Source organism: Diospyros lotus, chromosome 7, assembly GCF_014633365.1.
Source record: "Diospyros lotus cultivar Yz01 chromosome 7, ASM1463336v1, whole genome shotgun sequence".
NCBI lineage: Eukaryota > Viridiplantae > Streptophyta > Magnoliopsida > Ericales > Ebenaceae > Diospyros > Diospyros lotus.
Window position 1 is genome coordinate 36,691,653 of NC_068344.1, and position 60,948 is coordinate 36,752,600.

Sequence of the window (60,948 nt, forward strand, 5' to 3'; positions counted from 1 at the left end):
TTTTTCAAATCATTCTGCGGGAGAGATGGATAGTACTTGTGAATTTTTGAGAGATAAAGATCCATTTTTTTTTAAAAAAAAAAAAAAAATTATACTAAGAAGAAAGTAAAGAACTATAAACTTTACAAAAGGGATGAGAGTACCTGATCTGAGAATAACACAAAGGAGAGAAGATTGAGCTCAAGAGGGGTGACTTGCCTCATACAGATATGGAGTCTCTTATAGAGCAATGGGCATCACTATTCTACACTCGACTCGAGGCATGCCATAATTGCACCGTCAGACTTGACGTCGTTTAGCGTCTCATTTTTCAACATTTGGCAGTGTGCCTTTTTTTTTTTTCAACGCTCGGCGCCTCTGTTTTCAACATTTGGCAGTGTGCCTTCTTTCTTTATAGGGCAGTGTGATTGCACTGCCCAAGAAAAGATGGCTACCACCAGCGTCAATTCTGTCTCTCTCAATTCAATTTTTTTTTTTTTAATTAATTTTGTTTTAATTTTTTTTTTTTAGGTAAAATTTTGTAGACACCTTACCCCCCAACTTAAATTGCGTATTGTCCTCAATTGGCAATAAAAGGATAGAAGATAGGCATACCTGGCGGTCTTCAATACATAAACTCGTATGGAGAAATTTTATTTAGACTGCACATAGAGAAACACTAGTTAAGTAATGCAGAAAAGGAACAACTTATATGTATATATATATATAATTATTTTATTATATATTTTTATTTTATTATTTTTTTAGAGTTTTTTTTTTTTTTTTTTTTCTTCCAGTTAAGGATCAAATGAGTGGTTGCCCACCTAATCGTATAATATCTCTCATTCACTACACCACTTTTAAAGTTATTTTCAAAATTATGTAAATTGATTTTTCTCATGAATGCACATACATATTTTGAAAATATATCATCCGGCGGTGTTGGTTTTATTACATCAGAGTACGACACATTAATTTGCACAAACACCTTACACATGTTTAGTTTAATTTGATCCCCAATAATATCGACTAGCCTAAAAGATAGAATTTTAGGCTTAAATGTGGATAAACTTATGACATCTTCACATTTTAGCTCTCGGATTTTATCCTCTTCTTCCTCCCAGGTTTCTTCTTTTCTTACATCATTTTGGTCTTTTTCTTCCTCCAAGGCTTCATTGACATCTACCTCACTGTGATCAACCACTCTCTTTTCTTGCACCAAAAGGTGTACTGTCCTAGGGGCATCAAGTTTCTCAATTATTTCTCCATTCCTTAAGACAGTCACTCCTATGTCCTGCTCCTGACTTTCACTTTTGATGATGTGTTTTATTAATGGGATTTGGAGTGAGTTGGGATGGACAGGCTCTGATATACTCAAAGTCTGTGTTAGCTGTGTCAATTGGTTCCTAATGTCCTCTGTAACTCTAATGGTGTGTTCTTGACATTTGGACATTTGTGTAAAAATTTCCATTTGGCCTTGCATAAATAGATTGAAGGTATCTTCTAATGAACTCCCATGAGGGGGTTGATATGCATCGAATGTAGACCCTTCATTCGTTTGAAATGATTGAGGCTGGGAAAGGAAGTGCTCATGTGGTTGGGCTACAAAATCATTTTCCCATGAGAAATTTGGATGAAAGTGTGAATTAAGGTGATATGCATCAAAGTCCGAATGGTAGTTTTCCTCATGGTTCTGGTAATACATTCTCTCATAGTTGTGTGTGTGTGTGTAATTGGATTGACCATACAATACCTCCTTAAAAGCAGGTATTATAGGGCAGTCATCCGTTAAATGAGCTGAAGTCTCACACACAGCACACCAAACCTCAATTTCATGGTAAGTGGGTAACAAATGGGTAGTGTCTGATTGCAAATCAAAAGTGGTTTGCCTAAGAGGGTATAGATAATCCTTAAGAGGTCTAGACAAATCAGATTCAAAATGATAATTTTCATCATGATAAGTATCTTGTGCAGACAGATTGTAGTAATTTTGAGACATGAGTGTAAAGTTGACAATCCAATTGCAGGTAAAGACTCAGAATGATATGAAAATACTATTTCAAAATTCTACCTGATCTCAGTCTCATATACAATGCACAAACAAAAATAAAGTAAAAGAGAAATAGAGTTACCGATTTTATCAAGAGATGCTTATTCTTTCTTTTTTTTTTATTTTATTTATTTTTTTCTTTTTGTTTTTGCCTTAATCTCCCCGGCAACGGCGCCAAAATTTGACTGCACTCTCACCCTGCAATTAAAACACAATAAAAACAAATCATAATAAAACTTTTATATTTTTTTTTATTTTAGTGAGAGGTTTATACTCGCCAGTGTACGAGTGCAGTTGTAGTCCAAATTTATATTTATATTTTCTGGATGAATCCAGGTCGTCCACTGAGAGATTTATTTATGGCAAAAGAAAAAGAATGTCACACACACGCACACGCATTTGGACAAATTGACAACAAGATTTTTTATGGTTTTGTTTTTAGACAACAGATACTAGAAAATAAAGTAAGGCAAAAATTAAAATAAACATTAAACGTAAAAATATGAATTTGGATAGTGCTTGAGTTAAGACAATTTCAGTACCAACCCGTTGATTCCCAAATTTTAGCATAAAAGATTAGCAACATTAATTTAATTTCAGATATGAGGGTTTGTTATTAAATGCAATTAGAGATGATGATAGTTCTAGGTTAAGCAATCCCCATACATGATATGCGGGATTCTAATTTAAGCAACCACCATAAATCCAATTGCAATTAATACACAAAACAACTAAATTAATCATCCGGATTTGGGTATGATAGCGTTTCCAGTTCTAGTAACTCTCATACATGGCATGAAAGCTCTAAGTTAGGCTTACGCTCCAATCCAAACCTAGTGATTTTTTAATAATTAATACACACTCATACTGAAATTTAAATTAATGTTACTTATTTAAAGCGCAGCTTTCTTTGGGAATCATTGGCGTTGGACACTGTCCTTGCCTTAACCCAAGATTAGATTTAGCTACTCATTTTTATTTGAAAGTTAATTGACATAAATTTAAATGACGTAATTTAAATAACAGAATTTAAATGACAAGAAATTTAAAGGCATAAACTAACCGGCCATTTAGGCGGTGAATAATTAAATGACAAGAATTAAAATTGCAGAAATTTAAAAGCACAAATTAACCGGCCATTTAGGCGGTGAATAATTAAATGACAAGAATTAAAATTGCAGAAATTTAAAAGCACAAATTAACCGGCCATTTAGGCGGTGAATAATAAAGTAATAATAAATGACATAAGAATTTAAAAGAAGAAAGAAAAAAGTAAGATTATAAGAGAAAGTACTAAAGAAAATGAGAAAGAACAAGAACAATTCTCAAAGAGAGAATTATAAGGAAACAACTAAACTTTTATTCAAGAATAATAATCACACTTACAAATGCAATCAAGTGAGCTATTTATAGGCCACAAGATGCAATACAAACCACACAATTTCAATTATTCAATTAGACATAATTATATCTAATGGGCACTCACACACTTAAAGTTAAATGGATTTTAGCTATAATACACACCTAATATTAAATGAATTTTAGCTAAAATACATACCTAATAAAGCACTCATAAAGTTAAATGGATTTTAGCTATAACATCCACCTAATAGTTAAATGGATTTTAGCTAAAAAACACACCTAATAAAGCTCTCACATAAAAAATAAAAATAGATTTCTATAAATTGGTTTTTAATCTTCATTAGGATTAAAAATAATCCTTGGGCCTTCTCAAAATAATATTTTCCATGGGTTGTTCAAATTGGGCCTTAATTCTTCATGGACTTGATTTCTTCATGGATTTGATTTCTTCATGGATTTGAATTCTTCATGGACTTTAATTTTTCATGGGCTTGATTTCTTCATGGGTTTGATTTCTTCATGGATTTGAATTCTTCATGGACTTTAAGTCTTCATGGGCTTGAATTCTTCATGCCTAAAAAAAAAAAATAATAATAATAATAATTTAATGTTATTAATAAATTATATATTATATATATGTATTACACATGGCACATATATATATTAGATTATATTATATATATATATATTACATGCATGCATATAATGATGTATATGTATTATATATAATTTTATATATTATTATTATTATTATTAAATTTTACTTTAAAATTTCATTTCATTCATTTTTCAATTTAAACTTGCATATAACCATAAAATATATATTAATATCTAATTTAAACCATTTTTAAGATCAAAAGAAGGGTATAATTATAACAAAATTTTTACAAAATTAACCACTAATCACCTTGTAAGATAATTAATGTCATTTAGTGCATTTTAAATATTTAAATTTATTAAAAAACCTTATTTATTTAACTCTTATAATTAATATTTTTTAATATATTTTTAAATTATTATATGTTTTGACAATTTTTAAAATTTAAATGACATTATTCATTTCATTGATTTTTAAAATTTAAATTTCTCTCTCTATATATTTTATTTAACTCTTTTCAACTCTTTTTAAATTTATTTTTGGACATGAATTTGAAAAATAAAATATTATTTTTAATTTTAATCTTAATTTTTTTGACAATTCATATTTGTAACAGCCCACTTTTTCAGGGCGTGTTATGCCTTGGGAAATTTGATCTATATATATATATATATTTTATCATTACATTATTCCGAAATTCCCTAAGACCTTATCTAGTGCGAGATATCTACACTAGAAAATAAATACAAAGCGAAAGCTGAATCGAACCTACTCATGGTAATGCATAATTTAATAATTGTACATGATATTTAATACAAGTTAATACATAAAGCGTTTGATGATGGAACAATATACATAAATCTTAAACTAATCATATTATAACATGGTACATTTACTCGCATCTTAATGTCTCGTGTCACTACACATCACCACTCTCTGAATCATCTTTGCAAGTCCCGATTGGAACGTTGAATGTTCCAGGGGCGAACCCAAGTTAGATGATGAACCATCTAAGTAAGGGTACATAATGTTATGTCATGAGTGTATGTAATGTCTTTCATTGTAGGTGTCAACTGCACCCCTCATGCTACCTACCATTTTAGCAGCCACCTCTTTCGAAGCTGGGGTGTATGGGTGCACCTTTGGTAAGGCAGCGGTGCTAGTTTGTACTCCCCACGGCCTCATATGCGTGTGATCGATGATATCAACGTGTATTTATGTATTTCATAATCATGTATGCAGCCTACGTGATGGATACATATCAGGGCATGTCAATATGATGAAAATATTTTCGAGGAAGTGTCACTTACCTTTTAGAGCTTATCGGGCTACCTCGAAATCCGTGCCTTACCTCGATTTGCGTGCCAACCTCAAAATTCGCACCAGACACCTCAACTTTGACCTCAAAGCATCCTAATCATTATAGGTATTTGAATAAATATTAAATCTTATTTTTTCCATAATTCCTGGCATTTTCTTTAATTTTCTCTCTATTTCTTCCTATTTTTCCTCAATAATTTCAAATTAAATATTTCTAGAAATATTTTCTCAAATATTTCACTACGAAAATTTATAAAATAATATTTTGAAATTTCTAAAATTTTCTAGAGAATTTTACTCACCTTGACTTAGCATCTCTGATTTCCTCGATTTACGTGCAATATTCTCGAAAAGTATGCCCGAGCCGTTTTTCTCACCGAAATCTCTGGGATATCACCGAAACATAGTTTCCTATTTTTCAGGATTTTTCTAGAATTTTTCCCATCATTTTTCCTATTTTCTTTTTTTTTCTTTCTCTTTTCTTCTTTCTCCCTCTCTTCTTCTTCCTCCTCCTCTCCCTTGCTTCCCGCGCGAACCCTGAAACTTCTTCTTCTTCTTCCTTCTTTTCCTTCTTTCTTCTCTTTCTTCTTCCTTCTCTTTTTCTTCTTCTTCTTTCTTCTTCCTTCTCTTTTTCTTCTTCTTCTTTCTTCTCTCTGCACCGCACCTCTGTTCCTTCTTCCCTGCGTGACCCACGAACCAGCTTCATGCGTGCACAGCTCCGCCTGCCTCTACCGTCGCCAGCCGCCATTGCGGCTTCCTCCAGCCTCGTCGGCTGCTGCCGCCCTCGTTGCCACTTGCTGCGCGTCGGCCATGGCTGCCATGGCCGAGCTTGCTGGAAGCTTGGATGCGTCTATGGCAGCCGCCTGCTGCTCTCCGATCAGCCTCTCTCCCTCTCGCGATCTCTCTCTTTCGGGCTCTCTCTTTTTCTCTCACAAACTCTCGGCCAAATGCTCGTTGCCGCGGCTGCCTCTCACTTCCCTCCATCTGATCTCTTTCTCCCTTGATGCTTCTCGCACGACCAATGTATCCCAATTTATAGAACTTTCTTGCCTTGGCCGCTACTCCACATTAATTGCTTCATTACTCACTCCATATCTCTGACAAATTCTTTCCTCACTTCACACTGTCACAATCTTTCATTTTGCAGCCCAAATTTCGGCCATTTAAACCTTCACAGAAGCTTCGCGAAGCCATCACAACACGCACAACACGTTTATATATATATATAATTCTATATTATATTGTAAAATTATATATTTAAATTCTAAAAATTCATTTTCATTTCACTTAAATAATTATCTAATTGCAACTAAGCCCTTAAATATCGAATTTATTTGCATTACAATACTCTAAACGTAAAATTAATAATCCAATTCTTAGTTGAAAATGACGATTTTGCCCCAGTGTCCTTACCGGGCTATCGTTTCATCCCGAAACTACTGAAGGGTTGCTTATTACACAAAATCGAAGCCCTCCTAGGGTTCCGTTAATTTTTCGGAAGTTTTCTATGACGATTCGGTTTTACAGCCTAAATGGTAGCTGTAATTTAACTGTATCGAAAACCATTCCCGGTCTAATTTCTTTCTATACCATAAATTCTATTTCGATATGCTCGTCGAGACCATATAATTTTCTTTAGATAATTTCATTCCGAGGCACTCCCTACAGTTGATTTGATACTTGAAATTGCTATAAAACCAACTTTTCGGTGTTCTAAACTCATTGAAATTACGTGTCAACCTTCTCTACACATGGGGTATTACAATATTAATCATAAAATACTATTTTAATCATAAATTTGATAATAGAGATATTTTGGTAAAAAAAACCCTTATCTTAATGCTTATCATATGTATTAACAAACACATGAAAAAAAAAATACAATTATCAGTGGATTCTAAAAAATTTAATAAACAGTCTGATAGAAATTTTGGAATGCTTTCCGACCTTATCTTGATCATTCCATATCTTGATCCGAAAAGCATCACAATTTTATCTTGATACCACCTTATCTTGCTCATTTTAACAAACGTCCACTTAGAAAATATGTATATTTAACCTAAAGTCATATAAAAATATAATTTCAATAAATATATTATATATTTATATATGTGTTGGTTTAACAGGCTCAGAGAGAGAAGGAGATAGAGGCACATTCAATGGCGGTGGAGGTAGCTTTAATGACAACAGCGGCGATTGCGTTGATGGTGAACGATAGCAACTGTAACGATAAAGGTTTGGCTGACCACAACAAAGGTCCGATCATGCACTGCGTAATGGAGATCTGGCCGTATGCAATAACGAGAACGAGAGAGAGAGAGATAGTATATCGTTAATAAATAAGACTCATGCATGTGAGTAGGTGAGAGAAAAATAGAAAGAGCGAATATCGTTGGTGAATGGTGAATCTAATAGAGAAAAGCGGTGGCCGACTTGAAGGAAATGATGAGGCTGAGCTTCGACAAAGATAAGTGGTGAAAATGTGGCAGTAAAAGGGTTTTCTGAGAGGTGATGTGAGAATGAGAGTGTGGGAGAGAGTCAGGCTTGGTGGCCGAAAATGGGGTTTTTGTCTTGGTGGCCAAAAATAGGGTTTTTCTGTTGTAGAAATAACGAGTGAGATACGTGAGAGTGAAGGGTGAAGTAGGTTTCAAGGTCAGTAATGGGTAGCCAATCTGTGACATTGATAGAGATAGTAAGAGGTGAGAGTAAAATAGAGAGTCTCACTGAAAGAGAGAATGTCTCCATCAAGGGTAAAGTTGTCTTTTACACTCAGGATTAATATGATAAGTTTTTTAAAGTTGTCCACCAAATTGTCCTAAAGTTAGTTCGTGTAGCATTATCCTCGTGAGATTAGTATTATATATGTATATATATTATTTAATTATTATAAAATAATATATTTATAAAATTATATTTGTAAATATATTATATACATATATTTTATACATAAATTAAAATATATATTTAGAATATTATTTATATATAACATATCAAATTTTTATTGCTAAATTTATCCAATTAAAACATATTAAACACAAATTAATTTTATCTCAAATATTTTTTGTATGACGAATATTTGACTATATTTAAAATATGTAGAACCAAATAATAATTGTATTTTTACCATCCTAATTTTTTTTTGTATGTCAAATTGATAACAAGGTGCCTAGCAACTTTTTCTTTAAGCCTAGCTTCCTCTAGAAATTTTGCAAAAAAATTAACATACAAGTATATTATATATTTGACTTTAAAATTTGTAAACTCTTAATTAAATAATTATAATTTATTAAATTAAACATCATTAAAAATTAAATTTCTAAAATTTCAAATTGAATGTATTTTTTAATTTTTTATTTTAAAAAACAATTTTTTAAAATTTTTGAATATAAATTATTAAAATAAAAAATAAAAAATAAATTTAAAATTAAAAATTAAAAATTAAAAATTAAAACCGAGAATACAGTATAATATTTTTTAAAATAATACAAAATAGATAAATATAAAACTTTTTTTAATAAATATAACTTTTAATCTAAAAAATTATGAAAATAAATATTTATTATAGAATTAAACATAAATTACATAATACATTTAAATAAATTTTAAAAAAATAAATTAAAGACAACAAATTCCCCAAAATCCTTTCATAGACAAAGGTGAATTGTTAATATTATAAAATAACTCAAAATATTTTTAAAATTATTAAAATGATCAAAATATTTTTTAATATTTTAAAAACGTCCAAAGATACCCAAAATGTCTCATCATAACTCAAAATAATCACAAATTTTCACTAGATCATCATTCAAAACGTTTCAAAAGTGAATCATAATTTTTATTTTAACTTAATTTAGCTTTCTTTTAAATTTTTATAACTAATTAAAATTTTCTTTTCCTAATTTAATTAAAATTTAAAATTTAACCGATAAATTGGCCTACTTTAAATTTATTAAACTGCTTAAACAATCACATTTTTTTCTCTAATTAATTAATTCTTACTCTCTGCATAAAACTAATTATTACACAGTCACGCTATTAAAAATCCTGTGAAACCCATTTTCTCTACAAAATTATAAATTACACTAGATTGATAGAGATTCCCATAAATTCAAACTTTTAATTGAAAAGTATGATTGTTAATTTAATTATTGAATTGATTAAAATTTATTAATTAATTAAATTGAATTGAAAAATAAAATTAAAATAATTATTGACGATGTTTAAAATTAGTTGATCATGATTCGTTGATCCGCATTGATGTACTAAATTCGAGAGAAAGGAAGGAAGGTATTATCTAGTTTGATTTGTTGATTCGTCGGCCTTGCAAGATACTCCGATACTCAAGTAAGTAAGTAAGTAAGTAAATAAATGCAGAGTATCAACAAGTTGACAGAAAAAACATACCATGGCTCTGAAAAGAACTGGTTGATATATAGGAAGATGAGATGTCCTCATGCCTGTACTGTACGTCTGCAAGTGATGGAACAGAATATCCAGTGCCGACTGAGGCACCCATGCAGTGGCAAGATGCCGACGAGACCCTCATTAATGTAAACGAAATCCGCCATTAATGAGAATTAGATCTAAAGTAGGTGCGCGAAAATCCAGAAATAGTTGTAATGATGTTGTTACAATGGGCCAGAATGGAACCGACATGAATCGATCAAATGGGCCAAGAGGACGGGATCAGGTTGGGCCTAAATGGCCCAGCTGGGATAGCCCTAACCCATTAATATTCTTTGACATGTGACCTTTTCATTATGAGAGCTGATCAGTTAGGCTAGCAAACTGCAAGTCACTGAAAACTCGCTTGTATAAAACCTGCTTAGTCCTGCGATCTAAACTCGGGCTCTAGTGATGTGCGAGTTTGCTTCAACGACCTCAATTTGGGGTTTATTGTGCTTTATGCGATTGGACTAACCTGTTAGGTTGAGCCCAGCTTATAAAGAGTAAGCTTATAAAGAGTAGAGCGAAAAATATTCATAACAATTATTAATTAAAAAAATAAATTTAAATTATATAAATTGAATTAAATTAATTAAATTTAAAAAAATTTAAAAATCAAAAAGAACTAATAAAAAATACATAAAATAAAAAATAATATAATTTTATAAATATTGAAATAATATTATTTTAAAATTTAATTGATTCTATTATTTTAACTAAAAAATCAAACTTCTTAAAAAAATTAACTAAATCGAACCGACAAGAAAGAAAGAAAAAAAAAAAAAAAAAAAACTGATCCTAATCGACAAGTGATCGGTTCGGTTCGGTTGAACAGAACCTTTGCGTTGGGCCGAATATATAGTAAGTGAGTGTGCAACTAGCATGTTATCTGCAGCAACAGCTTAAACTGTACAAATCCCTTAAATAGTTCTTGATGATCCAAACCCTAAAGGGGGCAGAAATGCAAAAGATAGATCCATCGAGAGCTTCAACAACTACACGACGACGATTTATTCTAACAGCAGATCGCTCATGACCTGCGCTACACAGAAATGTATACCTTGGCTTAGATCTTACACGATCTTACAGAAACCACTCCCCAGGAATCCTTCGCCATCGTCAAATCAAGCATCGACGTTGATCTTCTCCTCTTGGGGATCTTCAAAATTAGGGTCCTTGGCATCGACAGCCTCGTGTCTGAACCCCAGCTCCGCCTCCGAGTAGCCGACGCCGTCCCACGTGTACTTGCCGCCGCGGCCGCCTTTCTTGGGCGATCCGATCATTCCGGTGCCGGATTTCCTGTCTTTCCTCACGTCCTGCCCGGACCTGGGGCTGCTCTTCCCGCCCTTACCTGCGTTCTTCATCGTCTCTCTGCGTTTGATCTGGGGGATCATGGATGGAAATTGGGTCTTGGTATTTATAGAAGGAAGGAAGGAATTTGGAAGGCTTTACTGGCGAAGATGCTGTTGGCGGAAGCAGGTCACGTGACATGCAGTGGATGATAGTGATGCTGATGAATGAAGTGATGAGGAATGGATAAGAACGAGGTTTTATAATAATTGTTTATTTTTGATAATTTCAATGCTGTATCATTTTCTCAAATATTAGATAAATCCTGAGTCACTTAATTTTAATAATTAAAATTTTATTAAAAATAATGTGACAAGCATAAAAATTTATGAGTTTAAATAATATCATCTATAAGATAAGTCTTCAAAAGATCATTATGATCTCAAGATACATATATTGGGGGATTATTACTATTTTCTAAAGATCTAATTTAGTTTCATCCCCTAATTTATTATTTAAATAATTTCAAATAAAATATAAATAATATAATTTTAATATTCAAAAATCTCTCAAAAATTATACAAAAATGATCAACATTATTCATATGAATTATAATTTTAGTAAATCTTGAATTACTAAAAATATTTATCACAATTTTATACTCATTTATAAATAAATAATTTTTTTTTTTAAAAATATGTATCTGATATTAAATTCAATACTACATGCAACTTTTCAATATCTAATTTAGTTCTCGAAATATAAGTATACATCATGATAGATATATTATATATTTATATTAATTAGACATATAATATAATGTATTAATTTAAAAATATTAGTGCAAATGCCATTTCTAAGTGTACGTAGTATTTTTTTAATTTGATTAGAGAAATTTTAACTTAGTCCAATGTAATTTAAGGTATTTTTACATTAATTCTTTTATAACTCACATAAATATGTTTATTTTATAAAACAAAATTTTAAGAAATAAGTTATATGAATTTAAAAATATTAAAAATAAATTAAAAATATATATCTAAAAATTGACCAACTCACAAGATTTTGAGGGGCCAAAATTAAATATTTGTTGACAATTTAAATTGTTTTTTCAGACATTAATAATACTTTAAAATTTTATATTATAATATAAATAAATGTCAGATTTTGATATTATAAAATTCTGTGAATAAATTGTTTTAACACATGCAACACTTTTTATTAGAAATGAATAAAATTTTAATTTAATTAAAATAATTGACCTAACAATTGAAGTTGCCAAACTCAATTTGGTTCAAGTTAGGAATCGGTTCGATTCAGTTTTAAATTTGACAATTTAGATTGGATTTGATTTTCATATTTAAAAAAATTAAAATAATTAATTATTTAAATAAAATTTTGATTACATAATTAAGGTTTCTTATTAATCTAGTATAATATAATAATTATTTACATAATTTTATGAATTAATCGATTAATATTACTCGTTAATAATAATATGAAAATTAGCTCATTTGTCTTAAGAAATAATCTACTAATATTATTTTAAAAATATTATAATTTTTGTAAGGAAAACAAATTCTCTCGCGCCTCTCTTTCCCCACCTTCTTGTCTCTCGTCTCTGCAGCTGGTAAGCTCCTCTCTCTCTCTCTACACACACACGCACACACATTGTGTCTTTCCTCCGATTGCAGTCGAGAATCTCCGCCATCTCTGTTCATGCGTTCTCTATATTTCTTCTGCACATTCGCATGTTCGCATTAGCGATCTATTTTCCGATTGGCTGTTGCCTCTATCTCTGAAAGCGAGTTAGGTTTCATTTATGCAAATTGAGAGTTTGGTTTTAGCTTGATTTCTTGTTCCTTTATTTCGCTTTGCTTCCCCCTGTTTCTGAAAGAATTGTAATTGGTTTTGCTCTAAACATGCAAATTTCACGCATAGACAAGCAACATATTGTGATTCATGCTGCTCACGTCAATTTATTTATTGATTTTTTCAGTAAGCACCAACATATAACATCTTTGTTCATTGCATTCCATGACCATGAAGCTGCCCTACCAATGTAAGTATTCATGCGCATTATTGATCAACTAACTCTATGTACTAAGGTTTTGTCTCGGCTATGTTAGAATTAGAATGCACCCAAACGAAAAAAGAATTGGTTGATTCAACTGTGAACTTTCTAGTCAAGGTGATTTCACTGTGAATTTTTCCATCGTCTGAAAGTCTTCTAGTCAACGTGACTAGAGGATTAAGGAAAATTGGGCCATGTAAACCGATTTAACTGTGAATTTTCCACCATTTCAAAGTCTTCAAACCAAGGTATCTTCCATAGAAGAGTGAGAATCCACCCAATATGCAGCAAGACGTTGAAGCATAGAAGCCAGTAATAGTTGGTTTAAAATGTCCCAGCATCAACCTCCCAAATCATTGCAAAACTCAGCAGCACATTTGGATTCCTCAATATTCAAAATTATACACCGAGATTTAAAGTTTTAGTAATTCCTAAAAGAACAGACAGTTAATACTTTATGTTTACATGCTTCTCTGAACAGTGAACACAGTAACCATGGTGTCTGTTGTTTATAGATCTGATATGTGTCTTTGCTAGTTTCTTCTGTTTATCAATCTGTTGTCCACATACTTACAATGTATGCATATTTCTCTGGCATTTTTCATGAAATCTCGAAGAGGCAATTGAATATTTCTGCAGAAGCTCCTTGGATATCCCCTTCTTCTTTCTGGACTGTTCTATTACGTTCTATTAAATTTTGACTAGAATTACTGCATAACGACTCTACAGAAGATTACAAACCATCAGTTCTAGGCAACCTTGCCAATCCATCAGTTCTAGGCAACCTTGCCAATTTGGGGGGCGGGGCTTACATTATTTCCTCTTTCCTGTGCATATCTTCTTCATCATCATCATTATCACAAATGACACAGTGTGTAGTGCGTGTGTGAAAAAAACACACTAAAATAAATCCTTAAAAGAACAAACTTCAATGGTCGAAACTTGACTTTCAAGAAGACGCAAAAAAATATTGTTTTGCTAAGAAAACCTAAATAGGTTGCTGAAATTTGATTGAGAAAAACTTAATTACAAACTCTAGATTTTAGGCATATTTATAGTATTTGGTTAATCCAAATCCATCTAATATTTGTAAACAAAATCCAACTAAAATCCTAATAGAAATAAATCCTAATCCAACATGAAGTAAAATTCTAAATCAAATAGAAACATGAAATTGAATCCTAAATTAAGTAGAATTTTAAAACTTAAGAAGTATTAAAATAACATAAAGTAGAATCCTAAACCAAATAGAATTCTAAAACTTAAGAAGTATTAAAATATTGTTCTGGCGTGATCGAGTCAGCTTTGGGCCGGGTCTTGATTGGTGACCGCATCATTCACCTCCACTTGAGAAGAATTCGTTCTCAAATTATGATCTGGGTATGACAACTCAACGTCCGGCAAATACAAAGAAAGATCAGCAACATTGAATGTTTTGGAAATACCCATATGATTTGGCAAATCCACAACATAAGCATTATCATTGATTTTCTTTATAATCTTGTAAGGACCATACTTCTTTGGTTTGAGCTTGTTCTGTTATCCTGCAAGAATCCGTTCATTCTTCAAGAATATCATGACTTCATCTCCAACCGCAAATACTTTGTGTTTCTTATGCTTGTCAGATGTCGCATTGTATTTCTTATTTGTGCAACTTTTGTTTGACATCTTCTTGAACTGCTTGAACTTTTCTGCTAAGGGAACATGAGCAAAGACATTCCTCCCCTTCTAATATTTGTAAACAAAATCTAATTAAAATCCTAATAGAAATAAATCCTAATCCAACATGAATGAAGTAAAATCCTAAATCAAGTAGAAATATGAAATTGAATCCTAAATCAAGTAGAATTCTAAAACTTAAGAAGTATTAAAATAACATAAAGTAGAATCCTAAACCAAATAGAATTCTAAAACTTAAGAAGTATTAAAATATTGTTCCGGCGTGGTCGAGTCAGCTTTGGGCCGGGTCTTGATTGATGACCACATCAACAAACCTTAAATCTCATCTAGTGGGCTACTATGATTCTAGTTTTCTGTCACAATCTTTTTGTAAATTGATCCAAGGCAATTAACCCGTGTGATCAAACAAATTGGCAATTTTTGAATTCCAATTTCCTCCCATCCCTCTTTTTTCTCTCTTTTTCTCCACGCCTACATTTTCTATCTATCTTCCTGGATAGACAGGAACAACAGTTTTGGCTCTGGGCCATCCAATTTTCTGCTGCATAACATGCATTTAAGAAACATCTTCTGTTTCAAGCTTCTTGTCCCTACAGGAATGTTGTTACAGAAATTACAGGTGATAGTTGTAATCATGCTGGGTGCATTTATATATTTGCCTTTTCACTTTCAGATTGTGGAGATAGCCCGCACCAATCTCTTACCAAATGTTTCGTGTGAGTACTTTTACAACTGGTCTGACAACTTCACAACATTTTATTCAAACTGAGAGGTACGCGATCTAGATCAAGGCCTTCATAATTTCTTATAGTAGTGCATATTCTGTATCAATTGCACCTGTTTGACTCCATTTAATATGCAATCAAACAATTAACTTGGGGAGGTATATTGTTAAATGCATAAGATAACCAAAATGGATGGTGATGTTGGTTACTGGTAGGCTTTGTTGTCAGCCTGCAGACAATGCTGCATGAAACTTGAGGTCTTATATTGCTTGGCTTATAATCCTAATCAATTTGGTGGTGGTGGTGAAATAGGGAAGAAAACTCCATCTCTTTAAAGCCCCAGTTTTGGCTAGTTAGAAACAAAGTTTTGGCCTTCCTGAAGCAATCACAATGAGGAAACAAGAAATATGAGAGATGAGAACATTTAAGGATGAAGGGATTGAACCCATAACTTCATTGTCAAATAAAGAAAAAGAAGCCGTTTCTGATTTTTGTTGAGATGACTTTTAGATGGATATTGTCTATAAGAGTCCCGGACTTGTGTATTTATAGTGGCTTTCTGATGAATGAGGAGATGCCAAATATTGTTGGCGAGCAGTAAACGGAAGTGTTTTTGGTTCAATGACCCCCTCGGGGAAATATTTGATGATTTTGAAAAAATTAAAAAAATAAAAGGGCAGGCTGTTGGATTTGTAGAGGAGACAAGTAGAATTTGGTTACGTGAAGCAACTGCAGTGGTCATGCTAAAATGCTTTTAGTTTGTTTTGTGTGTATCTGTGCATAAGATAGATATATGACATTTTAGGATGAGGGTCATCAAACAAAACTATGTTCGGACTTGTGGATGAGATATTATGATTTTTTCTTTTATTATTGGATATCAAAGTTAAAACTTACCTTTCTCAAATGAAAACTGAGTTGAAAATGTTACAGCTGATGTATGGTAATACAAATAAAATAGAATTAGAAATGAGATTATTTATAACAAACTTCGTGTTCACTCAAAATGAAGAAGTTGTGCTAGATGTGTTTAAGATAGTTTGAACATGTGAGATGAAAACCAACAAGACAAAACCAAGAAGACGAAAACCAAGATGTTTTTATGGAATGAAAGAAGTTTGGAGTAAACTGATAGAGGAAGATAAAAGAAAACTTGATAGGAAATTCTTAAGCATGAAATCGGGCTAAATACATGTAGGCTACCTGCATAATGATAATAAGGCTTGGTTATTATTGATTGTTGCTGTTCTAATTATGTTGGACACGCGGGTATAGATTTTTTATGTATGGTAGTAGCAGTATAAAGAGGAAAAAAAATTGCCCATTCATTCAGACATCGCAAAGATCTTGTAATTTCTTTATCTTCTTGTCCAGAGGGCTGATCCTCTTTCTTTCTCTCTACCTTTTCAAAAGAATTTCTCTATAATGGAATCACTTTTTTACTCCTACCTTTTCATCAAGCACATAAATAATTTTAGGGGGTTAATTTTGGACTAAAAGCGTATACCTGAAGCTGTTAATTCCAGATTGTGATTTTGGGATAGCCTGGAAGTGATTTAATTGGAATTGGAAAGAAAGCCAAAGAGAAATGGAAGAATTGGATGGATAGATAAATTTCTTGAAACAAAAAGGTAAGATCTTAAACAGCTATGCCACATTACATTAGGGATTCTTCTGCACAGAAATAGGATGGTTACAACTACTCAACATTAATGTGCCTCTCCTCCCACCAAATGAAGGAAGAAGAGATGACCTTGAAGTCTTCTTAAACATTGCAGCCTTTGGACTGTATATATGATTGCTGTCAAATCCTCCTCCGTAGCTCTGACATGGCTTCATTTTCCTTCTGTTTTCTCTCCCTTTCTTAGCCAAATCTTCAACACTTTTCACACTTGCCATGGATACAAAACTCCGGGACTTGCCTTGGTAATACCTGGAAAGCCCTCTCCTGCACACGCATACATGAACACTTTTTCAATCCTTTATTTGAAAATCATTCCCATGCCTTTGTTTGGGAGCTGGGATCTCCGCAAGGAATAGTAACAAATGGATAAATGTTCTAATGCACCCAAACAGGCATCGAATTTTCCAATCCTTGGGTTGTACTTCCTCAATCCCACAGGATCAATACCCTATAAAAAGAAAAAATAGATATGAATGCGTATAAAGGAGATCATTGATCCTTACTTGATAGGGAGCTGGGCCATGAGCTCAGACAACTCATACAAAGGCCCATAAGAAGGTGAAGAGGCTGCATCCTCCATTAAATCAGATGAAGAAGATGATTCAACAGAACTGATTGACTCTTCAGGAGATGGCTGAATAGATGGATTCTGCAATTCATCATTGCCATGGAGCTTTGCAGCACCCATTGTAGATCTTCTGCAAAGGTGAAAATCTAAGCAAAAGAAGACCAGGAAGAGGAAGAGGAAGAGGAAGAGGATATGTATAGTATTTTAGGATTTCCAGTTGGGCTAATTTGAGGGAGCACATATATACATATAGATGGGGAGATTTATGGATCAGGGCTATTATTAAAATGGGGGGTGTGGGGGTGTGATGTGACTAGTTTGCTTTTGGCCTTCCACTTTCACGAGGCAATGAGATAAGGTCTATATTTCGAAGGCATCCATATCTGAGTCATCACCACCTTGACCTTCTTTGAGTTCCCTCGTCTTCGGCATCTCTGCTCTCCCGAATGCTTTGACACAAATACCCTTTTCTTTTTACTCTTTTTATATGCTTTAAGGCATCCACGTAGGACACGGGTGTCTTTCCTCAATTTTATGGACCACATGTATTATGTGGTTTTGCTTTATCGTTCATCTGATAATGCTAATGCTAAATATGCAAGTCAATGGTTAATACAAACTGGCGGGTTAAATGGGGTGAAATAATTATTTTATTATCTTATTAAACTAGTGGATCACCCATGCGATGAATGGATATTGTAAAAAAAAAATATATTATTAAAGTAAAAATTATATAATTTAATAGTTACAATAAATGAAAATCATAATAAAGAAGTAAAAAATAAATAAAATAACTGTGTTACAATCATGAAAATACAACAAAAAAATTATAAATTTTGAAAGATTTCCTTATATGCATTCAAGGGTAGACAAATAATTAAAAGCACATAACTCTATCCCGAAACTATGTAAAAATAAACCTAAATTAACATGTAATACAATAAGCAATGCATAAAAAATAAAAAAAATTACACAATAACAGAAAAAAAAATAAACGATAACCAACCTCTTTATTTTGAAATATGCATTCAAGGGTAGACTTTTTTGGGGGAGGGGATTTTTACGTGTATTTGTCTCATATGTGCATACCACACGAACCCTCAAGGCCTAATTTTTCTTAGTTGCATTCACATCACTCACTTGACAGAATAGTGGTGCTATGTTACACCAGAAGACCAAATTGGATAAAAAAATATGGTTAAAATTTACTAAATAAAAGTAAAGAATAAGAGAAAATTTGAGAAGAATAATCGAGAAAGGAGAAGAGAAGAAATGGAAGAGTTGAATGGGAAGGGAGAGGAATAAGAGAAAGATATTTACTTTCTTTTATTAATTTCTCTTCATTCAAATTCTCCTATTTTCCTCAATTTATCAAATCACATGCCACCATTAAATTTCTCTTTTTTCCCACGCTTTGCCACACAATTTGAATCTTACTCACTTAACATAATTTTTAAAACACAAATTTAATTTGTATTTAATTTCTCCAAGTTCAACATATAACACATCTTCAATGTAGACTAATGGGAAAAAGGAGAATTAAATAAATGACAATAATCAATTAAGTTGAAAAATAAAATTATGACATTTAAAATTATAAAAAATAAATTTAAATTAATTAAATTGTATGTAAAATAAAGATAATTTAAATAATCAATTAATTATATAAAATAATAATAATCAAATTTTCAAAATTGATTATCCATACATGACTTTACATATTTCTCCTAACAATTAATTATCACATTTAAGACATGTCAAATTTTTAAGGAAGTAAAAAAAAAAATTATAACATTTAACTTATATTTAAAATTATAAGAAAAATAATTTAAATTAATTAAACTATATATAAAATAAAGATAATTTAAATAATCAATTAATTATATAAATGATAATAATCAAATTTTCAAAATTGATTATCCATGACTTTACATATTTCTCCTCGCAATCAATTACCACATTTAAGACAGGTTAAATTTTTAAGAAAGTAACAAAAAAAAAGTTAAAAAAAAAAATTATAATATTTAAATTATATATATAATTATAATATTTAAAAATTTAAAAAATAAATTTAAATTAATTAAACTATATATAAAATAAGAATAATTTAAATAATCAATTAATTATATAAATGATAATAATCAAATTTTCAAAATTGATTATCCATACATGACTTTATATATTTCTTATGACAATCAATTATTATATTTAAAACAGATCAAATTTTTAAGAAAGCAACAAAAAAAATAAAGTTAAAAAATAAAATTATAATATTTAAGTTATATATAAAATTATAACATTTAAAATTATAATTTAATTAAATTTAAATTAATTAAACTATATAAAATAAAGATAATTTAAATAAATAATTAATTATATAAATGATAATAATCAATTTTTCAAAATTAATTATACATACATGAATTTACATATTTCTCCTCGCAATCAATTATCACATTTAAGACATGTCACATTTTTAAGAAAGCAACAAACAAAAATAAAGTTAAAAAATAAAATTATAACATTTAAGTTATATATAAAATTATAACATTTAAAATTATAAAAAAATAAATTTAAAATAATTAAACTATGTATAAAATAAAGACAATTTAAATAATTAATTAATTATATAAATAATAATAATCAAAATTTTAAAATTGATTATCCATACATGACTTTACATATTTATCCTAGCAATCAATTATCACATTTAAGACATGTCACATTTTTTAAAAAGTAACAAAAAAAAAATAAAGTTAAAAAATAAAATTATAACATTTAATTTATATATAAAATTATAACATTTAAAATTATAAAAAAATAAATTTAAATTAATTAAACTATATATAAATAAAAATAAAATAAAAAATTTACTTGACAGTCGATATTCAACAGTATTACTTAATATCTCAAGATTTCTCCCGATTTAAAAAAGTCTCATTTTTTTGTAATTTATTTTAATTTTATGCTAATATTTTAGAATTAATAATATGGATAAATTAATAATATTTATCTTGACTTTTCATATATCAGCATGATTACTCAATTTTATGGACCACATGTATTATGTGGTTTTGCTTTATCGTTCATCTGATAATGCTAATGCTAAATATGCAAGTCAATGGTTAATACAAACTGGCGGGTTAAATGGGGTGAAATAATTATTTTATTATCTTATTAAATGAATTTAACAACTATACCCTTAAGAATTAAAAGGTTTCTTATGTTTAGTCATTCCTTCTTTTTCTTTTCATCTTGTGATGAGTTCATTTTGTTCCTATTTAGTTTATTTTTTACTAATTCAATTTTATTCTTATTTAATTATATATTTTTAATAAAATGTCATATTTTGCGCATTTTTTATAATGCATAGAAACATCTCAACGATATTGTTTCAGCATTTTCGAAATATTTCTTATACCAAAATGCCAAAAAGCACTAAAAAAAAGTTTTTTGGGATATTTTTAAAATTATAGAAATATTTTAATATATTTTCTTAATATTAAAAAAATATTAAAAATGCATTTCTGTCTACAAAGGAATTAGGGATTAAAGACAGAATTATGAAACTTTTTTTTCTCTAAGTCAAAATTTTTAATTTATTTTTAAAATTTATTTGAATGCATTATAAAATTTGTATTTATTTTTAAATTAAATAATTATTTTTAAATAATTTTTTATGTTAAAAATTATATTTATATATATTTTATTTACGTATTTTTTTATTTTTTTAAATATATTTTTTCATTTTTATTTTATATCATATTTGCTCCCCATTTCATTTCTGTGCAGACTAGCACATCACCTACATTTGGGGATCTAATCGGTTTTCAAATCCAGTGAAAATTTAATACGTTTAGTTAAATTTTAACATTAAATATTTATTAAACTAATAAAACTTTAACCCTTCAACTAAATTTAAAAATTCACTCCTGCCACAGTTCCAATTGATTATTGCTGTTGGGCGGTGGGGTGGCTAAAAATAAGGTGGGCGAGGATAAGAAGGTTGACAAAAGAGGGCACACGTCATTCATTACCCACAGACTTGAGACACTCACCACATGTTGGGCTGCCCCTTCTCAACCGTCCATTTTTGTCTAATTTTTGCTTCAACCTTTATCTTCAAATAACAGCATTACATATATACTGCTAATTATAATTTCTACAAGCTGACAGTTACTCTGTATTCTTTTTATAAAAAATGAGAATTTTGAAAATGTTTTCCATTTGATGGGTACTCACCACATCTGATGTTGCTGTAGAGTGGGGTTCACGACAATACCGAATAATTCCCTTATTTTTTAGTTCCCCTTCAATAATACCGAATAAATACTTAAAAAATATTTGTTTTCCGAATGCCCCTTCTATTATGGAGAGCTTTGATTTGTTCTAATTTCCCTTATTTTTTAGTTCCCCTTCAATTTGTTCTATTGATTTCGAGTTGTCTTTCAATTTGTTGGTATTTCATCTTTAGTTTGTGTTATTATGGATTTGTTTACTGAAACCTTCATTACTTATGCATATACAAGCCCTCAAAATAATTCCCCTTTAATTTGCTTGTGCATGCTGCGTGGGAATTGTGAGAATTTCCCATGATAGAATTCCATCGTTGAAAATTTCTACATTGGGATTTCATTGCGTGGGCCACACCAATTTTCAAGTTTAAAAAGATGCAATTTTCATGAAAAAAGTGACAATTTTCATAAAAAATAATGAATATCAAACAGCAAAAGTCAAAAAAATTGACTAAACACTAAAAGATGAAAATATATAATAATTTCTAGATTGAAAATTAATCCAATTAAACATATTTAATTGATATTTTTTTATAATTTAATTTTGGATAAATTAATTATTTATAAAATATTTTTTTATGTAAATTTTATACTTGCAATCAAATTCACCATAGAGTAACAAGTAGGAAAAGAATTAATGCATATCTATTATTGAAAAATTAAGAACTTTTATAGTCGATGCATGAATGGTCTTTGCGTAATTTTTACTAGACATCTCATCTAAGACGTAATTATGCATGGTCAGGATAATTATATGAAAAATTCTATTCACAGTCACTTTTCAAAATACTTAAAATAGTTTCAAGCAAAAATTCAATTTTACTCTTCATCTTCAATGCTCAACCACCCACGTTAAACAACCACTTGACATTGCACTTTCTTCTATCGGCCAAACTTTGTAATTTCCTCTCATCTGCCATTCGTTGCAATTACTTATTATTTCATATTCGCCATCGAAAATTGAAAAGTTATTTTCTCCTCAAGGTTACTTATTCCTCTTGTTTCGCACCCATCATTATTCAACTATTTTCTCTCAGAAAATCAATAAGTCGAAGTTAGCTATGGATTATTACACTCAAATGTTGACAACGAACTGATGAGAGTTTGACGAAAAAGATAATAATTACTCAAAAAAATAACATCACACACAAGTAAATCTAAATCTTGTATGCATTAGTGTGTGTCTGTAAGAGTTTGGGAAGTTGGAAACTCGAGAGAATCTTTGGTTTTCCAAATTAGTGTGTGTGTAAATATTATATGCATTAGTGGATTTTTCGAATTCCAAAATTTGGGAAACGCATGTATTTTTGAATCCTAGGGTTCGGGAAGTTGGGTTTTCGGATTTTTAATTGGTGTTTTATTTTATTCATTTTTTTCTGAGATAAGAAAATTGATTTTGCAATTCACCAATCATTTGATGTTATTCAACAGTTCAAGCTATAATAGATTTTTAATATTTTTTTTAAATTATTATTTTAATTAGAGAAAAAATATATCTAAGTATTTTCTTTTATTAACTCTTTGATATTAGAGAAACATTAATTGGATGGGCTAAAAAAGTTGGAAAAGAAAATTGAATTATTATTGTGATAAAGAGTTCAAAATCTGGGAGTCCCGAAAAAAAACCTATAATTCATCTTATTTGTGAACGCAGTAAGAAATATAAATCGTAAAAAAAGAAAGAAGAAATAGGAAAATTAAAATGCAAATACACAGATTCAAAAAAGTGTCATTATCCATTTTCATTACTTGCCACTGCAAAGTGATAAATTTGTCCCTCTAACAATTATAAGCATGACATGCAATATAGATTTAATAAAATTTTATTAATAAATATAAATATTAACTATAAAATTATGAATTACTTATAAATCATATACACTTACATCTTAACTTAATAACATCTCACCAACATATCTAATTAAAGTTCGAGAATAACTTATTAAATAAATATTAGACTCTCGATTACTTTTAATCTTAATAATAATAATAATATTATTATTATTCTCATAATATATATAAAAATATTAAAACAACGCTTCCGAACCTATAATATATTATATATTACACATTGTAAATTGAAATGTGTAATATAATATATTATATTATATATAAAGTGGAATTTGAGAGTCTTCGAACTCCAGAGTTCAGAGGCTCCCAACGACTCTAAACTTTAAGGTTCGGATGTAGCCAACACTTTCGAACTTCACAATTCGAAGGCTCTCAGTGCCTCCGAACTTCAGGGTTCGGAGGCAGCCAACGCTTCCCAACCCTAGAGTTTGAAAGCGCAGGCTGCCTCCAAACTCCACAGTTCGGAGACGCTAGGGGTGAGGTAGTTGATTCGAACTCCAATATTTGGAGGCTGCCACCTCCTTTGAACCCAGTCGGCACCGCCACTGTGATGTATGGAATATGTGGGAGAGGATAATTTGAAATATAAGTGATTGCAGAAGAGTAATAAAAATGATTGTGAAGAGTATTTATTAAATTTATTTTAATTATAACTACGACGAACAAAAACGTGACTGAATAAGCTTTTCCTGGCTATATTTATTGAACCATGCTCATTAATTACTAAGGTGCTTGTCACGTGACGTGTCAGAATGTTCTCCAAGTGGTGACCGAGCCTTCTTACTAGATTCATACCTTGGGTCCCTTGTCTACTAGTCTATCTATCTCGCTCAATTTGAACTATGCTACATCTTAAAATTAATTAAGGAGGCTAATTACTTAACCGAATCACTTGAGAGTGGGGACCACGGCAATATCTACTTTTTTGAACCAATCAATATTGTTAATTTTGTATTTCCTAAATTGTTTAATTAACTGGGTTACCTTTAAGAAAAATTAAAACCACTAAAATAATAAATAAAGCTTTAATATTTTTTGCGGAATAAAATTAGTTTTTTGGGCGGGCCGGAAAAGTTAAAATGGGGCCCACTGGATGGAGTTGAACCAACTAAAAACCAACCCATAGCCCAGCTTCGGGTCCATTCAAGGCCCACTAAGATTGGGATATTTTCAAAATGGGTGATATTAGTATTATCAAACTCTCAATTTGAGGGTTTTATGTCTGTTCACTTTATATTGATGTTACCATGTAGTGGCTGTACCTTTTGATCCAAAGGTAAACCAAAATGCTAGTATGCTGCTTGAACACTTAAAAAGTGATACTTTATTTGACGCTCATTGATATATTATATATTTATATTAATTGAATATGTAATATAATATTTTAATGCAAAAGTGTCACACTAAGTCTTACTTCTAAGTGCAAGTAGTATTTTTGAAAAATAAATAAAGGGTTATACTAATTATTGTTTTAAGATAATAGTTAAAGTAGAATAAATATATATATTTTTTAGATAAAGTATATTATTATATTTTATTTTTAAACATTTAATAAAAATTTAACAAATAAAATTATTTAAAAATTAAAAATAAAATACAGTAATTATAATTTATCTAAAAGCAGAATGCAATTATCGTACTTTAATCATTGTTTTTAAAATAATAATCAATATTATCATAAATAAATAAATAATAAATAATCATTAAGCACCAATAAATGAATTTATTTTTAGATAAAATGTATATGTGATATTTTATTTTTAACATTTAAATAATTTTATTAGATAATGACAAAAATGTCATGTTTTATATAGTCTAATTAATTAATAAAATTATTTAAATATTAAAAATAAAATGTAATTAATATAATTTTATTAAAAAATACATTATTAATATTTAACTATTGTTCTTAAAAGTAATAGATAGTCCTGAAAACATAAAACATTGGGCTCAATAAATAATGGGTATTTGTTTGTTGTGGTTGTCACACTAATCTTATATTAAATAATGTAAGATTATATAATATGAAACTATATAAAAATATTGATTTTGATTTTGTTGTTTGAGGTCTCCTCCAATGTCCAGCTCTGCACCTACAGAAACAGACAGGCTTCTTCCCTTCTGCTCTTCACAGTGGCGGAATCCAGAGACGCCATTAAATTCAATTTTGTAAAATGAATCTGAAGTCCGCTCCCACCATCGCTGACACCATTCCTGTCTCTCTCTCTCTCTCGCTCTTTCTCTATGTAGCATGCTCTTGTGGAGTTCTCTGTGGGGGCAGAGTCTCTGCGTAGTACGCTCTTGTGGAGTTCTGGAGCAGGGGAGAGAGAGGAAATTGAAGAATGTTAGAAAGGGATTAATTAATAGGGAAGAGGAAGACGAAGAAGTGGCCGCGAAACTAGGAGAAGGGGAAGAGGCTCTGAAAGGTCTATGGGAAGAGGATTCAGGCTCATCTTTGCCGCTTCTCTGCTCCTCATGCTTCTCGGTTTGTATATATTGCATTCCTCATTCTTCTTCTTCTTCGTTCTTTCTCTCTCCTTATATGTCTATATACATTGTCATCCATGTATCTGCAGTGTATGGCTGTTTGTTATTGTGGTTGGACGGATTCAATTTTTGCTTGTCATTGAATATTTATTTGTTGGTGCTGGCAGCCATATTTCTGAAGGTTGATGAGTTTTTTGGTTGAAGGTTGTTAATGTTGAACGGAGTATGGAAAATTAAGGTTAATTGTACTTCTTCTCTTTCGGAGGCCTAAAATCATCGCTTTTTCTTCAAAAATGTCTCTTTCTTGGGGTTTTTTCCCCTCTCACTGCACATACACATAGAATGTTGTCTCAGGAGTGATCACGGTGCATACAACTATGTGTGAAAAGGTATTTCTCCTTTATTCATGAATGTTCTTGCTTAGTGATTGCACGAGGGGGCATTAAGATGAGGCTCACACTTTAGGTTCGTATCTGTACACAATCTTCTCAATCCCCTCTCTGTTTGCAGAAGAGACGTCTGTCAGTCAAAAAGCAGCATACTTACCCTTGCGACCAAGTTAGGTTCATCTATATTTTTGTCAGTGAGACAGGGTCTTTGATCTTAGGTAGGTCATGAAAATGTTAGGCGGAAAGTGCATTTTGCAGATTTCACGCTTCACTACTTATTTCTTGTACACAATCTTCCATTGTAAATATACATTTTATTACAGCATTTCTAAAAATGAATGGCTTTAAACTAACAAATGTTCCCCATTACCATAATTATTCATCTAATCATTATGGGAAGATAAATTAGCAATAGATATCTATTTAGAGTTTCAAGTGGTCAGGGTCACGAATTATATTCCAACCAAGTATGTGGATGTGGACCATTTTACATTGCTTGATGGTTGAATCTCATATTATGTCTCTAAACACGTGCCTAAATTTCCCCCCCCCCCCCTCTTTTTTATTTTCCATCTTTAAGAGATAGTGTACTGTATAGTTGGTAGATATTAGAAATAGTGACACTTGTGCAAGATCAATAACTAGCATATTGTGAAATATGGTTCATTTGCTTTACAGACGTATACCAGAGCTGGCCTTTTGTCATCTGCATCTGTTATTGTGATATTTCTGCTCTTTCTCCTTGTATTAGATGTACACTTTTTGATGCATATGATTAATGTTGTAGTTGTTATATATAAGTGTATATATTAGTATTATCTAATAATAATATTCTTGTTATTTTTATGTTTTTTGAAGTGTTTATAGTGAAAGTCGAGTCTCAGGGAGTGAAAGTTGACTGTTGTAAATGCTGCAGGAATAGCTCTCGGATGAGTTGGCTAAAGGCTTGTCAAAGTTGGTTGTTGGCCTCTGGAAGTCGACTTTTGGTTTCAAGAAGTTGACTTTCAGTCCGAACATTGGAATTTCAACAACCAGAATTTAAACCAATGTGTCTTTTATTTCAAGGGGCATGTCTTTATATTGGAGGGACGTGACTTCTCCAATGCATAAGACTATTCCTAACAGTCATGATCTTTCAAATAAATTATGCTCTTTAATTTATGTCGTGTCTATTGGTAGCACCCATTCTATGTCTATAAATAGTGTGGACATTTGGTGTGCAAGAATAGATACTTCAAGCCATCTATTCTTCTTCATTCATTTGCCATTATCTATCTCTCTATTTACTCTCTATTCTCTCATTGTTGGGTTGAGTTCTTGATTGTAGAAGAAATCAAAAAGTGCAATTTTGATTTCTTAAAATTAGGCATTGTATCCTGGGGGTAGAATTTCTATCAACCATTTGCACCTAAGTGGGGAAATTACTATCCTAAAGATAGTTTCCTGGAAATGCCTTGCTTAACATATTCCACTCTTATTTTGTTGTTCCTCTATTGTTTTTTTATAATTTTCCTTAATTCCTACAAGTTTAGGATAGTAATATTCTTATGGAGTCTTCTTGCAAGCCACAAGTTCAAGAGGTGGAAAGACTAGAGAAATTCAATGGAATGAACTACAAGCGTTGGAGCATGAAGATCATGTACCAATTGACCGTGGCCAGAGTCCTATATGTCCTAACATGTCCATATCCACAAGATGGGAGCAATGAAGGGTCACTCACTCCTGCACAACACAAATGGGTGGAAGATGACTTTGTGTGTTGTTCTATGATCCTCAATGCCATGAGCAATGCACTCTTCAACGTCTTTCACAAATGTTTCCCTGCCTATGAATTATGGGCTGCTATTGAGAGGAGGTATATCAATGAGGATGCTGGTAACAAGTCCTTTATAATTAACAAGTACATTGACTTTAAAATGCATGATTCTAAGCCTATTATAGATCAAGTCAATGAACTTAATGATATTGCCTCTCAATGTGCTGATGTTGGTGAACCAATTTCTGAGACTTTTCAAGTGTGTACTATAATTGGTAAACTTCCACCTTCTTGGGGAGATTACCAAAAGAAGTTAAAACACAAGACAAAGTCTCTAAAGTTGGATCAATTACTTCAACACATTCAAATTGAGAATGAAGCTAGAATGAGAGATTTACTTGTTAATAAAGATAATGTGCATAATGTTGAGAGTTCCTCTCTCAAACCTTTTAAATCCAAGTTTAACAAGTTCCATAATGAAAAGAAAGGCTTTTTAAACAAGAAGAAGAGATTTGAGTCCAAGGAAGGAATCAATAAGAAGAAGAGAGGACCTTGCTTTGTGTGTGGCAAGATGGGGCATTTGGCTAGAATGTGTAGATTTCGTAAAGGTAAGAAAGATAAGCCAATGCTGTGGAATATAATGAGATGATAGCCATTCTTACTGAAATCCTTATGGTGGACAAGAATGAAGAATGGTGGCTAGACTCTAGAGCAACATGCCATGTCACTCCTTACAAGGATGCCTTCAAGACCTATGAGGTAATGGATGAAGTAAAGACGGTCTACATGGGCTATACCTCCACTTGTATCGTCTTGGGAACCAGCACTGTGCAACTTCCTCTCTCTTCTGGCAAAGTACTTACACTCAAAGAAGTGTATCATATTCCTAGACTTAGAAAAATCCTTGTTTCTATTAAAAGACTTGATGATCATGGATTTAAAATTGTGTTTGATTCCCAAAAAGTAATCATTTCAAAGAAAGGATTATTTGTTGGGAAGGGATATGCTAAAGACAATATGTATGTTCCAAGTATCAATAAAGATTCATGTGCTTCTGCTTATATTGTTGATGATGTGAATATTTATTGGCATTATAGGTTAGGTCATATAGGTAGTAATGGTTTGCATCGTATGATTTCACATGAGTATATTCCAAAGTCTTCTCATGTTTACACTACAAATAATTGTGAATGTTATGGCACAAGCTAAGATCACTAAATCATCTTTTAGGCTTGTTTTTAAAACCACACATCTTTTAGAACTTATTCATACTAATTTATGTGATAATAAAGATTATTTGACTAGAGGAGTGTCATGAATCTAGGGTTCATAACAAGGTTGGAATTGGCAATCGGAAGGATCCGATTGAATAGAATTGAAACAGAAGGATTCAAGAGGGAAATGGGGCAGAAATAGGAGAGAAATTAGAGTGAAATGAGGGAGAGCAATAGAGAGAGGGGAGAAACAAGAGAGAAATGAGAGGGAGATTGGAGAGAAAATTGTAGAGAGAGAATTAAGATCTTTGTTTTCAATTCAAGTATATCCCCCAATCTCTTACAAGTAGCCTTTATATAGGCCTTAGGTAGCTGTTAATTGATACCTAACAACATTCTAACAACATCCATGTGCTTCTAACAACTTGTAAAATATCCCTAACAAATTATTATACTCTATTACAATAATGCCCCTTTATTGCTCCTAGTGTCATGACAATTCCCCTACCTTGAAAGGTTTCTTGTCCCCAAGAAACTTATTACGTTGAGCCGTTCTTATTCATCCAATCCCAACTTTCTCTGTCAGTTTAATGCTTCTTTCCTTCTTTATTCTTCTAGGCTTTTTCCTCTTTTATTTTCTCTCAACTGTAATAGCATCATGACTTGCTGCAACACCGTCTTCAATCATATGTTCATCTGTCAATGCAATAGACCAGCATTTGGATTTGCCAATTGGAGGATGAACTAATACAACAGCGGAATTTTGTTCCCTTCGGCAAAACCTATAACTTATTCAGCTACCTCCCTTAGTTTTTCCTTAGCTACAACCGGTTTCCAAAATTCCTCACCACTTTGAATTTGCTGCTGGTGGAGAGAACTACTTGCAGGGTCATAACTTGTAAAGGATTTCTGTCAGCTAAAAGAGAAATCAATATCTCTCTTTTCAGCGAGTGTGTTCCACTCCCCTGAAATCTCTGCTTTAGTTACCTCTGTTACCCCTAATACTGACAACAGGTTCACACCTTCTGCAATTTGGCTTGCCCCTTCTGAAATGGCGGCAACACCATCATATTGTTTAGTGGTAGAGCCTTTTATGTTGGTAGTAAGATATCCTCCAGCTAGTGCTATCTCCACCTTCTTGTTGCCCATTTTAACCCAAGCCAAAGAATCCTTAGCTTTTGGTAGGTCCAAAATAGGAGGAAGGATTCCAACCCCAATATCTGTGTAGATTGAGGGTCCTTCAGTCATATTTTCCTGATCCAATGCTATTCCATTTCCCAAAAACTTCTGATCCAGAACACCACCAAATCCTTCAACCTATGCACTAGCCGACGGGGGTAATGAGTTGGTATCTTCCTTGTCAATTTCGCCTAAATTGGTATACTTCTTTTACTTAACATTGGAGGTGAGCAATGAATCTGCTTCCTGCCTCCTCAATTTCTCCGGCGGCTCTATTTTAAAGAATTTATCTTTGTTAAAACTCCCGCAATAATCATCAAAGTATTCAGTGGGGAAGTTGTAATGATATTTCTTGATCAGTATCATTGCAAACTCCTGCAGCTTTTTGCGAAACATACGGTCAAATTTCTCGTACTCTTCATGAATCCCACTGCTTGTTCTTTTGTCCCTTCGGCTAGTCTCATTTTCAAACTTCTTTTCCCATGTTTGATTCTTCTAGCTACATTGCTCCTTATCCCTGTTGCTGCCAACTGAAAATGCAGCCTTCTTTGGTTGCCATTGAGGCTCAATTCCAATTGAAAATGAAGCATTCTTCTGCTATAATTGAGACTCCATTGGTCTCCTTTGTGCACTACTCCTCCTAGACGAAATCTCACTGGTTGGAAAAGCAATAGGCCAAGAAACTGCAACTCTTTCCATCCTAATTCCCACACTTCCCTATTGTGACTACCTCACAATAGTCACCTCTGCAATTGATCCAATAAGTGGCAAATTGTAGCCATTGTTCTGCTTCAAGGTCAAGTCTATTGTAGCAGCAGAAGAAGTCGCACAATTACAACGACTTGATCAGTGTTCTAGAGTCCTCTAGATTGTCTAACTGTCAGCCGAGAATCACAATCGAAATCACAGCAATTGAGAATCATCGAAACTGCTCTACGAGTCGCCTAAGTCCACGACAATTGCGGCTTATATCATCGGACTGCTTCACCCTCATAGAAAATTGACTGTTGAGAACTGATTCTCATTGCTTCAGTCGTCGGTTATGGGCCCGGTTCTCTCTGGGTTGACTCTTACAAAATGGTCGGAATCCCTTTCCGATCAAGGTGGGTTGTTTGCTTCACTCATACTGTCAGAATTGCTTCTCGACCCAAAAATTGCAGCACCACCGTGCCTTCATATCTGGCGGCCACACCCACAGAATTTCGAATGGAATTCCCAATCAAAACTGCAACACTACAACCACACATGTAGGAAGCTTATCGGTCTGGGTCGGAATGGTCTTCTAGTCTGGTCGCAACTCTCCGAGCCGTTTGCTTCACCTTCGACGGACTCACGCTCGCCTTGGATAGTCGCAACCCTTTGGGCTGTCCGCTTCACCTCTGGTCACCCACTCCAATCACGACCTTCTGGGCCGAGGACCACTAGTAGATATTTCCTTGAATTCACTTGGGTTGCCGAGAATCGTGGTCGTATCTCACCTCCTCTATCATGGTCGGATATGAAAATTCACTAACTTGACCGTCCTTTGAAGTTGCCTCCAGAAGTCGGCAACATGCTTGAGTTTCACAACTGAGCGTCACTGCCGGTTTTGCCTCCAAAAATCGACAACACTTCCAATTCGGAATCGCCTGGCCTTGAGTCTGCTTCAGCGTTTGGAAGAGCCAGCCGCAATGGATTCTATGGCTGGAAATCTTCTAGTTCGATTCGACTATAATTTCCGATCAACTTGAAGAATCAACTCCTTACTCACTGCAATCTTAACGACTGGCTGAGGATCATCGATAGATGGTAGCTCCTTGAACTAGCCGGGGTCGCTAAAGATTGCGGCCTAGATTGTCGGAAATCAATTGCAGAGGAGTCGTTGATAGCCATCGGACATTAACAGCCAAGGAACAATACTTTGATACCATTTGTCATGAACCTAGGGTTCATAACAAGGTTGGAATTGGCAATTGGAAGGATCTGATTGAATAGAACTGAAACAAAATGATTCAAGAGGGAAATGGGGCAGAAATTAGAGTGAAATGAGGGAGAGTAGTGGAGAGAGGGGAGAAACGAGAGGGAGATTGGAGAGAAAATTGTAGAGAGAGAATTAAGATCTTTGTTTTCAATTCAAGCATATCCCCCAATCTCTTACAAGTAGCCTTTATATAGGACTTAGCTAGCTGTTAACTGATACCTAACAACATCCTAACAGCACTCGTGTGCTTCTAAGAACTTGTAAAATATCCCTAACAAACTATTATACCCTATTACAATAATATGCCCCTTTATTGGTCCTAGGGTCATGACAAGGAGTTATTTTGTGACATTTATAGATGACTTTTCAGAATAATATGTATGTGTATTTACTTAGAACAAAAGATGAGACATTGGAAAGTTCAAGATTTTCAAAGAAGAAATAGAAAACAAAACCGATAAGAAGATTAAAAGGATTAGGTCGGATAGAGGTGGTGAATTTCAAACTTCTGAATTTGTTTCTTTTTGTGAACAACATAGTATAATAAGAGAATTTTCTGCACCTAATTCTCCTCCACAAAATGGAGTAGCGGAAAGAAAGAATAGAACTTTACTAGAAATGGTGAGTGCTATGCTTTTACATTCTAAGTTACCTAATAATCTATGGGGTGAAGCACTGTACACGACATGTTATATTAATAATAGAATTCTACATAAAGGTCAAGATAAAACACCTTACGAATTTTTAAACGATAGGAAACCAAACATTGGTTATTTCAAAGTTTGGGGTTGCTTATGTACTAGATTCTACACAAAAAAGACCTAAGTTAGGTAAGGCTACTAAGTCTATCTTCTCGGCTTATTCAATGCATAGTAAAGCATCTAGATTTCTAAATTTGCATACTAATAGTGTGTTAGAGAAAGATTTATCAAATGAGTTAGAGTCTTCTAATGTTTTGTCCAAACATGTGGGTGATCCTTCTCCTAGTACTTCTGTCGGTACAAATGCCCAAGAGGCTATTGAGTTAAGGAGAAGTAAGAGACGTAGGATTGAAAAAGATCTAGGTCTTGGTATGTTTACATATTCTATAGAAGAGGACTCTATAACTTATGAGGAAGCTATGTCTCTACCTGATGCAAATCTTTGGAAAAAGGCATTGGATACAACAACAACATGTCCAGCCTTTATCCCACTATGTGGGGTCGGCTACATGAATTCTAGACTTTCATATATTTCTGTCTTTTGTCATATCTTCATTTAAATTCATACACTTCATATCAAACTTTAATATCTCTCCCAAAGTCTTCTTGGGTCTGCCTCTACCTCTTTTTTTGACTAATTGTTCCATTTCATCAACTCTCTTCACAGGAGCGTCTCTTGGTCTCCTTCTCACATGACCAAACCATTTTAGTCTAGTCTCTCTCATCTTCTTATCGATTGGCACTACTCCTACCTTATTACGAATAACTTCATTTCTAATTTTATCCTTTCTTGTATGGTCGCACATCCATCTTAACATCCTCATCTCCGTTATACTTGTCTTTTGCTCATGCTGGTATTTGACTGCCCATCATTCTGAGCCATACAGCAAGACTGGTCTTATAGCTGTCCTATAGAATTTTTCTTTCAGTTTTAATGGAATTTTACCATCACATAACACCCCCGATGTATTTCTCCATTTTAGCCAACGTGCCTTAATTCTATGTGCGACATCCTCGTGAATTTCTCCATCTTTTTGAATCACTGATCCCAAATATCGAACATGGTATTTTCTTTGTAAGATTTGGTCTTCTAGTTTTATTATAACATCATCCACTCTTGCATTCTTACTAAATTTACATTCCATATATTCTGTTTTTTTTCTACTTAATTTAAATCCCTTAGATTCTAAATTGTTTCTCCACAACTCAAGCTTAGTGTTCACTCCTTCTTTTGTTTCATCCACCAACACTATATCGTCTGCAAATAGCATACACCATGGCACATCTGTCTGAATATCTTTAGTGAGTTCATTCATTATTAGAGCAAATAAGTATGGACTTAGTGCAGAACCTTGATACAGTCCTATTGTAGTTGTAAACGGTTCAGTATGCCCTTCGCATGTTCTGACCCTTGTCTCTACACCGTGATACATGTCCTTAAGGGCTTGTATATAGGCTATTCTGACTCATTTCTTCTCTAAAACCCTCCATAATACTTTTTTAGGGACCCTATCATAGGCCTTTTCTAGATTTATAAACACCATATGTAAGTCCTTCTGATAATCCCGATACCTTTCCATTAGGCGCCTCAGTAGGTATATAACTTCTATTATTGACCTACCAGGCATGAAACCAAATTGATTTTCTGAGACCTTTGTTTTTTTTCTGAGCCTCTGTTCTATTACTCTCTCCCAGAGTTTCATGGTATGGCTCATTAACTTAATTTCTCTGTAATTTTCACAGTTTTGAACATCTCATTTGTTCTTGTATATAGGAACCAAAGTACTATTCCTCCACTCATCTGGCATTGTTTTTTATTTAAGGATTGCGTTAAATAATTGTATTAGCCAGGAGCTGCCATCTTCTCCCATGCATTTTCATGCTTCTATTGGTATATTATCTGGTCCCATCGCCTTATGATTTTTCATCTTTTTTAATGCTTGCCTTATTTCATTTGAACTTATGCGTCGATAAAATGTATAGTTCACGTTCCCTTCAGAGTTACTAAGATGTCCCAACCTAACTCTTGTGTTGCCACCATCATTGAATAATTTTGTGAAATACTCCTTCCATCTCTCCTTACTCGCTCCCTCATTCACTAATACATTTTGATTTTCATCTTTTATGCATTTCACTTGATTTAAATCTCGTGTTTTTCTTTCTCTTACTTTAGCTAATTTATATATATCCATTTCCCCATCTTTTGTATCAAGTCGTTTATATAGATTCTCATATGCTTTTGACATTGCTTCACTAACAGCTCTTTTTGCTGCCTTTTTTGCTTTTTTATAATTTTTTTGATTTTCTTCATTGTTGCATTGATATACAGCCTTATAACAAGTTTTCTTATTTTTAATTTTCAATTGTACCTCTTCATTTCACTACCAAGACTCCTTAAGGTTAGGGGCTCTATCATTTGTCTCTCCAAGGACTACTTTTGCCGTGCTTCTCAGGACGTTAGCCATTTCTTTCCACATTTGGTTTGTCTGTCCTTCTCCATTCCATTCCCTTCTATCTCTTAATTTTTCTTTGAAGATTAGTTGTTTCTCCCATTTTAAATCCCACCACCTGATTTTTGGATTTTGTTTTATGTGATTTTTTCTCTTCCAATTTCTTACTTGGACGTCAAGTACTAGAAGTCTATGTTGAGTAGTCAAACACGCTCCCGGTATCACCTTACAATCCCTACAACATAACCTATCATCTTGTCTCACGAGGAAGTAATCTATTTGGGTGCTTGATGTGATATTTTTATATGTGATTAAGTGTTTGTCCCGTTTTTTGAACCTAGTATTGGTTATGATGAGCCCATATGCCATAGCAAAATTTAGAATAGACTTACCCTTATTATTAATTTTCCCGAATCCATACCCTCCATGTACCTCTCTATAACCATTTCCGTCTCTACCCACGTGCCGAATTGGGTCACCTCTTATAATCACTTTCTCTCTTCTTGGTATCATTTGTATGAGTCCCTCTAGGTCTTCCCAGAATTTTGCTTTTATCTCATCACCTAACTCTACTTGTGGTGCATATGTACTAAAGATATTCATAGTCATTCTTCCTAGACTAACTTTCACCATAATTATCATATCTCCTATTCTCTTTACATCCACTACCTCATTTACTAAGCTTTTATCCATAATAATTCCCACTCCATTTTTCGCTCGATCATTTCCTGTGTACCATATTTTATATCCAGTTTCTGATATAATTTTTGCTTTTTTCCCTACCCATCTCGTCTCTTGAAGGCACATAATATTAATTTTTCTCCTAATCATCACATCTACCACTTCCATAGCTTTGCCTGTTAATGTTCCTATGTTCCATGACCCAATCCTTAATCTATGATTTTGTTTTTGGCCTTGACTTTGAATTTGATTTTGTTTTTGATTTTGATTTTGGACTAGTTTCTTTACCCACACCCATCCAAGCAAATGCGAGAACCCTTGCTCATTTGTCACTACATCCCAGCGCCGATGCAGTGGCCCTAGCTCACTTGACATTACACGCGGGCAATGTAGCGCGTCGCTATGAAGGGTTACGCCCACGCCCAAACGATTTTTCATAATTTGTCTAGAGTTCATGTTTTGGATCCGACTAAGTTTTACGTTGGCTGTCGGCTACCTAACACAACCCTTCTCCTTTATCCGGGCTTGGGACCGGCAGTGAATAACATCCCTGGGCGGAGTTGGAAAAAGGCATTAGATGATGAAATAAAATCAATTCATGATAATAATACTTGGACTTAGACAGATCTTCCTTCTAATACTAAAATTATTGGTTGTAAGTGGATTTTAAAGAAGAAGCTTAAATCTGATGGTAGTATAGATAGATATAAGGCAATGTTAGTAGTTAAAGGTTATAGTCAAAAAGAAGGTGTTGACTATTTTGAAACTTTTTCTCCTGTTACTAAGATAGCTACTATTAGAATTATGTTTGCTATTGCTTCTGCTTACAATTTAGAAGTTCATCAAATGGATGTCAAGACAACCTTTCTCAATGGTGAGTTGGATGAAGAGATCTATATTCAACAACTTGAAGGCTATGTGGTAAAGGGAGAAGAACACACAGCATGTAAACTCAATAAATCTTTATATGGTCTTAAACAAGCACCTAGACAATGGTATAGAAAGTTTAAGAAAGAGATTAAATCTATTGGTTTTAATTGTAGCAAAGTAGAAAGTTGTGTTTTCTTTAAATGCACCAATGATTATAAGGTCTTGATAACTTGTATGTTGATGATTTGCTTATTTTTGGATCTAGTATAGATTGTGTTAATGAAACAAAGTAATTTCTTATGCAAATATTTGATATCAAAGATTTAGGTCCTGTTGATGTGATACTAGGTATCAAAGTGATTAGAAGAGAAAATGAATATATTCTTACTCAAATCACGTTATATTGAGAAAATGCTTAGAAAGTTTAATTATTTTGATTGCAAGCCTAGTAAAACTCCTATTGATCCTCATGGTAACTTGATACCTAATGATGGTGATCCTATAAATCAAGAAGAATATGCTAAAAGAATTGGTAGCTTGATATATGTTATGAATTATACTAGGCCTGATATTGCATGTGCTGTAGGCTTACTTAGTAGGTTCACTAGTAATCCTAGTAGTGAACATTGGAGAGCCATTGACAAATTAATGAAGGATTTAAAACACACTTTGAATTTTGGACTGCATTACAAATGTACTTCTGTTTTGGAATGCTATAGTGATGCTAATTGGGCTTCCAATAGAAGAAATTCTAAGTCCACAAGTGGTTGGTTATTTACTATAGGAGGAGCTATAGTTTCATGGTCATCTAAGAAACAATCACGTGTTGCATTATCATCTATGGAATCTGAATTTACTGCTATGTCTCTTGCTAACAAAGATATTTGGTAGATTAAGAGGTTCACGAGATGTATTCCATTTATTGAAGTTTTTAGAGGAGACCTATAACTCTATATTGTGATAATCAAGCGGCAATTCATAATACTAAGAGGATGTCTAGCAATGGTAAACATATTGCAATGAGATACAATCATGTAAGGAGGCTTGTTAAAAAAGGTAAAGTATCCATTGAGTATCTTCCAACGGATCAAATGCTAGCAAATCCTCTTACAAAGCCTTTGTCAAGTGAGAAAGTTTTAAAAGCCATGAGGAACATGGGACTATCACCAATTTAAGAGGTAGTCTTATTTGAATCCTACTCTTCCATATGAATATTGATTATTATTGAAAATTCATGTGTATAGGAGTTCAAGGGCAATCCAATCAAGAACTATCCTTAAAATGTAATGCTGAGGTTACATTTGAAGTGCATAATATGTTTAAGGAATAGTGGGGGTGAAATGAATATGTGTAAACTCTATTCCTTTAATGTCTCATGTTTGGCTATATGCACTTTTGATTCTCCACAACAAGAAGGTTGAACTTAGTTCTTAATAGTTCTTATAGCTTATAGTGGGGTGATAAAGCAGTTGTGGACATTCCTTATGAGACAGCCTATGCAAGTAGAAAAGTGAGAGGTCGCTTTCTAAGGATTTTGGTGAAATCCAAGAGTACTTGCCAAACTTAGATGAAGCGCAAGGCCCATTAAAAAATACGTTGCCATTGCAGAATCAAAGAACTCGTGTGTAGCAAGAATGTGAATGTTATGTTCATATTCATTCTAAAGGTTCAAGACTTGGACACCTTTAGTTATGTGTTACACAAATATCCAACAACTTTTGTTTTGAGTTCTCATTTTTATTCTTCTTTTCTGATATTATTATTAGATAATAAGTGGGGGATTGTTATATATAAGTGTTATATTAGTATTATCTAATAATAATATTCTTGTTATTTTTATGTTTTTTGAAGTGTTTATAGTAAAAGTCGACTCTCAGGGAGTGAAAATCGACTATTGTAAATGCTGCAGAAATAGCTCTCGGCTGGGTCGACTAAAGGGTTGCGAAAGTTGGTTGTTGGCCTCTGGAAGTCGACTTTCAGTTCGAACGTTGGAATTCCAACGACCAGAATTTGAACCAATGTGTCTTTTATTTCAAGGGGCATGTCTTTATATTGGAGGGACGGGACTTCTCCAATGCATAAGACTATTCTTAATAGTCATGATCTTTCAAATAAATTATGCTCTTTAATTTAAGTGGGGAAATTACTATCCTAAAGATAGTTTCCTGGACTCTATTTTTTTTATAATTTTCCTTAATTCCTACAACAGTAGCAGCTTGAAATTTTCAAATTCATGTGCAGATATTTCCAAGGGAAGCAGAATTGGAGTGTGCTATGGAAGAAATGCTGATGATATCCCAACACCTGATAAGGTAGCACAGCTGGTTCAACTTCACAAGATTAGGCATGTGAGGATATATGACTCTAATAACCAGGTTCTCAAGGCATTTGCGAACACTGGAGTTCAACTCATGATAGGGATTCCAAATTCAGACTTGTTGCCATTCTCCCAGTTCCAATCCTATGCTGACACCTGGCTGAGGAACACTGTCCTTCCCTACTACCCTGCCACGAAGGTCACATACATAACTGTGGGCACTGAAGTTACAGAAGCACCCAGTAATGTCTCTGCCTTAGTGGTACCTGCCATGCAAAAAATTTTCACAGCTCTAAGAAAAACTGGTTTGCAGGGGAAGATTAAAGTTTCAAGTACCCATTCTCTTGGTGTTTTATCTCGATCCTTCCCACCCTCTGCAGGGGCTTTTAATAGCAGTCACGCATTCTTTCTAAGACCTATGTTGGAATTTCTAGCTGAGAACAGGTCACCATTCATGGTTGACGTATATCCATACTATTCTTATAGGGATTCTCCTAAAAATGTGTCGCTAGATTATGCTCTATTTAAGTCATCATCGGAAGTTATTGATCCAAATACAGGTTTGCTCTACAACAATTTGTTTGATGCACAGATTGATGCGGTTTATTATGCTCTGATGGCTCTCAACTTCAGAACAATTAGGATTATGGTTACTGAGACAGGGTGGCCCTCAAAAGGGTCAAGCAAAGAGACAGCTGCAACTCCGGATAATGCTCAGACTTACAACACCAATCTGATTCGTCATGTCATCAATGACACTGGTACTCCTGCAAAACCTGGACAGGAATTGGATGTTTATATTTTTTCATTGTTCAATGAGAACAGGAATCCTGGAATGGAATCTGAGAGGAACTGGGGGCTATTCTATCCAGACCAAACAAGTGTGTATAGCCTTGATTTCACTGGAAGAGGTGCTGTGGATATGACTACGCAAGCAAATATTACCAGTTCAAATGGAACATGGTGTATTGCTTCTTCTACAGCTTCTAAAGCTGATTTACAAAATGCCCTAGATTGGGCTTGTGGTTCTGGGAATGTGGACTGTTCTGCTATTCAGCCCAGTCAGCCTTGTTTTGAGCCGGATAATCTAGTTTCCCATGCATCATATGCATTCAACAGTTATTACGAGCAAAATGGAGCTACTGATATTGCTTGCAGTTTTGGAGGTTCAGGGGTTAAAACAAATAAGAATCCAAGTAAGAATACCAAGTTTGACTTTTTTTGTGTGAATACTTTTTGTTTTTCCTTGTCTTGTTTTACTTTAAATGAAAAAGTGTTTTAGATTGAGATGGACAAGAACATTTTGCTTCCTTTGCGACCCTTCATAATATGCAATCCTATTAAGTCGTTAGCATCTTTAGGTAAATTTAAGATCATAGCTATAGGATAGTATAGGTTTTCTTAGTCTCATGAGTTCACCAATGCTATGTTTGGATCTATGATTTATGGAAGGAGAAAAAAGTAACTAGTGAGGTTACTATAAATATGTACTCATGAGTGGCGCCAGCTCGTCTATTTTAGTTCATGGATTCTGTTAGCTAGATGGTTCAGTTGAGGAATGAGCCTCAAGAAATGTATGGTCCTATCACACAAATGCAAATGTTCCCAAGGATTTTAGTTACTCTCATATTGATCACTATAGGAATTGGGTTAAAGCTTTTCATAACCCCTTCTCTTCAGTGGACTCCTGATGCACGTCAAGGAGTGTAGGTCATTTGATAGATTCCTACCTTTCTCTCTCTTAAGATGTTTGGATTTTTCGTAACTTGGACATATAAAAGAGAAATGCTAACCCAACTCAATTTGAGATGGAATTTTTACTTGTTTGAATTATATTTAAGGTGAAGCAGGTTAGAGCATTGTATCTTTTTATTACATATTTTTTTTGCAAGTTTTGTTATTACAAGTGGTTGCTTCACAGGATCACATTGATGAGACTTAAATATTTGGGTTCTCAATATGGTTGCTATACAGTTGGTTCTCATCATTCAAAGACTATGAGTATAATAGGAGCATCGATGACCATTTGAGCTAGTAATGTTCCATCTCATGACTATTGACAACAAATCAAATAAGTTGGTTCTAGATCTCAATCTTTCTGACTTGCTCATATGGAATCAAGATGAAAAACGGTTGTAAAAAATTAGTCATTCATGACCATTGATCAAAGATTACCTGAAAAATGAAGAATTAGTAAACCTTTTTAGAAATTGAATGGATTTGTCATATACAAACATGAATAAGGTAATGAAAAAAAGAAAGAAGATGAGCTCTTTCCTTTTATCACTTGGGGAGCCAGATGGAAGTCTCATTTACCATTTTTGAATGAAAGAAAGAAGTAAGGAACCCTCTTTTCAACTCTCTCTCTCTCTCTCTCTTTCCAGTGATCGCTTTCTTTTCTGTTATTTTGAAAGTAGCTGCTTCAGCTTTAGAAAGGAAAATAAGTGTTGCTATCTGCATGTTGGTAAGTATATCATTTTTTTTTCCATTTTTCTTCAAAAAACCGTTGATGGCCTCAAGGTGAAAGTGATTTAAACAAATTGTTTTTTCCCATTCTGATCAGCCCATCCAAATTCTCTATTAATTTGAATTTTTTTTAGAATGATTTTAAAAATATCTATAGTGAAATTCACTAAGAATTGTTATTCTATGTCGTTTCTTTAAGCAGCAAACATGTATTTATATTATTTGCTTGCTTCAGAATTTTCTTTGGTTATTAATGCTTTGTATGCTTTTGCAGGCTATGACAAGTGCCTGTACATGACAGCTGGGTATATTTACTGTTCCGAATAATTTTCATTTTGAATTATCAATTTTACCTTGCCTACTTTATATTCATAACCTGGTATTGGCTGTTGCTTATAATTTACAGGAGCAACAAAACTGCTGCAAGTAACACAACAGCAACACCTTCGATTTCTTCCTCTGTTCAACTGGGATTCTCTCTGTGGATTTGCAGTTGCCTTCTTTTCATCTTCTTACTATTGTTCTGAGTCTTGACAATGCATGAGAGGACCAAAAACCTATATTTGCCAGTTGTTTACCTATTTGACAAAAGCAAGAGATGTTACTCCAAGATGTTAATAGAAATCTCAAGAGCTGCCCGACCAAGGATGCGTCAATTCTGTGGTAATATTAGTATCTTGTTTCGTAAAACATTAGTTGGTGCACAGTTATAAGCTGCATTTACGGGACAAGCCCCGTAAATAGCGTAATTTGCATTAATTACTTTATTCTTGTTTGCAAATATATTATACTTGCTGTGGTTGGCCACTTAAGTAGTTGTCAATCACCACCTAGTACCTGTAAGGCTCCTGAAGTGTAAGTTGTATGTTCCAAGAAATGAGTTTTGTCCAACTTTTGGTCAAAGTCCAGTATTAGAAACTTCCACTTGATAAGCACACAACCTTGAAATAATTGCAGCAAATTTTGGGATGTAGAAAGATATGTTATAGGTGATACATCTTACTTCTTTTGAACTCTAAATGTCATGTTCTTAGAAATCTTTGTGAATCTAATAAATGGCATTTATGCAGTATGCTATTGCTTATGGTATATGCTCACCATGAGCTCCTGATATATATTTATATTCTTTTTGGGGTACACAAGTTATTGATATTTTTGGAGATACTTGGTGATTATAACTGCACCTTATCCTAATCAAGTTAGGGTCGAGGCTTTCCAGTACTAAGAAGGCAAATGAAACTTACTAATGTTGTCGTCCATCAACGATCTTCTTCTTGTTTCTTTTTGTCACGTCTTGAGTAATGCTCTGTGTTAGAATTTTTTTGTAAATGGGCTAGGGTTATCACTAATTAGAACTTTGGGTCGTGAAAAAATGAGTTGATCAGACTAGTAAAGCTTACTTAAAGTTATCCAATCAAGTTGCTACTAATTGGAATTTTGTAATATGAAATGGTGTATAGAGCCTGCAAGTTATTGGGCTGCTAATGGGAGGATCTAGAGCTAGGTCTCTCTTTTCCATTCAAGATTTAATTTTTTATATTAAGATTCTTTGGCTCATTAAGAACTTGCATATAATTATTGGAGAGGGAGAGGAACACCTGATTAGAATGCCTTTAAATTTTTGTATTTCTTTATCCTTCTTTCGATTGTGTATTTTGTTTTTGATATTGAATAACAGACTACATTGACCACACATGAAAAAACTACTTATAAGGAAATGAGCTAGGGCTGAGCAGCTTCGAGCTGGATGCTAGCAAATCAATGTTTCCTTAGCCTCATGAATTTGCTCTTTTATTGGCTTTTGAGTTAAATTGCTTGTTCTTCAAGCAAGCTATTCTGTAGTTGGCCTGGGCCACTCAGAATTGGTCATTTTCTTGGTGTAGTTGGCAGAACAACTCGCTGGCTCTCTTTCAAATGAGATGAAATTGCCCTTCAACCTGCTGTTTTGCCGTTACTTTTTTGTGAACGTAAATGTGATGTGAATTTATAGTTTGTTTGGTTTAGGTGAACGGACAATTCAGTCTCAGGCTGAAACTTGAGATTTTGTCTTTCAGATAAACAAAATTAATGTATAATCTTTCACAAAAATAGAATCAAATCAACATTTTGTGATATTTTAAACTCTCAAATAGGTGCGACAGACTAATTATGCCATTCTGAAGGGTTGGCTATTTTAAGCCTCTCTTCGGATTGTAGAATTTTTTTTATTGGCAGGAAAAAAGTACTATTATGTAATTTTGGCTGTACAGCACAAGTTGAAATATTTTGGCTGTACAGCACAAGTTGAAATCAGAGCTTTGCTATGAAGTAAAATCAAAGCTAGAAAATATAATTAATTTCTATTAACATTTATAATTATAAATTCTATTTTTATCAATCATATTTGATTTTTATCTTTTAATGTCACACTAGGGAATTTAAAGATTTTAAAAGCTTGCCTTGACATTGAGTTAAGACGTCAATATGGCCATTAAAGGTCAAGATTGGGTTAGACAATTTAGGCCCAACTTAAAATTTGAAATGATTGGCATAAGTGGTATCAGAATTTTATTCTTTATTAATATGCTTTTATGTTCTTTTAATTTGTTTGTCCTTGCTTTCATTTCCGGAGTTTGTCACAAATTTTGTAGATTGTAACATTTTGGTGTGACAAATTTTTTGAATTATAAGATGATGCAAGCCGAATTTAATAGGGTTGGATTGATTCAATTTTATTTGCAAGTTCTTTTAACTTAATTATTACGATTTGCTTTAGATGTTTTGAATTTATACAAAACTCAGAAAGTAACTCCAACCCATAAACACTCTTAGAGCGAACAGAAACTGTTAGGTGTTCATGAAATCTTTCTCGTAAAAAATTTGTTAAAAATAAATAATATTATTTATTAATAATAAATAATAATATAATATATTATTAAAGTATAAATGAGTTGATTCTTGTTTAGATTTTTTTTATGAAATTTTTGTTTCAATAATATATATAAAAAATACACATATATGTAAATTTAAAAAAAAATTATATTAAGAATAAGAAAAAGGAAATATTTAGGATTGATTAGAATTGGCCTGATTTAATCTGATCTGATCACAATCTTAATTGGTTCGATTTTTGATTTGAGATTCTTCGAAATTATAATTTCAGTCCAATTTAATCTAAGGTTAGTTCAATTCAACATATCTCAAATGAACACTTTAATTTATCTGAGTAGAGTTAAAACTTTCAATTCTCAATTGACTTGAGAGCAAGGTAAAATGATTGAAACAGAAAGACTCTACCATCCAAGCCATCCCTTAAAACAAATCCATTCCCAAAAAGAGAACTGATGATTATTCAAACCGCATTATATTTATGAGGTGCTTCAATTAAATTGGAAGTTTATTAAAGTACAAGCACTCCAAAGCAAATACTTGCCTCACTTGGAAATCATAGTAAACGTTTACAAGAACAGAGCAAAGGAAAAAATAGACACAAACTTTTGACTCAGATGATCACATCCAGCACTTCTCAAGCCCCAAATAGTGTTTGTTTCACAACCTCATGTAATAGTATACTCATTATTTGACTGCAAGCATTTCAATAAGAGGTGATTAGAATTTAGAACCAAGCGTTATTAAAGAAGATAGAGAGAATTATTTACCTGACAGAAGTGATTAGAGACCCTGGTCGATGAGATAATCACCAAGCCTTTCAACAACCATGTTGCATTGGCCTGGTGTCATGGGCTCATCATAGAGCCCAATTACCAATGATTGGTTGGTCTTTTTAACAGTAACACCAGCAGGTCCCTGAAATCATATGAAAAGGTCAGCTTACAACATCGTATCTCTACCTTCTATCCCAGTATATGGGTTGGCCATCTAAATGTTATATGGCTGATCAAGTATTAGCAGACAACAACAATCAGCAATAAGCTATTTGTTGAGACATGAGCAGACACATGAATCCATGACAGATGCAGATTGGACACATATGTTCTAATTTGGTACGGGCTTTCCAAAGATGAAGATAAACTCTAATAAGACCAGTATGTGTCACCATAAATATTCAACTATGAAAAAGACTCATACAATCACATTTACTACCTGCATGTACAAAAATTGGGCACAGTCTGTATGAGAGTAAAAGCAGAGTGAGTTCATCACCTTCTTTCCCCGAATGACAGCCCCAGGTTCGCCTTGGATCACCATGTATTTCGCTCCCCCAAGGTACAAACCGGTTGGAGCAAGAGAGCCTGGCTCAGCAAAATCATTCATAATTGCAGTAATTTCTTCAGGCTTCAACTGCAGGATACATCCACATCCAGAAAAAAGAATTCAAATTTGAATACTAGTCACTTGTTTGATCCAGAAAAGATGCTCCCAAACTTTGAATGCTAGTCAATATCATTCTACAGAGAAATGGTTCACTGATGGGAACAAAAGATAAAAAGGAAAATCAAATTATAATTAACAAACGGTTTTGAATTATCGGCATTTTCTTTTATTCTCTGATTCTGTTCAAGAACCAGAAGAAACAGAAGGGCTCTGTTATATACAACTGCATCTGTAAGATAAAGAGAACATCAATTTACTCGGAACAATTTTTGCATCTAAATCTGTTAATCTGAAGAACAATCATCAAGGCTACCGAACAAATTCAAAATCCCAAACCAAAAAGCAACACAAATCACAATTCTCAATCAGACTTTAGAACCGTTATTTGATCCCTCTTCTTTCTTTAGTAAAGTCTCAATCATCAAGACTATAGAGGAAACCACGCCAAATTTAACGACTAATTCCAATCCACCTGTACCACTGCAAGAATAGCAAGTACAAGTTGAAACAGGATTAAATACACCAGTTTGATACACGAATTGCACCGTAAAGTTCCATTAGATCCCCAATCCAGTGTCAGTCCAATCACACGATTTAAACTCTAGAAGCGAGAAAAAAACACGATTCCACTGTTTCGAAACACAAGTAGAGAAGAGAAGAAGAACAGCAAAAAAGGAAAGGTAAAGGAAGAAAAAGGACCGGAGGGAAGGAGGAGCTCTGAGACCAGACGGTGGCGTCGTGACCGACGATGGCGGCGGAGGAGAGGCGGATGCCCTCGATCTCACACATGAGGTGTTCGTCGACGTATGTCTGCCACGACATCTTCTTCTTCTTCTTCTTCGCTGCCTGCCGGCCGATCTACTTGGCGTCGGATTCCCTTGCTTCCGGCGACCCCTGTTTACTCTCCGTTCAGCAGCTCTCCCTCAGATATAGAGCGACGATGGATAGCTTTGAAGCAACGAAAACTCGTATTTATAGCCTCTTGTCAGAGCGTCACAATGGCTTCTGTATGGGCGCGCAAATTATACGGTTACTTTTTCCGTTAACTTTCACCCTCTTTAGATGAAGCGCGGGGTGTAGTTTCCCGTTTAAAGTTGGGCTAATAAAGGAAATAATTCAATTTATTTTTCGTGAATTTATAATTTTATTTAATTTTTTAAATTAATTTAATTGAATCCAATTTTATCTAATATATAAAATCAATTTAGAGGAATTGTCTTCGTACTGACTTGACATGCTAGATGTTATATAATAATAATATTTATGAGATTCACACGAATAAATAAAAACATATAACTTATAAAAAAAAAAAAAAAACACCATAACAAGTTATTTATTTATTTTTACTTATTTGTATATGTGGCTCCCTTTAATCAATTTTACTTGAGTAGTGTTTCTTAATCAAGATATAAAACAAAAAGGATAAGATATGAAAAGTATTCCAAATTTTAATCATTTCCAATATGTTTATTAAACTTATGTATCGACCATTGAAAAAAAAAATCATGTGACTTCTTATATGCTATTTTTCAGATATGCTTATATCTCCTACTATTTAGATAAGTATATCTTGAATCTTACAAATAAGAAAAAATGACACATACATTCTCCAGTGCATTTCAAAAAATTTAACAAATAATTTGATAAAAATTTTGAAATGCTTTTTATTCTTATTTTGATCCTTCCATATCTTGATTTGAATAACATTCTAAGTTTATCTTGATACAATTTTATTTTACTCATTTTAACAAACGTTATCTTGTTGAATAAAATTGTACCTAATTAAACTAATTTAAATTTAATTATCAAAAATAAAAAAATAAAATAAAATTGGAAATTCTCAAGTTTGCAAAAAGAATTGAATAATTTCATCGTTAGCCCTTTAAAGTTTAAAATGTTATGGTGCATATTTAATATATTTATTTAATGTATATTTAGAAATATAATTGTTATTTTAATAATTTTTAATAAATAAAATTATAACACAACACTGGAGAGAGAGACAAGTGGAAGGCAACAAATGTTTAAAAATTTAAATTCAAGATCTCAAACTTATCGAGGACACTACCTACCATCTATTACTTAAGCGCAAGTCATTATTGCCTCGGGTAGATCAGTAAGTGATATGTTCGATTCGTATCGATGAGTCGTGAGTTTGATTCTCGATTTACACAGTGAAATAAAGCTTCACATCTGAGATTTATTTTTTCTCTTGAAATCAATAGCATGAGCAATGGAGACCGCATAAAGACAGTCAATTTCAAGTGTAAAGTCTTTATCACAAAGATTCGATCATATACTTGAGTTTTGAACAATTTATTTACAAGAACATAAGAGAAAGACTATAAATAAATACAACATTTACAAAAAACAAACCTCTAGAGACATCTTTTTCTTCATGTTCGCAAACTATAAAACAAAATGAAAAGATTTTAAATTAGGTCATTAAACCCAAAAGCTTAATTTCCAAATTCAGTAATACCCAATGGCTAATATTATGAAATAGAATTTTGGGCAAAAAAATATTCACATAAATTAAGTAAAAGCCTATTAAAATAGATTATAATTACAAAAATATGAATATTTGATGTTCAATTATGTGCTCTAAAAGATGGCTGTTTTAATAATAGCATGAAGATGGGGCCATGCAAAGTTGGCGAGGCCGCCACCACCACAAGTGTTGCTGTCCTTTTCCATATTGTTGGCACAAACAAGGAGTGGGTGGGGCTTGATTTGCCTCTATCATTCGGGCCCATGAAAATAGTTTTTGGGCCCGAATCTGGAAAAAAGTTGAGATGCCAGCCCATACGTGTAATCAAATGAGCTTTATTTGGGCTTCATCTGCGCCCAACATCCCATTCTGGCCCACCATCCTATGTTTAAAGTGGCGGTTGAGTTGTCCTTTTTTTCAATCAATTGAGGTTGTCCCTTTCAGTCCTTTTTTTTTTTAAATAAAAATATTACTTGAACACATAAAAATAAAATCCGTGTATTAATATATTAAATTAGGCTAAATTTATATTTATATTTTTGTATTTTCATATTTTTTTTTATATAATCACGCGAATTTTTCATCATTTCAATTACACTACTAAATTTATATTTTCGAATCAATTTAACTTCTACACTTTGATTTTTTTTTATGACAATTTAATTTTTTTTTGTTTAAATTACATTATTATACTTGTATTTTTAAGATAATTTAATACTTATATTTCGATATATAAAAGAAAAATAAAATAAAATGAGTCAATTTAATTTTTTTTTTTACACATCAAAAATATAAAATTTAAATTGACTCAAAAATATAAATACAAAGTAATTCAGGTTGGAGTTAAAGCATAATTGGAGTAGTTGAACAGTAAAAAATGAACATTTTGCAATTATATATAAATGTTGTTTCATGGTTATTCCATTGGAGCACTTCTTTAGCTACCTTAAATAAATAAGTGTTACTCCAACCTCATTACATAAAACCATCTCTAATTTTGTGGATTATGGCCACCCATTCACTGTGACATCTTCAAACCTAATTACAGTTATATTTTACGCATGTTGATATCTTACAATCTAACATTTCATGTCATATAATAAAATTTCCTTTTTAACCTCAAAAAGGTCTTACAATCACATAAAATGCTAAAAGCGACGACTATAGAAATGTGCTTGGATGAAGGGCCTGCTGAATTAAGCAGACTCACTCATTTAAATGATTCAAGAGCTTGTGGTAAATAAAAGGGAATTAAAGTGCATTGATGCATATATATATACCACCTTCTTTCCTTGGATGACAGCTCCAGGGCTCTCCTTGGATGACCATGTAGTTTGCCCCCCCTAAGTATAACCCTGTAGGGGCAATATGGCTTCAGCAAAATCATTCATGATTGAACTCTGAAGCACCGAAATAGCATATCTTGGCAAACATTGAAAAAACCCAAAGTGCATATTTTTTTGAAGAAAAATTGGCATCCTCAAGCACAAGAGAAACATACCCAATTGTTACCAGATGGAGCAGCTCTACTCATGTAAAGGGATGGTCCTACATTTCTCACTCACCCATCTTAACTACTCAATTCACAGTATAAAAGTTAAAGAGGAGCACACTGACAAGCTATGATTCAAGTTCATGATCTACACTTGTGAACATTCTCAAGATGCCTCTAGAACAAAGAAAAAACCCTTGTGCCGCAACCTACTACTACTGAGTACCCATTAATTGAGATCTTTTCCACTGTCACTCAACAAATTGAGTCATGTTAGTGGCCTCCTTCAGGAATGTCGCCAGAAAAACGAAAAATGATCCGACATAGAATGTTCTGATCGTGCAAAGGATGAGAAAGCAACCATGCATCATCCACCAACTCGATACGACCTCCCTCTGAAGGCCACACCAGGAGTCTGGTCTGGCTGGCCAGGCTGGGTGCGAGCAGGTGTTGGAGCTCCCACTCCCCACCTAGCAACCAGTTTATGTCTATGCAAAGTTGAGGAAATTTGCAACAATAACACTCTTCCAGTGTTGAGTCACCAATAACAGATGATATATGGCTGGTTAACCACAGCCCCTCCCCCCTCCCAAAAGAGAAACAAATTATCAGAAAAAAAAAAATGCAAAACCGAAGCATATAATGATTAAATGTATTCAAAGATTCATAACATCATCCCAGAGAGAGAGAGAGAGGGAGAGCAAAAGGATACACCCACATGGGAGTCTTCAGTATGTTTTTCCCAGTAGAAAGTGGATGCAACACAGTCAGGAAGTAATACAGATGCCCAGCAATGATACCCAATAGATCTGGTGCCAGTTCAGAACCAAAAATCACATCCAAAACAAGCATGGCCCAAGGTAAATAAAATGCCTGCGAGTTAAAGTCAACGTGGCATGTCAACAATTTGAGAGAGAGAGAGAGAGAGAAAGGTAAATGATTTCTTTACAAACAATTTATACAGAACCAGTATACCTTAAGTGTCACGAGACCATAAATGTTGATGTTAGCAGTTGGAAATTCCCTGCTCCAGACATAAAGAAGCATGAAGACCAGTGACACACCTAAAAATGGGGACCAGAACCAGGGGATGGCAGACAATACCTAAAATATGCCAATGAACACAGAAGGTGAACAAAAAAGGAAAAAGATCACTGATAATAAAACAAAATAGAAGAGAAGTAGGGAGCAGACAATTTCAAGGCTAATAATGCAAACAAGAGATCTTAACAGAGGAAGAAATGGAAGGGAATGGAGGTAGAAGCACTACAAACTTTTCAAGGTGGATTAATTCACTCTTGAATGTCCCCAGGTCATGTGACGCTTACTCCTTTTACCTCCTTCACATGTGACCCAAATGAGATGGGGTGGGTGTGAACAAGTAGACAAAACAACAGTTGTACCTGTGACACCAAGAGCTGTCACCGAAATTCCAAACTGAAGTTACCTCTTGGACTCTTTTGACCAAATAAAATTACTTAAAGACCTCCTCAATAAACTATTAATGTGGGACTGAGTTATGACAAACTCTCCTTCAAGCCCCAAAATCCTAGTTATCTTATAAATCCTTACATCTTAAAAATCTGACACAGGTCTGTCTTAAACACTCTCTCTTGACCCACGCACATGATGGTAGTTCTGAATTGACATTGATACCACTTGTAACAATGCATGCCCTTACCCAAGGAGCTAGCTAAAGTTTAACATTTGGGTTCCTTAGGCCAATATAGCTAAGATCTCTAGTAGCACAATTATGGAACTAGATCATGACAATACTAAAAAAAATGAAATTCAGAGAGCAGACATAAGCAGACATTTCTTTTTTCTTCTTTTGTTAATTCATAAGCAGATATTTCAAGTCTAAGTTTGATCAGCAAGATGGGATAAAAGCAAGATTAGAATCCAACAAGTAATCCAAGACACTGTCAATTCCAGGAGCAAGTCCTCTTAATCTAGCTCCTACGTGATTATAATAATCTGACCACCCTTACCTCTTATTCATTTACATACATCTTGACTGGGATAAGGTAAGAAATGATAACATTTTCACCAAAATTAGTAAAAAAAACCTAGGTAAAAAATTATCATATTTCCTGAGCAAATTATTAAAGATTGAGCAAAGTCCTGACATTATGGTATAAAATTATTTTACTATAATATTAAAATATCCAATTGTGTAACCACAAGCATGATTAGGACATAAAAGAATATTAAAATTACAGTTCGCTAAAATATAATTTATTATGTAATAATACAATTGTATTACATATATTGAAAATATTGATTAAGAGCCTTTAGGACATTATATTCCTTTAAACCACATCCCCTATTGTTCCATATTTTATTGCACCGCTGCCACTTGTGGAAAATGGGGTCCTGTGTATCAGTAAGAATTTGTGAATCTAGGATTTGTTTGCTTGGAGATCAGATGCAAAACCACACATTGAATAAGACAGGGCATGACATTCTTCGGATCCTCTTGATTCCTGGGATCCTCTGTCATCCCATGAATCAAACTTACCATTAAGTAATGAACCAACCAATGACATCAATCACTCAAAAGATGGAAGAGGAAAAAATAAACAGAAGAAAAGGTCAAGTGAAATAACAATATCACTAAAGTAAATGAAGAGAAAATTATAATGCCACACACCAACAATGTGAAAGCTCCAAATATCATCATCCACAGGAAATCTGCTGTACGCCTCTGAAATGGTCCATTCTCCAGTTGGACTCCATATCTTGCTCTGTAACATCAAGAAGCCATAACTGCAAGTGTTAGCACTTCCCAAGCTTTGTCAACTGTTTGCAGCCCATCATTGATATGATGGCGTTTGAGTACGAGCAAAGCATGCATCATTATTATTAAAAATAAACATTTCAAGCACTGGTTGAATTATATAGAGCTTACATCATTAGAAGGCGAATCCCAAAATTAATAGAGAACTTGCCAAGGAAAAAGAAGTTGGTAATCAGCCTCCAAACCTGGAAATGATATATTTAAGTCACTGAAAAGTTCTAGTAACTGAAAGAAAATGAGCATTTTGGTAATTGGATTGAGCTTGGCAGTCAACAATTAAAACTTCTAGTGATACCAAAAATCTGTATCCCATTTTCAGTTTGTGCATAGCTTGCACATACATTTGAGTGTATGCATGTGGGAGAGACTATGTAGCCCTTTCCTACAAAAACAATTTTTCAACTGCCACAAACTAGTAAGAGCTCAGTAAATACATCTATTGACAACATGGTAGGAGAAATGGGGGTCTACTACTCAAATGCCTAGGGATGGTCCACATATATATACTAGAGAGGTGGCCCATGCTACGCACGTGCAAGAAAAATAAAAAAATTTACATGACAGTTTATTGAGTGACATTTGACAATTGCAGTTTCACTTTTTAATCTTTTAGGCAAAACTTTAAATAAAATGAGTCTCGGTGCAGTGGTAAAGTTGTTAGAGAAAGTAGTTATTATTCTGAGGTCATGAGTTCAAATCTTGTCAATATGTTTAATTTTTGTTTTTTTAAGCAAGATACATAAAGAATATTTTAGAAAAGGACTTTAGTGATAAGGGTTCATAAAACCAAAACATGATGTTTGCTTATATAATATATATATATATATATATATATTAATCGGGAAATCGATAGACCTTAAACCAACAAACATTATCTGACAAATTTTTTTTTATGATAACCGAGCAATTTCTTCAGAGGTTTTAATTTATTGAGCTTAATTTGCTTCCTGATGTAAACAAACACTCAAGACTAGAATCAATCACAGTAAGCTATTAGGCCAAAAGGTTCATTATCAAGTGAGTAGACGCATTTGGGTGTAGGCCTCAAATGGTTTATTTAGGTTGGGACTGGGGCCTCACAACCCAGACCTGAACTATTCTAGACTGAATGCACAGATCCACAAATTTCATACCAAATAGCCGCCCGAAGTTAGCAACTAATTATGGACATAACCAAGGATGGGGGACTGGGTAATTTGTTTTAGAATTGATAATTACAAGGACAAGCATTTTTTAATGCAGAATCATGGCCAATTCCTTTCACATATGATAAAAACATACAAACTGGATGAACTAATAATAGATTGTCAGGTTAGGTTCATTTTTAGCAGCACCCCTTAAATGACAAGCTGGTTACCATTTCAATGAAAAAAGAAGTGACAATCATACTTGCCCTCCTTGAAAAATGAAGTTCAAAATGGCAATGAGATAATGTCAAACAAGAACATGCTTTGAAATTTTCATATCCAGATTAGAACTGCCAAGGTTTGAAGTGTAGAATCCTAAAAACAGAACTTTCTTGGATAACAATCATCAAGACGGATACTTCATCTAATGGTATTTGATCAAAAACTAATATATTTCAGATAAAGTACATACCTCGAATCGTGAGAATATTCGCTCATATATCAATGCAATATATGCAGGATGATACAATCCAAATTGGAATGCAGTAGTGAAGAGCACGCATAGGGTCCCATAAGCCTTGCTTACAGGTGGAAGTGAATTGTAGAATCTGCAAAATGAAAATAATAAAGGCGGGGAATGGTTACGATGAATTAAGGAAGCAAAGGCAATTGTAATAAAAAATAGAATTGATATAAGTAGTGTTTTAGACAACCCATTATTTAAAAATTCCTGCAATCCATAAGTACACAAAATGAATCAATAACACAGGAGTAGCAGTGTTGGAGATATGGAGACTGATTCAATTTATGACACCCACACAGAGCTGGCATGGGGGTCCAGTTGCCTGGTTAGCAGGCAGGGGTCAAGGGGGCAACACCCTTTGTGGGGACTCAGGGGTGGAGCCCCTGAAACCTAAACAGATTAGAAATCCTGTTCATATTAGGAGTTCTATTTGAAACATTTTTAAATAGCGAAAAACACTTGGTGCGGCCATGGACATAGGCATTCTTTGCCAAACCTCGTAAATTTTGTATTGTGTGTGCATGCGGTTTTGTTCCAGTTTTTTAATCACTTGATTCATTCCCTAACAAACAGCTACTCCTAAAGCAGTATTGTTAGTTTAACAATACAGTTCTAAAATGCAGTTACAAGACTAAATCACTTTGTAAATTCTTCTTCTTCTTCTTTTTATAAAATTCTAGCTGCTTGCCAAAACATCCTAACATTTGCAGTTACAAGAGTAAATCACTTTGTAAATGCCATGAAACACCAATTCTTTATACTGAAGATGGATTGTTGAATGAAATGATGGGCAACTGTAAAGTCTTAAGTTGCAACTTTGCCAATTGGTACCATTTGCACATCATACCTTTATCCACTATTACAGTTGCCTCATGGTCATCTAATCATCCTTCAGTAAGCTGTCCAATTGTATTTATTAATTTACATTTTTGATAGATCTCTCCCAACTGTATTACTCATACTCAAGGGTTATGTAAATGTGCCGTAATCATGAATAGGCTAGATATATAAAAACAATGATTAACTAAAATCTACAACAACAATTATAAACGTTAGTCCCAACAATGTGAGATTACTTAAAAGCTACATGGCTCCTTATTCCATTTACAGTTGAAAATTAATTATGTTAGCTACCAAGGAAATTACAGAAATTTCATCCAACAGAAGATAATTCTATCACCTATGTGTATATTATCACTTTATCTTGCTTTGCTAATTCTGTCTTTCATAAATGACATCTGTTGTGTTTAATTAGTTGGAAATAAAGGACAAGTTCCATCACAGTTTTACCTTCACCCCCGACCAGTTTTACAGGAAAAGAAAACAAAACCACTGCGTCAAAGCATAATTCCTCTCCTATCTTGTGCTTTCATCTCATGCTATGTAGTTAATATACATTCACTTTTTATGGTAGCAACCTTTGTTTTTTGACAAATAACCATCCATTTTCCTAAATACAGCTAAATAAGAGGGGACAGACATTTCATTTGCCTCAGCCATATCCAACCGAAACATAGGCCAATATTTACAGCTCTTTGAAATTTTCGCCTCGTTCTCTAACATTATCCTTTCCTACTTCCAAGCATTTACACAATTTTACCTAATTACCCACCTTTCTGCTATTTGTAAGATGCGATCTGAAACACAGGAAAAACCCTAATAAAACATCCTATAACTCAAAATCCGAATAGCACGAGCAGGTCAAAGACTTCTAGTCCGTCTAACGAAGCAGAAAACGAACCAACTAGCAATCACACTCAGCTCTAGGTCACTCCCCGTTAAGGCCACAACGGTTCGAACACTGAAATCATTTGATCACGGAAGGAAGAACTCTTTAAACCTTATACACTCAAACAACAGCAATCCAAATTATCACACGTCTTAACGAACTCCAACCACAAACAACGTTCAACCAACTTATACACAACCGTAAACATAGACAAGCATTTAGAGAGAGAGAGAAAAAGAGAGAGAGAGAGAGGAAGAAATTACTCTGCAGGGGAAGACATTGAGAGAGGTTATTCCTTCCTTCCAGCAAAAACGCAGGATTCAGTTTCCCTTGTGAATTTGAGAAATTCGATTGCTTAGCCACAAAGACAAAACTCAATAGGAACAAGACGACAACCGATTGTACAATTTGTATTTGTTTATTGTTTTCTGAAATTGGAAAACGAAGCGAAGGAGAGATTGAGAAGAAAACAATTCAATTTTGATTTGTTGAAGCAGATCTCAATCTCAATCCAGTCCTGACCAGAAGCTTCGCTTTCATTCGCGTCAGCCGGTAAGCGCAACCTGCCCTCTTCGTTCGCACGTGGGAAACATCCATGAGAGCCCTTCTATTGTCGGTGGGCTGGGCCCAAATCTCAATAGGGCCCATTAATCTAATAGAATGGGCTATCCTAGCCCATATTTTAATTTTGTGGGCTAAAATACTACTACATTTCCAAAAATATTCGCAGTATTAATAATTATAATAATTTATAATAAATTTTTTGGGCAAAAAGTAAATGTGATTGGTTAAAAAATAATATCCATGAAATGGCTTATAATTTTAAGATATTATTAGCTTGTCATTCTAGTGACAAATTTTTTTTTATGATAATTGAATAATGTTGTTGTCTAAATACAACAATTAAAATTTATAATGTGTGGGAATTTCAATCACAATAAGGCCAGGCCTAGAATGAGGTTGTCGGGAAAAAGGATGAGAGAAGAGCCGAAGTTGTTTGGAGGAGCTCGATCCATTATTCGGGAAAGCTGATGTGTGTCAGAGAGAAGGTTCTCCCTTATTCTTTTCCACAAAAATGGTTCAACCGAATGTATTTTGGTGTGTGATTTGCCTTTTTAGGAGAACTTCCCAGTGTTCCCCCGGGAGAATTTCCTCATGATGCTCATCAAAAGAACTCTTTTTTCGAGAGAACTTCTCTCGAGATTGGTGCATTTTCTTTTTAGTCAATGTGCATTGTTTTTGGTAATTGATGAAATGTTGCAAAATATATTGCATTTATCATCGATCAATAAAATTATATTGAAACTAAAAATAATACATTTTATCTAAATATTATGTACATTTATTACAGTTTAACTATTGTCTTAGGGAAACGGTCGAATTTGATTCGTTACTCACGCCAGACAATAATTATGTTGTGCGTGCAACAATCAGGGAGTGGGCGATATGAGAGGAGGTGGGACTCAATTACCCTATCCCTCATTTCACTCACCTTTTTTGCTATTGTCTTGACGTGACAGTGTTACGTCAACGTCGAACAACATAATTGTTATACGATGCGGGCAACAAATCAAATCCTGAGAAATGATGAGCACTACTCACAATAAGGGCACTCAACTTTGACACTTGAGGTGACATTCTACTATTATATTATACATTTGTATTGATATGATATATAATACAATTTATTAATATATGAGTGTCTTCCTAAATATTAAAGTTCAATGTCTAAGTAGCATTTGCATTAGTTTAGATACATTTAATGTAATTTATTTTCAACATCCAAATATTGATAATACATGCATGGGTTAATATTTAATTACTAAAAATAAAATTTACATTAAATACATATTAACATTTGTTAGCAAAACTCTTAATAATTGTCACGTCATCAAATAAAATGATTCTCTATATTAAAAATTTAAGTTGCATGGAAACGAAAATGATACCAAATGAAAATAGAAAACAACATTTTTAAAAAATATAGGTAACGGAAATGTGTAAATAAAAAAAATATAAAAGTATTTTTATAAAAATAATTTTTAATATAAAAAATAGTTATTTAATTTAAAAATAAATATAAATTTCATAATGCATTCAAACAAATAAAAACATAAGTTGTTCTATCATCATGAACCATGATTTACTAATTAAAAATGAACAATAAATTTAAAAAAATAATCAGACATAACTTAGTTAGAGATAGAGTTTTGTTCGTTTAACATTTTCGTGGACAAAAACACATTTTCAAATGCGTTTATGATAATTTTTTAATACTACGAAATGGTCTTAAACGTTTTTAAAATTGCAAAAACAAACTTGTAACATCCCGCATCGAGCGATAGGAAAGACCGGAACAACTTATCCTGATGGACCTACACGAACTTCCCAAGGGGGTCACCCATCCCTAGATTACCCCAGGTCAAGCACGCTTAACTTGGGAGTTCTTTGCTAACATTCAGCCCAAAAGGTATCCAGCTGGTGTTGTTTCCTTTCTTACACTATCCTCGATATATTCTAACTTCTCTAGGCTCTCGGGGTATTACATTCTCCCCCCCTTAAGCACATGACGTCCTCGTCATGCGACCTTACAACCGATCCCAGATCTCCCCCCGATGCATGGCCGATGTGGGATTCGCCTAAAGTGCCTACACGCACCCCCCTCGGGGACTCAGCGTCCTTGCTGAGGTTTGCCCCACCATCGCTCTCAAAGGCTCGGGGGTCGGCTCTGATACCATTTGTAACATCCCGCATCGAGCGATAGGAAGGACTGGAACAACTTACCCTGATGGGCCTACACGAACTTCCCAGGGGTCACCCATCCCTGGATTACCTCAGGTCAAGCACGCTTAACTTGAGAGTTCTTTGCCAACATTCAGCCCAAAAGGTATCCAGCTGGTGTTGTTTCCTTTCTTACACTATCCTCGATATATTCTAACTTCTCTGGGCTCTCGGGGTATTACAAAACCGAAAATGTTTTTCAGCATTTCATTACAAAAACAAATTTCAAAAATGCTAAAATAACACCTACAAAATGTCTCCGTGCGTCGTAATTGAAGATAAGGTAGTTTTTTATTTGGGTCAAAAGTAAAATCAATAATGTAAAAATAAAGTAATTTATTTAAGTAAGATGAGAATTAAAATAACTTAACAATTCTATAAAATTCATAGTCAGGTATTTAATTGGATAAAATCAAGCTAAATCTAATTTGTTGTCACGTTTGGTCAATTATTTCAATTTAAAATAAACCAAACAAATCATTGGGAGACATCAAAATCCCAGCACATTTATGATTCCAATCCCTCGGCATTTACGAAGGCAGCGTCACGTGATCTTCTTCAGCTATAATATTATTATTATTATTATTATGGAAACTACAATCATTTTTATCCAATTATTACTAGCAAACAAAATACTTAATTACAATTGTTATTAGTAATTACATCTCAATTCACCTTGTAATGCTATTTAATTTTTTTGACAAATTATTTGGCCCAAATATCCTAAAAATTAAATTTATTTAATAGTTAACGAGTTTGTCTAAAACACAATTTATTTAGACCAAATTTATATTTTTTATTCTGTATTTTCATGTTTTTTTCTATAGTTATTTAAATTTTTTAATATTTTAATTACATAATTAAATTTATATTTTTGAGTCAATTTAACACTATATATTTTGATGTGAACAGACTCTGACATGTATATTGTAATTTTATTTTACTTTTATATATATAAATATAAGAATTAAATTAAGTCAAAAATATATATTTAAGAATGTAATCAAAATAATTAATATTTGAATTATTACATAAAATAAAGAATTAAATTTACTTAAAACAATGTCAAATTAGGAGTTGTTTAATACTTATTTTCTTTTCTTATATCTTTCATCATGCTTGCATCACAATATTGTAACCTTCAAGCTAGATGACCACTAAGCTCAATAATAGATTGGATAATGTAAATGTTGGCTTTCAAACTCATATTTGTAAGGAGGTTTTTTTTTTTTTTTTACCCACCTTGTTTGATAAATTTATAAATCTATATCCAATTTGAATGGATAAATTAGTTCCACG

At 33.2% G+C, this 60,948-nt stretch overlaps 4 protein-coding genes across 5 annotated transcripts; 1 reads left to right on the top strand and 3 right to left on the bottom strand.

Annotated features, from left to right (window-relative positions):
• Nucleotides 1-17,109: 17,109 nt before the first annotated feature.
• On the bottom strand, nucleotides 17,110-18,016 carry LOC127806098 (protein OXIDATIVE STRESS 3-like). Its single transcript, XM_052343112.1, has 2 exons — nucleotides 17,712-18,016; nucleotides 17,110-17,472 (listed from the first exon to the last, which is right to left on the bottom strand). Exons 1-2 carry the CDS (start codon nucleotides 17,894-17,896, stop codon nucleotides 17,187-17,189), a joined length of 471 nt encoding a protein of 156 aa, XP_052199072.1. The 5' UTR covers nucleotides 17,897-18,016; the 3' UTR covers nucleotides 17,110-17,186.
• A 7,995-nt stretch (nucleotides 18,017-26,011) lies between these two features.
• On the top strand, nucleotides 26,012-43,464 carry LOC127806099 (glucan endo-1,3-beta-glucosidase 13-like). 2 transcript variants are annotated; one of them, XM_052343113.1, is made up of 5 exons: nucleotides 26,012-26,407; nucleotides 27,715-28,653; nucleotides 39,851-41,122; nucleotides 42,667-42,697; nucleotides 42,799-43,464. In XM_052343113.1, exons 2-5 carry the CDS (start codon nucleotides 28,587-28,589, stop codon nucleotides 42,917-42,919), a joined length of 1,491 nt encoding a protein of 496 aa, XP_052199073.1. In that variant the 5' UTR covers nucleotides 26,012-26,407; nucleotides 27,715-28,586; the 3' UTR covers nucleotides 42,920-43,464. The 2 variants fall into 2 exon arrangements, with proteins under 2 accessions (XP_052199073.1, XP_052199074.1); XM_052343114.1 differs by lacking the exon at nucleotides 27,715-28,653 and having other exon boundaries at nucleotides 26,016-26,407.
• A 2,255-nt stretch (nucleotides 43,465-45,719) lies between these two features.
• On the bottom strand, nucleotides 45,720-47,652 carry LOC127805890 (profilin-1-like). Its single transcript, XM_052342718.1, has 4 exons — nucleotides 47,406-47,652; nucleotides 46,536-46,673; nucleotides 46,031-46,178; nucleotides 45,720-45,955 (listed from the first exon to the last, which is right to left on the bottom strand). The coding sequence occupies exons 1-3, from the start codon at nucleotides 47,526-47,528 to the stop codon at nucleotides 46,044-46,046; spliced, it is 396 nt and encodes a 131-aa protein (XP_052198678.1). The 5' UTR covers nucleotides 47,529-47,652; the 3' UTR covers nucleotides 45,720-45,955; nucleotides 46,031-46,043.
• A 2,978-nt stretch (nucleotides 47,653-50,630) lies between these two features.
• LOC127806878 (derlin-1) lies at nucleotides 50,631-57,401 on the bottom strand. Its single transcript, XM_052344439.1, has 7 exons — nucleotides 57,132-57,401; nucleotides 55,089-55,224; nucleotides 53,601-53,674; nucleotides 53,343-53,436; nucleotides 51,665-51,793; nucleotides 51,402-51,562; nucleotides 50,631-51,177 (listed from the first exon to the last, which is right to left on the bottom strand). Exons 1-7 carry the CDS (start codon nucleotides 57,146-57,148, stop codon nucleotides 51,057-51,059), a joined length of 732 nt encoding a protein of 243 aa, XP_052200399.1. The 5' UTR covers nucleotides 57,149-57,401; the 3' UTR covers nucleotides 50,631-51,056.
• Between the last annotated feature and the right edge of the window lie 3,547 nt (nucleotides 57,402-60,948).

Excerpts from the sequence above, each read along its gene's own strand:
- LOC127806878 (XM_052344439.1), bottom strand. Across the intron at positions 53,675-55,088 it reads GAATATTCTCACGATTCGAG|GTTTGGAGGCTGATTACCAA; the intron begins GTATGTACTTTA and ends TATCATTTCCAG. Across the intron at positions 51,563-51,664 it reads ATGGTCTCGTGACACTTAAG|GCATTTTATTTACCTTGGGC; the intron begins GTATACTGGTTC and ends TTTAACTCGCAG.
- LOC127805890 (XM_052342718.1), bottom strand. The coding sequence starts at position 47,528 with ATGTCGTGGCAGACATACGTCGACGAACACCTCATGTGTGAGATCGAG. Across the intron at positions 46,674-47,405 it reads AGAGCTCCTCCTTCCCTCCG|TTGAAGCCTGAAGAAATTAC; the intron begins GTCCTTTTTCTT and ends TGTATCCTGCAG. Across the intron at positions 46,179-46,535 it reads CTGTCATTCGGGGAAAGAAG|GGACCTGCTGGTGTTACTGT; the intron begins GTGATGAACTCA and ends ATATGATTTCAG.
- LOC127806099 (XM_052343113.1), top strand. The coding sequence starts at position 28,587 with ATGCACTCTTCAACGTCTTTCACAAATGTTTCCCTGCCTATGAATTAT. Across the intron at positions 41,123-42,666 it reads TAAAACAAATAAGAATCCAA|GCTATGACAAGTGCCTGTAC; the intron begins GTAAGAATACCA and ends ATGCTTTTGCAG. Across the intron at positions 42,698-42,798 it reads TGCCTGTACATGACAGCTGG|GAGCAACAAAACTGCTGCAA; the intron begins GTATATTTACTG and ends TATAATTTACAG.
- LOC127806098 (XM_052343112.1), bottom strand. The coding sequence starts at position 17,896 with ATGGGTGCTGCAAAGCTCCATGGCAATGATGAATTGCAGAATCCATCT. Across the intron at positions 17,473-17,711 it reads ATGGCCCAGCTCCCTATCAA|GAGAGGGCTTTCCAGGTATT; the intron begins GTAAGGATCAAT and ends ATGCGTGTGCAG.